Source organism: Schistocerca nitens, chromosome 5, assembly GCF_023898315.1.
Source record: "Schistocerca nitens isolate TAMUIC-IGC-003100 chromosome 5, iqSchNite1.1, whole genome shotgun sequence".
Taxonomy (NCBI): domain Eukaryota; kingdom Metazoa; phylum Arthropoda; class Insecta; order Orthoptera; family Acrididae; genus Schistocerca; species Schistocerca nitens.
This window is the reverse complement of record NC_064618.1, coordinates 84,391,773-84,463,861: the sequence shown is the minus strand read 5'-3', so window position 1 is coordinate 84,463,861 and position 72,089 is coordinate 84,391,773.

Below are 72,089 nucleotides of genomic sequence, written 5' to 3'. Positions count from 1 at the left end.
GCTGGGTGATGCAGTTCACAAATTCATTACCGGCATCATGGCCAACCCAGGCAAAATTAGAATTCATGTGTGGACACATCGAAGGCCAAGCCGCGGAAAAGATGCGGGGTGTGGCAGTGACGTGTCGGACTGATCAGGAATTTGTTGGTGCATTCCTGCGGACCTACTGGTCAAAGGAAACGCAAGACAGGATTAAAGAGGAAATAATATTTTGTCCTGAACTGGAAGTGTCCGGGCATAGGAGCGCAACCAAATTTCTTGATGATTTACTCAAGAAGAATCAGTTTTTAGATAGTCCATATAGCAACGGAGAAATCATTAAATTTTGCTTTTCCAAATTGCCTATTAGGTATCAACAGACACTTGTCGGGAAGTGTGGATCTGACATAGAAGCATTCAAGAGTCTATTGCGCGAACTCGAAGTAGTCTTCGATAAACAAGACGCAAAGGACAGGAAGAAGGCGCAAAATAACAAATACCACGGGCCAGCAAGGGCAGACGACAACAGATCGCATAATCGCGCTCGTCGGTTAGGAAACCGGGGTTACGGAAATCAAGGTTACGCAAGTCAAGGTTATGGAAACCAGAGACACGGAAACGAGAACGTTAGGGAACAAGGTCAATCTAGACAAGGAATCTGGGACAGGAGGAATGACGAACGGCAAAGCGACCGTAATTGGAGAGAGCGAAATCAAGGACAACAGGAGAACCGGGAGATAGAAATTAGACCTCCAAATCCTAATACACGTCAGAGGAGGGGGAGTCTAAGAAGGGATTGACGCTAGTCCATAGGACTCCACCACTTCTCTCACACAAAGAAGTTCGTGGAATAGTAGTAGTGTAAGAAATGTACATAGTAGAATAGGCAAAGATATGAACCTTTTTTTCGGGGAACAATAACCGTTGCATTAATAGATTAAGATTGCTAAAGTGTTAACACGCTGCGTTGTCTTGCATAAGAATTTACTGCTGCTATCCTCTTTTTGTTTATGTTTGCGATCTCCAATGTCGATGGAGTAGGAGACACTACCTTTCCATGAGCAATGTTTTAGTCCTTTCCTATCTGGTGTCCATGTTAAGGGATAAGGATGAGTGACGAGACGTCGCACAAACGGGCGCATACAAGAACGTGCTCTTAGAAGCGTTCTGAGAGGTCGTGATACGCTCCATAGCGGCCACAACCAGTTCGTGAGACGTTCATACCAATGCTTGCAGGCACGCGTCAGTGCACTGCACGATTGTGGTATATTGCGCGATTTCGAGGGTGAATATGGGCAGTATAGTTTTTGCAGAGCTGCGCCGGTATCGTTGTCTTGCAAGTCGGGGTGAACCTGTGAGCATTTGACTCTAATGGTGCCCTAGACGAGAGAAATGAGGGCATAAAAGCCTACCATGCTAATGTGCTGGTTGGGGATTTAGCGTGCTGCTCGTTTTTGTCACAGATGAATCACCAAGGAATTGTACTTGGATATTCGTGACATACTGTGTAGCTGGCGTGTGTTGGGTGTCTGAATCCTCAACAGGAACCAGTCCTGGCTTGGTCATATTACATTGCTTCTGGAAAGGTGTACTTTGATCGCGAAAACCGCTTCACATAGAGAAGGAAGTTGCAACTATAAATTTATTGTCGTGTATAGCCATGGCTAACCCAGTCTCTGGAGTTTCAGTGAGGCGTAATGAAAACTCGGAGGTCATGTCGTACGGCGCGCACATCACTGTCGTCAATAGCGGCGAGCAGCAAGACATCTCAGCGTAACAGGAACTATGTAAGGGTATTGTATAAGGTAAAAAAAAAAAAATAAATAAATAAATAAATAAATAAATAAATAAAATAAAATAAATAAATAAATAAATAAAAGGGAAAGTACGATACTAGGATAAGTTAACTGTAGGATTTAGCAATAACTAGATTAATATTGTGGGGGTTTTCTACCACAAGTGTGGCGCGCGCCTGTTGAGTTGCTATTTTTCAGGTCACCAAACTACAGACCCGAGATGGGGGGACGACGGGCGAGCGAAAGTAGCGTAGTTGCATGTTCTTTATAGCACAGTAAAACTTAGACCTGCATAACAACATAATTTAATTAAAAGACGTAGAATGTAGATCGTTGGGATATGGTAGTTAATTCTTGAAGCATGTCTACTGTCGATCTATATAATTAATAGTAATATTAGTGCGGGCCCGCACATTTAGTTGTTCATCCATTACAAAGCATCAGTTATCACACACCATGTACATACTGAGATCGGTCTCTACACATATATCAAAATAAATTATTTCCATGTCTAGATTAGATGTTATAATGATTGCCATAGATTAATAACTATAAAAGTAAAATAAGAGTGTCTGAAATGACAGACCATCAATGTTTCATTATGTAAATTTATTATAACATAGAAGGTCATGGGAAAAAGTTAGGCATAAGACTTTTGTAAGAATTGTACAGATGACGAGGAACGTGGCAATGCAGAGGCCAGCCAGCGCAAAAACAAGAGGTCGTCGGCTACCTGCTAGAGGGCGAGCGTCCCGTCCTACACGCTGACAGTCACCCGGCTGCCTACCTGAGGGATTACACGGGACCCTCGCCCCGCCACAAGCGAAAGTGGGGCTGGCCGTTGACCCTGACACGCGACAGCCTGCTAGCTCTCCGGACGCGGCAGCCGCTTGGAGGGATTCCCTGCGGCAGACCACGTTGTCGTGAGTACACGAAGAAGATCACATATCGTGTCAGAACCTGCGCCTCATGTGCCTCAGAACAGAAAGGGACGCTCTATACTCACCTGTTTGGGTTTCTACAACTCACTAGCATTGGCCGATCTGCATACACAAAGCAGCATCGTGCCACACTAACAAATGTATGGTCTCATGTCTTACTTCTCCTCTCTATTAGAGAGCAGTTTTTAACAATAGTCGCTCCTAGTTCGATCCTGTATGGATGACCTCACACACTTGTGGAGTCACTCCACGTGCCATCATCCCTCGTCGAACTGCAATATTGGGAAACGTAAAGTTCTGTCCAGCGAGAGAAGAGACCTAGACTAGTGATGTATCCCAACAAGGAGATCTCAGAGACAATTAATCGACGTGAGGAGAACCTATCACTGTGTCTTCCTACCGTACTGCCGTGATCATATGCGTGGGTCTGACTACAATCTCAACAGCGTACTGCAGACACTCCAGAACTCCCTATTGCTGTTGCCACAACGTAGCAACTACACCCGACGTTTAGCCTTATGTGATGTCAGTACGGTGGAATTTGTGAAGTGCCACGGATATTTCTAACAATGTGATTTAGTGCCTCATTCTCAGCACAGTCGTGAACTTTGTGCAATGTGCACGCACAATTTGATGCCCCATGAACCTTGTTTTTTTTGTTTTTCTTAAATTTCTTTCTCTTATGTTGTTTCTGTAATGTATGTTATACCTTGTATGCGTTTGTGTTTTACACTGTAATTCTTATTACAGATTACTGTATTGTTCTCCACATCATGTTTTTTTGTATTTTGTGTTTATTGTTGTGTGTATGCTAACAGTGTGCCTGAAGTCCCCATAAACTGAAGCAGATACCACCACTGTCATTGTGAATGGACCATCAGTTCAGGGAACATTTTGTAAAGGTTATTCTTGCTGCAGGGAGACAGAATGAATCGGAGGTTGTAACTAGATTCTGAAAACTCACAAAGAGATTGTTAACTTAAATATTATCATGTGTGAGTGAGGTCAGGTTAGTTTAATGATTAAAATTGTTGTAACATCTTGGGCATTTAATTGCGGAGCACTCCAACTCTGATTGTAAAGAATAAACTGCTCCATATTTGGCTCAGATGCCCGGGCCATGTTTAGAGCGTGAATGTCTGCGTGAATCGGTGTTTGGAAGGGGCTCCCTGGGTATGGATGTGTGATGTGAGTGTTAGTGTTCCATATTAAGAAGGTGAAGTTGGCTACATCATAAATAATCCTCCCTCTATGAGCTGCATTTTTCAGTTGCAGTGATTTTCTTTATAGAGTGCGGCATGTGGAGTCACTTTGTAAGATTGTTCTTGGGCGATTGACTCACTACCTTGCTCCTAAGTGAGCCAACCGCTCACCAATTACAATCTAAAATGGCGTAGGGGCAATGAGAGGTGGCATGAGCCCCCTCTCATATTTCTATCTTACGATTCTCCTCTCTAGTTGCATGCGGTGGAGATTCCGTTGTTCCTTCACACGCGGACTTCCCATGTAGCGTCTCTCGCCACCCGGGTGGTCCAGTGACAGGCGGGCTCTTCTCACTATGAAAGGGTAGGCTGACAGGTGTGGGGGCCGAGTGAATACTCTCCGGACGCCGACATTGTCAGGAGACGCGGCCGCGAAAGCCGGAAGTGGCGGCTGGGCTGGTGGTTCCGTTGCTTCGCAGAAGCTTAGCGAAAACACTTTCTGGCGGGCTACCAGCGAGGCGTGGGAATGACTTATGTACCCAGGCAGCTGGGGCGGGAAAATTACCGCGCTTTCTGCAAAATAGGAACTGTGATTGGCTTGCTAAGGGCATAGCTCCGTGACGGGGCAAAATCAGCACAGAAATTGGCGCCAAGAATCTCCATTGGTGGAATGGTAGTGCTCCGGCAATGGAGTGGAATTTCCGCCGGTTTTGGTGTGGCTGATTGGAACGTAACCACGACCACTGTCGTGGGGGCGGGAAGGTGGTGTGTTCGGCCTGTACAGGTGCTCTGGAGTAGTCAGCAGTCGCCTTTCGGTCGAGGACGTTGAAGCAGCCAGCCCTCGCCTGCGGTACGCCAGATCGTGTTCTGGGAGATAAGAAGACTGTTGGTAATGTACATCCGCAGCACCGGCAGATAGGGATTTTCCTAGGTGATAATCAGAGCTCAGCAGAGCGCGCCTGTTCATCCTTTTCTAACTTTGTTCAGTTTCGAGTAACAGCAATTACCATTGGGTTAGCTGTGTGTCTCTCTTGAGATTTGAGTGGAAAGGAATTGGCTCCACATACCACTTCGTCTTAAACCTCACGATCTAAGTTAGGGACAACTTCACCTTTATAGTGTTTGTATGAATCTCCAATTTTAGCCAATTTGATGTTTTATAAATTTGCTGTGTTTCTTTTACTATTCTGTGTTTAATCTTAATAAATCATATTGTTAGTTTGAACAGAACTTTCATTCTGTTAATCAATAGAGCAACCCTATCATTCCTCACTATGCTAATGAAACCTTTGTTTATTTAACTTATGTATCAAATTAAATTACTGCAGGTGCCAAACTCTCTTCTACTCCACTAGCAGGGTTGATTAGAGTCAGTTCGCGTCTTTTTTTTATCCTTGTGCAACAGCAAAAGTCGGAGTTAGAATAGGGGGGGCTTAGAGCATGATTTACACATGTGGATTCTAGTAGAATTTAGTGATAAATACACTACTAGCCCCGGCACCTCGCATGTTTGCATCAGTTTTTGCTGACAATGGTCTGCCAGTGCGAGTGTCATCACTGGTGTCTTCGCGGCCATCTTTAAATCGTTTAAACCACTCAAACATTTGTGTTCGCGATAAACAATCATCGCCGTACACTTGTTGTAACATTACAAACGTTTCACTTGCAGATTTTCCTAGTTTGAAACAAAATTTGATGTTAACACGCTGTTCTTTCTGTACACTCAACATTTTCCGACGCACAGACAAAACGTCAACTACTTAAAACAGACGCCACGGGCAGACTGAGTGCAGGAGGCAGATGAAACTCGAGCAGTAGGCGGAGCGAGAGTCACGTGACAGGCCACGCGACTTTCAGCCTTATTGCATTCGTTTTATTGTTTCACCAGTACTAGTCCGGTTTTTTTCTAGCCACACCTCGTATATTACCGAAATTTCATTACTCTACATTAATTGTTTTTTGGTGTTACGATATTTTTCTGTTAGTGCAGACTTCAGGAAATATTGATAACACAAAGTTAATTTCTCATCTTTACAAATACTTTAAGCTGATTTGTTCACAATACAGAATATAACGTCATGTCACATTTTAAAACTTTAAGTAATGTGACAACATTGCTGACCTGACTGTGATCATAACAACTCACTGCATCATTATCATTTAGTCATTCATATTTCACTTAGTTATTTTGCGCAGTTTCGGCCTTCTCATAGTCGTGGGCAATGTGGAAGCTGTATGAGGCGACGTGAATTTTCCTAAACGAGGGAAGAACGGGCGTCGCGCTCGCACGATCTCTGCGACGTTCATGCAACGAAGAAAAATACACAAAAAACGCTCTGTCGTTTTACTTTAAACAATTATTACTGCGAAAAAAATCATGAAGATTACAGAACAATACAACATGTGAGGTATTGTACCATATGCGAGGGCTATTCAGTAAGTGGGGAACGTTTTGGCATTAAAAAAAAACCAAGTACAAGAAATACATTTTATTATAGAATTTGAAAGAGCGACTGACATACTACTTTTCCACGTAGTCACCAAACACATTGAGGCACTTACCATAGTGCTGGACAAGCTTTGAAAGACCTTCGTCGTAAAATTCTGCCGCCTGTGACTTCAGCCAGTGAGTCACGCCCGCCTGGAGTTCCGCGTCGTCATCAAAGCGCTGCGTTGCAAGCCAGTTCTTCATCTTGGGAAACTAGTGGAAGTCGCTTGGTGCAAGATCGGGGCTGTAGGGCGGATGAGGGGAAATTTCCCATGTGAATGAATTAAGGAGTTCTTTAGTGCGGTTTATCGTGTGAGGTCGGCCATTGTGTTGCATAAACAAAATTTTGGACAGCTTTCCTCGGCGTTTGTTTTGAACTGCTCTTCTAGGACTGTACGAAGTTTGACAGTACCGGGCAAAATTTATGATTGTTCCACGTTCGAGAAAATCAATAAGAAGCACGCCTCGCCTGTCCCAAAACACTGTCGCCATCAACTTCCTTGCTGACAAGGTTTGCAAACATTTTGTTTCGCAGTTGACATGTTTCACCCAAGTCTCGTCACCGGCTACGATTCGATCCAGTAATGAATCGCCATGTTTGCGGTAGGCCTCCAGAAATGTCAATGTTGCCTCCATTCGCTGTTCTTTATCGTGCTCTGTAAGCATTATGGGCACCCATCGTGCACAAAGTTTGTGGTAGCCTAGCTTTTGAGTGAACATTTCAAACAACAGAGTCCGTGAAACATGTGGAAAAGAAAGCAAAACCTCCGTTATATTGAAGCGACGGTTTTCACGAATCGTTTCATCGACTTTAGTCACAAGATCGTCAGTCACAATGCTCGGGCGTCCACTATTCTCTTCATCATGAACGTTGGTTCGGCCATTTTTAAACCGAATGCACCATTTCCGAACGGAACATTCATCCATTATGTAGTTTCCGTAGACTTCCCAGAGTTCACGATAAATTTCTATAGGTTTTAGGTTTTTAGCCAACAAAAACCGTATCACAGACCGCACCACACAACTGGCGGGATTTACGATTGCAGTGCACATTTCAAATTCGAATACCGGAAAAACCAGACGCGCAGAGACGTTCCCGCTGTCACGGATGGATGCCGACTGAGCTGCCGAAAAAAGGATGGGGCCCCTCCACGCCCACACCAACGTGGTGACCAAACCAAAAGTTCTACTGCCACCTCCGTAAACATGTTAGTTTTTGAATCAGGCGATACAGGATGCGGGCTGTGATGTTATCCATGCGTCTGGGTAAGATTACTCATTAACATGGTCCATCAGGAGATAGAAGTGGTCGAAAACGATTGAAGGGTAGCGGTTGTAAGGGCAGAGGAAAAAAAGTGCCAAGGCCAGCGCCAAGGGAAAAAAACCTCTGCGACAGTAGGACGGGTAGTAAGGGCAGTAGCGGCTTGCTAGCTGCGACAGAGCATGCAAGGTGAGGGAGGGTTAGCGTGAGGTATCGTGCAACGTTACCTATGTGCTGCGTGGTCGTTAGCTGGGGCAGTCCGGTGCTGCGCTGGGCTCGCTTGTAGTCTCCTGGGCCGGCCGCAGTGGCTTCCTCCCTGTAACATAAGAGTTCGGCGCGGCAACGCATGCGCTGCTGTTAGGCCCTCTGCTGCGCCTTGTCGTCAGTGACTTGGCGCAGCTTCATCAGGCTGGTGCAGAACGGCGGCGATCGGCTACCGTTCGGCGTCCTCCTCTACTGCACGGCGCAGCCCTTTGCAGCGTAGCTTCGAGCAGCTCCGCTTGTTCAGTGAGCAGCGCCGCTTGAGCATCGGAGAGATGCACGTCGTTCGCTCGCGCTTGCGCGATGAGGGCTGCCTTTCTGATATCTGTCTCCCTCGGAGGGGCCGCCCCCGCAGCGGTCGGCGTCGCCACCGGTTTCGCTGGGGCGGCGGTTTTCTTCTCTGCACCTTTCACCTGCGGTGCTGCTGGGGCAGCCGCTGGGATAGGCGCGCGAACGTCCTTCTGCGAGGTCGCAGGAGTGTTCGCAGGTACGACTGCGCTGAGGCCTTGGGCGAAGACTGCTCGCAGTTGCCTCAAGGCCTCTTTCTTCTCTGCAGCCACGGCGGCTGCGAAGGCAGCCCTCTCCGCCGCCATGACGGCTTTGAGGGCTGCTGTAGCCTCCTTCACGGCGGTGCCGAGTTCGAGGTCACATCTCTTCACGGGGGAGCGAGCTGTGTCCTGACTGCCCGTTTCCGAGCGGCCGTCCCCGCCCCTGGCAGGTGGATCTGCTACTGCGCCGTCTCTCAGCTGCACCGGGCTGTAATGCGCCCTCCGCCGTTTCCGACGTCGTCTTCTCTTCTGCTGCTGCGTCGGTGCGGCTGCGGCCGCCTCGCCGCCCCCGGCACGGCTGCGGCTTGAGAATGCCGCACAACCGCGCCAACTGGCGACGTGCGGGCCGCCACACCGGACACAAGTCGGCAGAGCGTTTCTGCCGCGGTCGCAGGCGCGGCTGTCGTGCTCACCTGAGCACTTGACGCACCGCGCCGCGTTGTGGCAATACTTCGCAACATGGCCCTCGCCCTGGCACCTGAAGCACTGGGGCTGAGGGTCCATGGCGTAACCGGGAAGCCCAGCAACTTCCGCAAGTCGAAGATGTCGCTCCCGCCGTCGACCGTTTGCACGGTCACGGCATAGAGCGGCGCCCTCTTCCTGTTGGTTCGGTTGTGCAAGCTTGCGGCTGCATTACCAAACCTGGCTCGCAGCAGCCCTTCCCGGACCGATGCCTCATCACAGCACCAAGGTAACCCCCCTGAGGAGTGCCTCGGTCGTCTTCATCCTTCCTACGGTAGGTGCCTTCTCTCGCGCCGGCGGCGCGTCGGCGATGTGGTCGGCCACTGCGACCTCGATCGCCCTGTGGTCGGCCACGTTTGCGGCTCGAACGCAGATCAGCGAGTCTGTGTCGACAGACTCGTACACCACCTCGTTCCGAGCGCAATTCGTGATGGTGTCGAACAGCTCTGTCCACCCGCCTTTGCACTCGACGTACAAAGGGGGGACAGGCCGCGACTCGTCTTCTCTGGAGTTCCTTGCACGGTGGGCAGACTCAGTGAGTTGCACAACCGAAGGACCCTTCGTAGCGGCGGGTTTCCTCTGCGCACCCTTCTTCCCCATGCTGCGAGGCGCGGAACACGACAATTTGCACGCGTCGTGAAAACAACGCACGACAATTTGCTCTCCGCGGCGCCCACAGCACAGAAAACCTCTTCACGAGCTCTCAACTACTGAGCTGCCGAGCACGCACATACCAAAATATACGCGATCGGCGCGCTCCTAGCGGCGTCAGACGAAAACGTTCCCTACTTTCTGAATAGCCCTCGTATCATGTAGACGACCAATTATGCAGTAGTACAGAACAAAAATCTGTACCACTACAAAGCGGACTGTGTTTTCGGCAACTACAAAGCAGTTACTTAGAGATATGGTTACTCTTATTTGCCGTGCCTCAGTTGACTGTGAAATGACATGCTCTCTATGGGACGGTTCAAGAGATCTATTAGCAATTGATGCCATCCTGACGAAGAACGGGATGGAAGTCTCGACGTGTCCCTTGTGGTCTCCGACAGAGTTTACACATTTCAGATATATGCCATAGGATACAAATCAGAAAAACTCTCTAGTCCCAACATGTGGCAGAAATTCTTGTAAAGGAACACCTCAAAGCGGAAGAATATTATCGCTCATGAACAGTTCTGGACCGACTGGTTTGCTAAAAAAGTTACACGCGTTGCTGTAGAGCCCCATCCTTGTCCTCAGCATGATCACAGTTTTCCTCTGGGGATCTATGAAGATGTGGAGCTCCGTATTCACATCCACTCCGTCGCCACTAACATCCCGTCACCACAAAACTGGCCTCTTTTAAAATGTTCTTGTGACAGTTTCAGCTACCAGTTTTGTTGTGCAGCAGAAGTCTGGTCACACTGTGACGGTCACCGTCAGTGACTGTTAAAGACACACCCATCCCAGTCGGCTAAACCGAAAGCACCTTCAGAGGTCATAAAGAGGAGGTCTTTGATTAGCATGGAGACAGAATAAGACTGGAAGAAAAGGTTAAAAAAACAAATAAATGAGAAAGGTTTAACAGAAAAAACTGATTTATTAAGGGGTTGTTGTAGTTGTGGATATAGATCCGAAGACTGGTTTGATGCAGGTCTTCATTCTAGTCTATCCTGTACGAGCCTCTTCATCTCCGAATAATTTCTGCAACCTACATTCTTCTGAATCTGCTTATTATATTTATCTCTTGGTCTCCCTCTACGATTGTTACCCCGCGCTTCCCTCCAGTACTAAACTAGTGATCCCTTGTTGCCTCATAATGTGTCCTATCAACTGATCCCTTCTTCTAGTCATGTTGTACCATAAATTTCTCTTTTGCCCAATTCTGTTCAATACCTCCCCATTAGTTATGTGGTCGACCCATCTAATCTTCAGGAGAATTCTGTGGCACCACATTTCCAAGCGCCTATTCCCTTCATGTCCAAACTGTTTATCGTCCGTGTTTTACATTCATACAAGGCTACACTTGATACAAATACTTTCAGAAACAACTCCCTAACGCTTCCATCTGTATTAGTTGTTACCAGATTTCTTTTCTTCACAACGCTTTTTCTTGACATTGCCACTCTACATTTTATATCCTCTCTACTTCCTCCACTTCATCAACCATCAGTTATTTTGCTGCCGTGCGGGATTAGCCCAGCGGTCTAGGGCGCTGCAGTCATGGACTGTGCGGCTGGTCCCGGCGGAGGTTCGAGTCCTCCCTCGGGCATGGGTGTGTGTGTTTGTCATTAGGATAATAAAGGTTAAGTAGTGTGTAAGCTCAGGGACTGATGACATTAGCAGTTAACTCCCATAAGATGTCACACACACACATTATTTTGCTGTACAAAGAACAAAACTCATCTATTACTTCTAAGTGTCTCGTTTCCTAATCTAAGTCCCTCAGCATCACCTGACTTATTTCGAATATACTCCATTACCTTTCTTTTGCTTTTGTTGATGTTCATTATATGCACTCCTTTCGAGACACTGTCGATTCCGTTCAAATGCTCTTCCAAGTCCTTTACTATCTCTGATCGAATTACAATGTCATCGACAAACCTCGAAGTTTTTATTACTTCTCCCCGAACTTTCTACCCCAAATTTATCTTTTGTTTCCTTTACTCCTTGCTCAATGTACAGACTGAATAACATCTTTGGTGTGACGTCACATATGCTGGACTGTTGTTCAAATCGCTCGCCAGATACTTATTTTAAAGATTATTGGTGTTAACATTTGCTGTTTAAGAAACTTATTAGTGGATTTTCGTTCATATCAATCTTTTTTGTGTTATTAAATGGAATGGTCTGTTATTCGTGAGTGTGCTTACGCCGTTCGTCGAAGTCTCAGCAGTGTGTTTACATTTGGCGGTGTCGGTTGCAGCTGCAGCGCTTCTAAAGCTAAGTACTGACAAAATTGTTTGTGCACTGTAGTCGAATATTACATTTAGTAGATTTCATTCGTTGATCCAAATATTAGCAGTGTGTTAACATTTCGCGGTGTGAAGTTACAGGTGTAGCGGTTCTGAAGTTATGCACGGTTATTCGGGTATGAAATTCAGTAGTTTTCAACGGTGTCTCGTGCTGTTTCTGGTGAAGTAACGGTTTAACAAACTTTCGCCCACTGTGTTTTATAGAGTTGTTCACTCGAAGTAATTTATTAAATTTAGTACGGTAGTTTTCAGCTGACATTTCTCATTGATGGTAACGAAATATTTCAGTAAAACTTTTGTGTACTATGTTTAATTTCGTTCAGTGTTCAAGTGGTCGCTTGAATTTTTGATTTTGAATAAGACATTGTTTGAAGTTTTTATGGTATTGGTATTAGTTATGATTCAGTAGTATTAATAAAGTAGTTGCTTTCTGAGTAGAGATCGAAATTCGAGATCACTGTTGTTATTTCATTAACTAGTCCTACGTTAGTAACTGAACTTAAGTGACGTAGACGTTTAGTTTTCTCAGCAGCTGTTAACATATTACCATGAGTGAGAAGTGTGGGCGTCCGATCCCACGCGTCGGCTTTGCCCCTTGATGCCATGACGGCGCGGAGTTTGGTTTGTGAGTGTGGCGTGTCTGTAGATGACGTCGTGTTGTGGTTTCTGGTGTTATGTTCAGGGTTTTCGTTTGTCTGGTGTAATGGGCTCAGTTTGCTTTTGCTCATTATCCAGAATTGTTAGAGTGTCGGCTGTGTTTGTAGTGGAATTCGTTTCAGTGAGTTAACGATTTTGTGTGAAGATTAATTTAGTGTTGTTCGCTGTACGTCGTGTGGTAATTTTAGTAAAATTAATCGATTGTTGTTTTTGTTCAGGAATTGATATGACGGATAAAATTAGCAGTGCGCAGGTCAAGTGAAGTGTTCGATACCAATGTGTGGCTGTGTATGTTGATATTGGTATCGGGAGATGTTTTTGAGCTATATAGGCCAAGGGAAGTGTTGGATCCTAATTTATGGGATCGGGAGCTGCTGTTGAGCTATATATGCCAAGGGAAGTGTCCGATTCCAGATGATATTGTGTTTAGTGGTATTTGGGGAGTTTTGTGAAGTCGGTTTTTTCGTCGTTTTGTGTGGTTTTGTATGGGGGTGTCTAAATTTGTTTATATTTATTTTGCCCCCACCCAAAAACACCCCATTATCCGCCCTTGTCCCGTTAGTGTCATTAGGCTTTTTGTGGAAAGTGTGTGTGTTTGTTTTTCGGTGTATTTTCGTCCTTATAACGTGTACGTACCGACTTTATGTGTGCCCTATTGGAATCGTCGTTTATGGTCGTTTCCGCCATATTTGTGACGTCGTGGGTCAAAGCAGACGGGTGGGATCGGACGCTTCCGTGTTTCCGATTTGTGAATAGTGGGTTACGTTGTGAGATTTGTTCGAAGTATTTTCTTTGAGAGGAACACAGTGGGGAAGCCAGTGGGCATTCTAGCGAGATCCTCTTCTGGAAACGTAGAATTTGTAGAAGATGTAAGTTGAAAGAGGAGCAGGAGAGTAAGATCTGTGCCCTTCAGGTGCAATTACAAAACTCAAAGGTGGAACTGGATAGGATGGGCGCTGGAGAATGGGAAGTGGCAGTTGGTAAGAAGGAAGCTAGGGGGCGGAGATATTCGGACAGTTGTACTTTGCGTATAACCAGTACATTTGACCGTCAGCTTATTGGAGAGGAGCGTCTTATAGCTGTAGGTTTTGAAAACATGCAGCAGTCCTCAACAGTTAGGGAGCCAAAGCCAGTTGCAAATTCTAACAAAAAGCCGGTTCTGCTGCTAGGTAGTTCGCATGGCAGAGGTGTCGGCCATCAGTTGCAGGGAGTGTTGGGGAGTGAGTACTACGTCACCAGCATTGTGAAGCCTAGTGAAGGGTTGGCTCAGGTGACTGTTAAGGTAGGGGAGTTATGTGGGAACTTTACGAAAGAGGCTCTGGTAATGACTGTGAGTGGAGCTGGGAATAGTCTTGATGGGGACAGGTATTGTGATGTAGGTGGCGACCTGGTTAAGATAGCTACTCACACTGGTGGCACTAATGTGCACTTGGTGCAACTGCTTCAGCGTCATGATCGGCCTCATCTTACGTTAACATGGGGCTGGAGGAGATAAAAAACTGATGGCTGAGGGCACGGCTCACATTGCAGTGGTGTCAGCTGAGTCCATCAGTAGATCGGGTTTCACTAGGTATGGCCAGCACCTCAGTGGCTATGGAAAGGGGAGGCTGGCAAAGCTTATAGGTGTAGTTCGTGGTGGTGGGGTCATTCATGGAAAAAATCCTGTAGTAGTTGGTGTTACGTCTCCACCTTCTATAGGTTCAAGTTAACTAATAGGTATACCTCCTTAAATGGAGTGCCTCTAACAAAGGAGTTACCTTAAAAGAAAGTCAGGTATCCCAGTAATGGGAATTAGCATATTTTTTATCAAAATATAAGCGGTATTAGAGATAATGTCGGAGCACAACTTAAATAATTTGACAATTCAGAGGCTTCTGTTACCAAGGTACAGATTAGATGGCTGTTTTAAAGGAGTTCCTTTGCGGAGTGGGGGAGTAGCCATGCACGTAAAAAAAAAAAAATAAAATAAAATAAAATAAATCCATTTGAGCCCGTAGGCGTATCACGGCATTGCACTAAACAGGTAATTGAATGTTATGCAGAGCCAGTTGATTTAGTGAAACTAAACTTCTAATTGTTATTTATAGTTCCCTTAACTCTGACTTCAGAGCATTTCTACTCAAGTTGGATTTTATGGTTCACTTTATAGGAAGTACAAGAAATTAATTATATGTGGAGACTTCAATATTAATTTTGTATATGATTATCCAAGAAAAAAGATGTTGGAAGATCTTCTAAACTCATACGACCTGATGCAGGCTGTGTTTCTTCCAAGGTGTGTGCAGCGGAGCGGTAGCACACCCACTGAGAATATTTTTATCCAGTCTTCATTACTAGGTGGGCATTCTGTTAGAGTATGAACGGCCTTTCAGACCAGTCACAAATTTTAACACTAAATGGTTTTTATACTCAAACAAATGTTGTATATAATTACAGACTATGTAGAAAAACTAATCCAATGGCAATGTAGTGTTTTTCAGATCTCGTTAAGGAACGAGAGTGACAGGATGTTTATAGTGTCAATAACATAGATGACAAATATAATGCCTTCCTTAACACATTTCTTATGCTCTTTGAAAGCAGCTTTCCATTAGAACGTTGTAAACAGGTTACTCGCAGTAAATGGCAGCCTGGGTGGCTGGATAGTGGGATAAGCGTATCATATAGAACAAAGTGGGAATTATATCAAAATGTTAGAAGTTGTCACAATCAAGCTACAGTAGCCCATTACAGGCAGTATTGTAAGGTGCTTGAAAATGTTATTAGGAAGGCAAAGACTACGTGGTACACAAATAGAATAGGATAAAATCAAATAAAATTAAAGCCATATGGTTAGTCGTGAAGGATATGTCTGGTCAGCAGCACAAGGTCGATGATAATAAGTCAGTTGGTAGTAAAAATATTTCTGTTACTGATAAATCAGATATATGTTCAGTAATTAACAATCATTTTCTGAGCATTGCTGGTGAATTAAACAAAAATTTAGTTTCTACAGGGAATCCTATAACTTTCTTGTCAAATGCCTTTCCGAGATTGGTGTCTGAAATACTCCTCTATGATACAGACAAGAGGGAGATTGAGTCAATAATTAAATCACTGAAGACTAAGGACTCTCATGGATATTATGGAGTGCCTAGCAGAATATTTAAGTACTGTGCTGCACATGTTAGCCCTGTATTTAGCCATATTTGTAATTTTTCCTTTAGAAATGGTCGGTTTATGTACGATTAAAGTACTCAGTAGCAAAGCTGCTTTATGAAAATTGAGAAAGGGATAATGTAAACAATTTTAGAACTATTTGTATGCCATCAGTGTTTGCCAAGGTTATTGGAAATACTGTGTATGTAATACAATTGATTATTTTCTTTCACATAATTTGCTATCAAATGTACAGTTCGGTCTTAAAAGTGGTTTAACAACTGAAAATGCTATATTCTCTTTTCTCTGTGAGGAACTGGATGTACTAAACAAAATGTTTCGAACGCTAGGCATCTGTTTTTATTTACCTAAGATGTTTGATCGTGCTGATGACAAGATATTGCTCCAGAAGTTGGACGATTATGGAATAGGGGGCAATAGCTCACAATTGGTTCATCTCTTGCCTTAACAACACACAGCAAAAGGTTACTCTCCACAATGTTGAGAACGGCTGTGATGTGAGGTCTGAGTGGGGCACGGTTAAATGGGACCTGCTCCAGGGATTAGTGCTGGGGCCATTCCTGTTCCTTATTTATATAATTAATATGGCCTCTAGTATTACAGGTCATTCTAAAGTATTTCAGTTTGCAGATGGCACTAGTTTGACAATGAAGGCTGTTTGTGCAACGTTGCCACTGTTCCAAATAGTGCAGTTCAAGACATAAATTCATGGCTGTAGAAAATAAACTAACGCTAAATCACAGTAAGTCTCAGTTTTTACAGTTTCTAACACACACTTTAAAAAAAACGGACGTTTTAATTTTACACAATGGGCATATGATTAGCAAAGAATTAATGCTGCCATTTTTACTGTTAGAACGCTATCTAAAGTAAATGATAGCTCGACAGGAAAATTAGTCTACTTCGCTTTTTTTCATTCGCTTATGTCGTATGGTATTATATTTTGGGGTACCTCTTCCTATTGTCGAAGGATATTTTTGGTTCAAAAGCAGGCGGCTCGGGCAGTAAATGGTGAGAGTTCGCGAACTTCTTGTTGACCCTTGTTCGTTAGTCTGGGTATTCTGACATTGGCTTCTCAATATATATATTCTTTACTACCGTTTCATGTTAACAATATCAGCTTATTCCTAAGAACTAACACCGTTCACTCAGTTAATACTAGGCAGAAATACAATCTGCATTTGGATCGCACTTCCTTGATTCTTGTGCAGAAAGGCGTGCAGTATACTACTGCATCTATTTTCAATAAGCTACTACAAGAATTAAAAAACCTTAGCAGTAATCCTTGCGCTATCAAATCGAAACTGAAGAGTTTCCTCATGGGTCACTCCTCTTCTGTCGAGGAGTTCCTTGAAAAATTAAGCTGATGCTTGTGTTCATTGCTGATTGCGTTTACATGAACTTACGGCTTGTCTTTTTGGGTTCATAAACATTTTATTTTATCTGTTATTTTATATTGTAATTTCATGTACTGACACGTTCCATCACCTTGGAGATTCTCCTCAATTTGCCCTACGGAACTAGACGTATAAAATAAATAATGGGGGATAGGATACAACCGTGTCTCACTTTCTTCTCAACCACTGCTTCAATTTTATGCCCCTCGCTCTTATAACTGTCGTGTGGTTACTATACGAACTGTAAATAGCCTTTCGCTCCCGCTATTTTACTCCCGCTAACTTCAGAATTTCAAAGAGAGTATTCCAGTCAACATTGTCAAAACTTACTCTAAGTCTACAAATGCTAAATACGTAGGTTTGCTTTTCATTAACCTTTCTTCTGGGAGAAGTCGTTGCGTCACTATTGCTTAGTATGTTGCTAAATTACTCCGGAATCGAAAGTGATCTTCCCAAAGGTCGGCTCCTACCAGATTTTCCATTCGTCTATAAAGAATTCGTGTTAGTATTTTGCAACCATGACTTATTAAATTGATAGTTCGGTAATATTCATACCTGTCAGAACCTGCTTTCTTTGGAACTGTAATTCTTATATTCTTCTTAATGTTTGAGGGCATTTCGCCTGTCTCATAAGTCTTACACATCAGATAGAAAAGTTTTGTCTTTTTTAGACCGTCAGTAGTTCTGACGGAATGTCATCTACCCGCGGGTCTTTGTTCCGACTTAGTTCTTTCAGTGCTCTGTCAAATTTCTCTCGTAGTATCTTCCATCTCATCTTCATCTACATCATCATCTACTTCTATTGTCACCATCTCACTTGTATAGAATCTGTATATACTCCTTCCACGTTCCAGCTTTTTCCTTCTTTGCTTAGGACTGGTTTTCATCTACATTCAGGGGTTATAGATTCACAATTTTCAGACAAGGGGAGCCTTACTTAACGTTAAGCATTGCTAAAGAACAGTACATGACTAGAAAACTTAGCTAAAGTGCACAGGAACTAACAACTCGACGCAAATTTACTTGAGCTATACAAAGAGTAGTGCTGTGCTTTAAGGAGAATGTTGGAGGCAAATCTCTTAAGCCAGAGAAAAATTACTGAACTGTAGGATACAGATACAGGTGGCAAAGGGAAGGTGACGGCATGGTTGGAACCACGTCTCTTGCCTGTATACGTCTTAACATTCTCAGCCCCAACTGCTGTACGCAACGTATTCTTATGCCTCCACGTGTATGAATAGCGAACCATTTCAAACACACACAAAATTTTTAGCAGTTGCCGCCATTTTCAGTAAATTAAAATCTTCTGTCAAAATGACCAAAGCCGAAATCTGTTTCTAGATTCAGGTTCAACAGTGTTTCGGGAATAACTACAGTAACATTCCTTTCCTCTCGGAATTTTTATTAAAGGGTTAAGTTGCAACTGAAAATTAAAGGAAGTCGAAGTGAAATTAGTATCAAAGAAATGAGCACGCGGGTGGGGTGTTCATTATCAGACGGTCCTGAATCTGCAATCAGGTTTCTTGATTTTTGTATTTTCTTTCTTTGTCTGAAGACGAGGGCGGGCGCACACATGTGCATTCCGACACGTGGTGTTACGAAGTGTTGGTTTTACCGTGGATTGGTTGGATTCTGAAAGTCTGCATGCTGAGCGTTTTTCCATTGGGAGTGAGTGACGAGAAGCGTACCTTGTAATATTCTACACACCCGGAACAACTGATTACAGCTTAAAGCAACTGTTCGAAGTATTATCGCCAGTCTCATTGAACGCATCACAACAGAGCGTAACATTTTACGCCATATTTTCAAATCACCTGCTTTCTTTCATACTTATCACATTTCCTTCCCAGACGCTCTGACAATCACAATGTCTCGGTCGCGAAGTCTCTTTTTTTTTTTTAGAAACATATGACCGACTTCAGTGCCATGTGCTTGACCATCAGTTATGAAATGGTTGGCTATGAATAACAAATCAGTGTGAAATACTGTATCGTAAGTAGCGCTTCACGCTTTAATTCTGCTTGTAGCTAAGCATGTTACGTCTGATGAAAGTCCAAATGACTTATGTTAACAAAAATACTATTTGATCCAGACTGATCTTTTTATGTTAATAACAGTACTGCGATCGCTATATTCCATTTAGGATGTGGCCATTACATTCTCTCATATTATGGAGCGCTGAGATTCCCTTATGTACGAGGGCAGTTCAATAAGTAATGCAACACATTTTTTCTTCAGAAACAGGGGTTGTTTTATTCAGCATTGAAATACATCAGGTTATTCCCCAATCTTTTAGCTACACAACACTATTTTTCAACGTAATCTCCATTCAATGCTACGCCCTTACGCCACCTTGAAATGAGGGCCTGTATGCCTGCACGGTACCATTCCACTGGTCGATGTCGGAGCCAACGTCGTACTGCATCAATAACTTCTTCATCATCCGCGTAGTGCGTCCCACGGATTGCGTCCTTCATTGGGCCAAACATATGGAAATCCGACGGTGCGAGATCGGGGCTGTAGGGTGCATGAGGAAGAACAGTCCACTGAAGTTTTGTGAGCTCCTCTCGGGTGCGAAGACTTGTGTGAGGTCTTGCGTTGTCATGAAGAAGGAGAAGTTCGTTCCGATTTTTGTGCCTACGAACACGCTGAAGTCGTTTCTTCAATTTCTGAAGAGTAGCACAATACACTTCAGAGTTGATCGTTTGACCATGGGGAAGGACATCGAACAGAATAACCCCTTCAGCATCCCAGAAGACTGTAACCGTGACTTTACCGGCTGAGGGTATGGCTTTAAACTTTTTCTTGGTAGGGGAGTGGGTGTGGCGCCACTCCATTGATTGCCGTTTTGTTTCAGGTTCGAAGTGATGAACCCATGTTTCATCGCCTGTAACAATCTTTGACAAGAAATTGTCACCCTCAGCCACATGACGAGCAAGCAGTTTCGCACAGATGGTTGTCCTTTGCTCTTTATGGTGTTCGGTTAGACAACGAGGGACCCAGCGGGAACAAACCTTTGAATATCCCAACTGGTGAACAATTGTGACAGCACTATCGACAGAGATGTCAAGTTGAGCACTGAGTTGTTTGATGGTGATCCGTCGATCATCTCGAACGAGTGTGTTCGCACGCTCCGCCATTGCAGGAGTCACAGCTGTGCACGGCCGGCCCGCACGCGGGAGATCAGACAGTCTTGCTTGACCTTGCGGCGATGATGACACACGCTTTACCCAACGGCTCACCGTGCTTTTGTCCACTGCCGGATCACCGTAGACATTCTGCAAGCGCCTATGAATATCTGAGATGCCCTGGTTTTCCGCCAAAAGAAACTCGATCACTGCCCGTTGTTTGCAACGCACATCCGTTACAGACGCCATTTTAACAGCTCCGTACAGCGCTGCCACCTGTCGGAAGTCAATGAAACTATACGAGACGAAGCGGGAATGTTTGAAAATATTCCACAAGAAGTTTCCGGTTTTTTCAACCAAAATGGGCCGAGAAAAAAAGTGTTGCATTACTTATTGAACTGCCCTCGTATATACTTCCTACCTAATACCTCCAGCGAGCTACACCTAACCGACGACTGTTACCTACCAGAGGAATTTTTTTCTTCTTCCAGTTGTACCAAACATAGTATCCGTAACACCTTTGCAAATCTGTAGTGCCTTTTGTGCTTCTGCAGCTGCTATAGGCTGCTCTCCTCTATACTCTTGTAGTTGACGGAACGTATTGTCTGTTGCATGCATTCAAAATAAAACTATCGGGTCGTTGTCCTCCAAACGTAGTTTCTGCCAACTGACCGTTCCCACTGCTGCATCGACCCTCTCCGTAGACTATGCAGCTGCCTCCTAGCTTTCCTGATCGTGGCTGAACGCCGTCACTCTATTCCCACTACGTATCCTGCAGCTTTAGGAGATGGTTTCGCTAGATGCTAGACGATCCGTTCTACTCCCACACATCCCACCCCCGACTGAAAGCACTAAATAGCTACAAACAGGGGGAGTCACTACTAGGTCTGTCGATTTTAAATAATATCGGGAATACGATATATCGATATTTATCCATCCTCGAAGCATTGAAAAAAGTATAGATATATCGACGGAAGAAAATATCGACGAACTGACCTATAAAAACATCATGAAACTTCCTGGCAGATTAAAACTGTGTGCCCGACCGAGACTCGAACTCGGGACCTATGCCTTTCGCGGGCAAGTGCTCTACCAACTGAGCTACCGAAGCACGACTCACGCCCGGTACTCACAGCTTTACTTCTGCCAGTATCTCGTCTCCTACCTTCCAAACTTTACAGAAGCTCTCCTGCGAGCTCTCCTCTCCTCTCGCAGGAGAGCTTCTGTAAAGTTTGGAAGGTAGGAGACGAGATACTGGCAGAAGTAAAGCTGTGAGACCGGGCGTGAGTCGTGCTTCGGTAGCTCAGTTGGTAGAGCACTTGCCCGCGAAAGGCAAAGGTCCCGAGTTCGAGTCTCGGTCGGGCACACAGTTTTAATCTGCCAGGAAGTTTCATATCAGCGCACACTCCGCTGCAGAGTGAAAATCTCATTCTGGAAACATCCCCCAGGCTGTGGCTAAGCCGTGTCTCCGCCATATCCTTTCTTTCAGGAGTGCTAGTTCTGCAAGGTTCGCGGGAGAGCTTCTGTAAAGTTTGGAAGGTAGGAGACGAGATACTGGCAGAAGTAAAGCTGTGAGACCGGGCGTGAGTCGTGCTTCGGTAGCTCAGTTGGTAGAGCACTTGCCCGCGAAAGGCAAAGGTCCCGAGTTCGAGTCTCGGTCGGGCACACAGTTTTAATCTGCCAGGAAGTTTCATATCAGCGCACACTCCGCTGCAGAGTGAAAATCTCATTCTGGAAACATCCCCCAGGCTGTGGCTAAGCCGTGTCTCCGCCATATCCTTTCTTTCAGGAGTGCTAGTTCTGCAAGGTTCGCGGGAGAGCTTCTGTAAAGTTTGGAAGGTAGGAGACGAGATACTGGCGGAAGTAAAGCTGTGAGACCGGGCGTGAGTCGTGCTTCGGTAGCTCAGTTGGTAGAGCACTTGCCCGCGAAAGGCAAAGGTCCCGAGTTCGAGTCTCGGTCGGGCACACAGGTTTAATCTGCCAGGAAGTTTCATATCAGCGCACACTCCGCTGCAGAGTGAAAATCTCATTCTGGAAACATCCCCCAGGCTGTGGCCAAGCCATGTCTCCGCAATATCCTTTCTTTCAGGAGTGCTAGTTCTGCAAGGTTCGCGGGAGAGCTTCTGTAAAGTTTGGAAGGTAGGAGACGAGATACTGGCGGAAGTAAAGCTGTGAGACCGGGCGTGAGTCGTGCTTCGGTAGCTCAGTTGGTAGAGCACTTGCCCGCGAAAGGCAAAGGTCCCGAGTTCGAGTCTCGGTCGGGCACACAGGTTTAATCTGCCAGGAAGTTTCATATCAGCGCACACTCCGCTGCAGAGTGAAAATCTCATTCTGGAAACATCCCCCAGGCATGGCTAAGCCGTGTCTCCGCTATATCCTTTCTTTCAGGAGTGCTAGTTCTGCAGGTTCGCAGGAGAGCTTCTGTAAAGTTTGGAAGGTAGGAGACGAGATACTGGCAGAAGTAAAGCTGTGAGTACCGGGCGTGAGTCGTGCTTCGGTAGCTCAGTTGGTAGAGCACTTGCCCGCGAAAGGCAAAGGTCCCGAGTTCGAGTCTCGGTCGGGCACACAGTTTTAATCTGCCAGGAAGTTTCATATCAGCGCACACTCCGCTGCAGAGTGAAAATCTCATTCTGGAAACATCCCCCAGGCTGTGGCTAAGCCATGTCTCCGCCATATCCTTTCTTTCAGGAGTGCTAGTTCTGCAAGGTTCGCGGGAGAGCTTCTGTAAAGTTTGGAAGGTAGGAGACGAGATACTGGCGGAAGTAAAGCTGTGAGACCGGGCGTGAGTCGTGCTTCGGTAGCTCAGTTGGTAGAGCACTTGCCCGCGAAAGGCAAAGGTCCCGAGTTCGAGTCTCGGTCGGGCACACAGTTTTAATCTGCCAGGAAGTTTCATATCAGCGCACACTCCGCTGCAGAGTGAAAATCTCATTCTGGAAACATCCCCCAGGCTGTGGCTAAGCCATGTCTCCGCAATTTCCTTTCATTCAGGAGTGCTAGTACTGCAAGGTTCGCAGGAGAGCTTCTGTAAAGTTTGGAAGGTAGGAGACGAGGTACTGGCAGAAGTAAAGCTGTGAGTACCGGGCGTTAGTCGTGCTTCGGTAGCTCAGTTGGTAGAGCACTTGCCCGCGAAAGGCAAAGGTCCCGAGTTCGAGTCTCGGTCGGGCACACAGTTTTAATCTGCCAGGAAGTTTCATATCAGCGCACACTCCGCTGCAGAGTGAAAATCTCATTCTATAAAAACATCGGCTGCACATTGTAAATATACTGCCGGTTTTAGGGGTGTATATTTAAGTATTGATTTATTAATTCTGTACATTAACAAGCAAGCAGCCTGCTTATCCCTCTTAGAGCAAGAAATAAAAGGAAAACTATGCATCCTCACACCTGGCTGACAATGTTAACTGCATGTAAGTGCCACAACAAAAGGTGTGCGATGGGTCCGTCGTTCTGTTTCATCACGTATCGGATTTACCCGCAACAATTCATGTCGACGTCCCTGTTTCATTTCTGCAAACGCTACCGACCTAGCAGCTGTAGTGTCAAAATTGCGTGGTGAAGTTAAACGTTGCAGTTTCTGTTAGTAGCGCCGAGCGTCGATTACGTCAGCATTTCCCCCTCACACGTCTCCAGCCAACGCAAAGACCAGAGTTGTCATTTGGATTTTTGTTCATCGTTTTCAGCAACTGTTTTTGAAGAACGCCAGTGTGATGAAACAGCACAGTAGTTGCGTTAAAAAATCGTTTTTTAATGCAACTGGTGCGCTCTTTCCTCACATCGGATATCTACACTACTGGCCATTAAAGTGGCTACACCAAGAAGAAATGCAGATGATAAACGGGTGTTCATTGGACAAATATATCATACTAGAACTGACATGCGATTACATTTTCACGCAGTTTGGGTGCATAGATCCTGACAAATCAGTACCCAGAACAACCACCTCTAGCCGTAATAACGGCCTTGATACGCCTGGGCATTGACCAAACAGAGCTTGGATGGCGTGTACAGGTATAGCTGCCCAAGCAGCTTCAACATGATACCACAGTTCATCAAGTGTAGTGACTGGCGTATTGTGACGAGCCAGTTGTTCGCCCACCATTGACCAGACGTTTTCACTTGGTAGGACATCTGGAGAATGTGCTGGTCAGGGCAGCAGTCGAACATTTTCTGTATCCAGAAAGGCCCGTACAGGACCTGCAATATGTGGTCGTGCATTATCCTGCTGAGATATATGGTTTCGCAGGGATCGAATGAAGGGTAGAGACACTGGTCGTAACACACCAATGGCACCTCATACCATCACGCCGGGTGATACGCCAGCATGGCGATGACGAATACACGCTTCCAATGTGCGTTCACCGCGATGTCGCCAAACTCGGATGTGACCATCATGATGCTGCAAACAGAACCTGGATTCATCCGAAAAAATGACGTTGTGCCATTAGTGCATCCAGTTTCGTCGTTGACTACACCACCGTAGGCGCTCCTGTCTGTGATGCAGGGTCAAGGGTAACCGCAGGCATGGTCTCCGAGCTGATAGTCCAAGCCGCTGCAAACGTCGTCGAACTGTTCGCGCAGATGGTTGTTGTCTTGCAAAGGTCCCCATCTGTTGTCTCAGGGATCGAGACGTGGCTGCGCGATCTGTTACAGCCATGCAAATAAGATACATGTCATCTCGACTGCTAGTGGTACGAGGCCGTTGGAATCCAGCACGGCGTTCCGTATTACCCTCCTGAATCCACCGATTCCATGTTCTGCTAACAGTCATTGGATCTCGAACAATGCGAGCAACAATGTCGCGATACGATAAGCCGCAATCGCGATAGTCTACAATCCGACCTTTATCAAAGTCGGAAATGTGATGGTACGCATTTCTCCTCCTTATACGAGGCATCACAACAACGTTTCACCAGGCAACGCCGGTCAGCTGCTGTTTGTGCATGAGAAATCGGTTGGAAACTTTCCTCATGTCAGCACATTGTAGGTGTCGCCACCGGCGCCAACCTTTTGTGAATGCTCTGAAAAGCTAATCATTTGCATATCACAGCATCTTCTTCCTGACGGCTAAATTTCGCGTCTGTAGCACATCATCTTCGTGGTGTAGCAATTTTAATGGCTAGTAGTGTAGTTATTCTATTCACCCCCTCCCCCTTCCCCCCGCTCCCCCACCCTCCACAGTGCAATCGAACTTCTTCTTTGTGCTACCTATACTTGCTTCACACAGTCAAAGAGAGAATGTACGTGATAAAAGTTCAAAAAGTAGTAAGACTCCTTCACACAGTAAAAGTAAAATTATCCCTTATTACACTTGCAAAAGAACAATTTCCAATATTTACTGCAAATTGCGAATAAAAATGTCGGCTTTCGATATTGCCACTTCGATATCGATATATTGATGGTAGCAAAGGAGGGTTCGCTCATATGTGTCGATATATTTTGGAATAATATCGATTTACGGATATTTTACCAACAGCACTAGTCACTACTCGGAAGCCTACAATAATCCCTGGTTTCCTCACTCATGGTGAAACATTTCTAAATTCCAGAACGACAAATATAAACTGAGTAGCAATTGCCTTCTTAGGTACTTGCTAAGATAACAGTAACTAAAGAAAAAGGGAGCAAAGCAAACTTGGTCTCTATTAGTCTGCGACAGTGACGGGATTTAAAGAAAAGGTGTGTCAGGTGAGCTGTCAGCATCTTAAGAACAGGAGGAAAACTGATGAACACTAGTCGAAGAGTTGCAATATCTCAAATAATCAAGAAAGAATTGTGTTTATTCGTTTCCTTAACACGTAGAAGCTCTTCTATTTATCCAGAATGTACGAAGTAAATCAAATTGCGGATCGACTGGTCACTGCAGTGGACGAAACAGAAATGTTGTGCCTGGTAGGGCTGAATGACGTTGGTTGTACGCGACGCTTCGAGCGGTACGAGTCACGGTCCTTTTTCAGTAACGCAACTTTGGAGTAAGTAGGTTCTTAACCCTTCCTTAGTTTGAATTGGTAGCAGTCACTCAGAGAGTAGACGTACGTGGCCGGCCACGTCTGATGTGAGAGAATGAAGCCAGCCTCTGGATTCCTGTGGGCGGGTGTGGCGCCATCTTGTCACGCTTCCTGCCGACTGTTATGGTGGCTGAAAACTGAATTATTCATAGAAATACCCGACGCCGGCGCTAGTCGCAACATGACAGAGACAATTCAGAGAACAAGACCACAAGGTCAAGGTAAAACACACTGAAACGTTTGGATCGTTCTCAGTTTTTCCCGATCTCGTAAGTATTAAGGAAGAACTCACATTTTTTTTTTATATATAGCTTTCACTCTGTGGATTAAGAAATGTTGTCATCGAATACATTACTTTGATGATTAATGTAAGAAGCTAAGGTCCTGAAAACACTAAGTTCTACAGTTGCTGTGATAGTCATGAAAATAACAATTAAACGATAACCTAGCCTTTATAACGATCTATGCTTAATAACTTATGACAGGAAATTTAGATAATATAACCAGTGCAGTGAATTGTGAGTGCTTCTTTGATTCTCATTATGGGCCTTTTTAAATGATAGACATATGATGAGCAGGATTCGTTCTCCGGGTTTCGATAGTAAAAATAGGTGGACCGCTTAATCTGTCTGATGTCGTTCGTTTTGACACTTGCTGTTGAAATACGGCCTCAGCATGACGTCGTTGTTAGTGTTGCGAGTTTGATCTGAGGATGGCTGCATTTTCCAGATGAAACCGATTACGATGTGTGGCCAGCTTATGACAGTATTTATTGAACAATACAAAACGTGAAAGGGAGGTCATATGTATTTTCGTCCAGCTCTGACCGAAGGCTTAACTTAATTTTCGGAATAAAACTTATTATATGACTTTTGGACTACACAGTTCTGTACAAGGTTGATGTATCCTTTTATATCCTTACTAATAAATTACCGAAGCGACAAACAGCAGCAGCATGGATACATATAGCTGTAGAATAGGAGTAAGCCGCAGGAAAAGATGGGTAATATACAATGTGTACAAGAACCAAGAGGGAACAATCAGAATGGAAGAGCAAGAACGAAGTGATAAGACTAAATTAAATGTAGCAGCCTTTCGCTCCTTATGTTCAATCTATACGCAGAAGAAGCAATGACGGAGATAAAAGAAATGTTCAAGATTGGCTGGTGACAATGCTATGCTCAGTGAAAGTGCAGAAGAATTACAGGGCGTGTTAAACTAAAAGGACAAGTCTAATGAGTACGAAATATGAATTGAGAGTAAGCCAAAGAAGCTAATGAGAACAGCAGAAAAGAGACTGGCGACAAACACCAAAATCGGGGACCACGAAACAGATGAAGTTAAGGAAATTTGCTGCCTTGCAACCATAACCCATGACGGACAAAGGAAGGATAACATAAAAAGCAGACCAGCTCAGGCAAAGAGAGCATTCCTGGGCAAGAGAAGTCTGTTAGTATAAAACATTGGCCTTAATATGAGGGAGAAATTTTTGAGAATGTACGTTTCGAGCACAGTGTTATATGATAGCGAATCATGGAGTGTGGGAAAACCGAAAAAGAAGAGAATCGAAGTGTTTGAGGTGTGTTGCTATAGATCGGCATTGAAAATTAGGTGGGGTGATAGGGTATGGAATTAGAAGATTCTCCACAGAATCGGTGAAGCAAGGAACACAGTCGCATCCACACGAGATGCTAAACACCAAGCGCACAGGACGGTACAGCAGAGAACTGTGCAGAAATGGTGTAGTGTTTGTATGCGTGCATCAGAATTAGAGTGTAGCGTGTATGTCTGCCCACGCATAGGTCAGTAAAAATGAAAAACGAGAAACACCATCCAAACAAAGGATGCACAAACGAATGCTTCATGTACCGTCACTATGTGGAACTCTTGTTCATTGTTGCGCAGAGCGGCGCAGTTTGGCGTTATTAGGTGACAGATTAGATGAATGTCGATTTCGCACCTTACATGAGTTTTTACACATCGTAACAGGAAGTTGAATATGTTACCTGACATACATCGGCGAAAATGAGCAGATTGGTCTATTAAAATGTACAGTATGCAATGAAAAGGGATGGCACTCAATTGACGGTATTAATGCACCAAACCTAAACCCTGCATGTCAATGAGCAAGAGGTGAAACAAGCTGCTGGAGGAAACGTTTCGTTTGGGAGCAGATCAGAGGGGCGACGTCACGGGGCGAGTACAACGGAAAGCTCTTAACGCGAACCACGGTGCAGGGCAACAAATGGACCAGATGACGAAAAAACCAATGATGCAGTCGATCATGTGAACTGCGTGTGGTACACTCGTGATGTACGCATGGAACTTTTAGGTATCTGGAGCGGGTACAAAATGTCCCATTGGCTGAAATGAGCTAGGAAAGAGAAAAGTGCCGAAATTTCGACGCAATTTGATGGTAGGCCCTTTGTGATTGACAGAGATAGTTTCCACAAAATAAAAGGAATGCTCCTATTGGTCAGAAAAAGCCGTGACGGGTAGCACAAAAGGACCCAGGTGGGGGACAGTTTTGCTACACGAGACACAAGACCGAAAATTTCGGGACTCTCCTCTGAACCAGCTCCAAGTGCAGAATGGGGCACATCGCACTCTGTATGATGCAAAGGAGGAATTTTGTGTGAACACTACATTCACTTCGGCTGACATTCAGCTGGATATTAGCTGTAGTGCCGCTGAGCTCCAACAGCAGAGAAACGAACCAGCCATGTAGGTAATTGTTCTTGCGAGAACTGAGAGGGCATTGTAATATGCATGCTGCTCCATCCACGCATGTGCGTATCGCCATATTTCAAGACTAGGGATGAGTGCAAGTTTTCTCGCCTAACGAGGAACATAGGAGAGTTTCTGTGGATAAAATCAACAGAGGTTTTGATTAGCTTGTATAGGACATTTTCAGAGGACGAGAGCAGCCATACAGCTTACAGCTCATCACAGCTAAGGTAAATACTGCTTGCGCAGGTGTAAACTTGTTACTTCACCAGTTTGCATTCAGTGTGAACTCGAGCAACCTTGAGTAATCTTCTGCTGAGCTTTTCACAAAAACTAACCATTCTCCGTAGACTTGACTGGCATACTAAATAGTACCGAACTTAGAACTAGAATCAGATGATTTGTCGTAATATCGGCCTACTTCATATTGTAATAATAAGGATAATTTTATAGCGAAGCTTCTGGTTAAAATTTGCTATTGTTGTGTTCAGTGTCATGTAATTTCGAGTAAACAGCATGTAATGTCCCAACATTGTCTTGTCGCAACCTATGTAAATTCGTGTATTTCTTTGATAATAATTCTGAATTAAAAACAATTTGTGTACAGCTTAAACATTGTTGTGCTCTGTCATAGAATAAGTATCTACTCCTTACCCCAGTCATTTATTCTATAGACGCTAAAGCACTCACAGGGTGTTTATGCTGACGTCTGACGAAAGAGAAAAGGAGTGGTGTGTCAGAACGTCTTCATCCGCCGAAACATCCTTGCCTGGTTTTGCGCGGCTGGTGTGGGTGTGGTTTATGGAAAACACTGAGAAGGAAGGAAGGACAGGCTGAGAGGACATGTGTTAAGATAAAGGTAATTAGCTTTCTTTACCTACTGCTCACTTTTGTATCTCCATTTTTTTAACGCGGGTATCTCCCCATTGTACACCCCTCAGATGTAGTGGTGAAATGGCCCAGTGGATGAACTGTCAAAAACTGAACACAGATGAAGAATGAAAACAAGATGATTTACTGAACTGTGAAAAAAGAAGTTAAAAATACAAACAGTGAACGACGTAAGCTTAAGATGTGTAACATTAAGCGAAGGAAAAGCAGCATGGCGTCGTAGTTGTGTGGTCATAGTGTTGGACTGCTGAGTGGGAGATCCCTGTTCAGATCTCCTTCATGCTCCATTTTCTTTTTCACAAATTTATGTACCGTCTACTGCCCTCCAGTCATTGACGTGTCTGTTTTACTTATGTAGTCTTGGCAGTTGTCATACAACACACTGGTTATAGAGCATGAGTCATGTGACGAATATATTACCATCGCAAGTAAATGTGATGAATAGTGACAGAAAGCGAGATGCCATATAGTGCTCTCACAGAAATGAAAACCACAAATAAATGGGTGCGAACTATGTTACAGCAAAGGAATTCAAGAATCAAAACTTCCAGAATGGAACACAAGAGTTGTAACATGTAGTACTTGTGTAGAGCAAATAGGAGGTATGTACGTCTGAAGGTTCCTTCATTACACCTCACTGCTGCATACGGACGTTACACCAAGCCAGAGACCAAGACTGAATACCGCGAACAGACACGTCAATGGCCGGTCGGCCGGACAGGTGTCAGGGAGGTTTGTACTCGGATCTCCGGCTACGCAGTACATCATCGTAACTACAAAACCACAGATGGTCAATGTTGCACAAATTCAGCTTGGACTGTTCATTGTTTCTATTTTGCTTCATTTCTTGTAGTTCAGTGCACTTTCTTACCAAGTCTGATCTATGTTAATTTTTGTCGAGCAATTCGCTGGACCACATTACTATTAACCCTGAAGGGAGGGGGGAGGGGGGCAATGAGTTTCCTTGTAAGTGCCCACGTGTTCCACAGTAATGCTGATTTATAGAGTAGGGAAGTAACTTGACTTTATAAAATTTGTAAAGCCGAGTTGCAGCAAGTTAAAGCATTTAATAAGAATTACTTACCAAATACTTTACACCAAAATGCGATGTAACATAATGCAAATATCTTTAACACTCAAGCGCCTACCGACTATCATGAGATTCTAACATTATTCGTGGTGTCTGTTTGTTCTAAGTCGTGTCTCCCTACCACTTTCGCGCAACGACGCTCTGAGCGTGTTTTTTAGGGAATTGACTAGTTTGAACCCGGGACCTGTTGCTGGTAAGGAGAAGTCAGACCACACATGACATGTAGAGTTCAGAAGAGTTCAGTGAGACTAGCGATGATATAACCAAATACTTAATGATTTCAGCGTCAGCTCCACCGCACTCCCTGTAAAACAACCTTAATACTAACTAAATTTAGTGGAAGGGGTTCAAGGCTTTCCTATTTTTAGTTAGCTGGTAAAATAACGTCGAAAAAGCAGTTAAGTTTACCATTGGAATTTTTATTCTACTCACAAAACATTGTTTATAAATTGCACTATTGATAAAAGGAAATATTTTAATACAGGATGATAAAAACCAACTGCGTTCAACAAAAATGTGAACGAATATTCCGTGAGTGGGTTTCCAAGTTCTACAATGGATCCAAGGATGACCTACGCCATATCACATCTATAATCTAGGTTCAAGTTTCATAAAAGAGAAAACTATCAAAAATGGTCTACAGTGACCCTCAATTACCTTTAATTACTTATTTAACTTGTCGTAAATTACAGTGGCTGATGTGGCTTCTCAATAATTATATAACAGAAAAATCATCGCGTTTCAGATTGTAAGTAGGCTGTTTAGGTTTTCTTATTGGTAACGCCACGTAGCGCTCTGTATGAAAATCACTGGCTGTGCTGTGTGCAGTCTGTGCCTAGTTTGCATTGTTGTCTGCCATTGTAGTGTTGGGCAGTTGGCTGTTAACAGCGCGTAGCGTTGCGCAGTTGGAGGTGAGCCGCCAGCAGTGGTGGATGTGGGAAAGTGAGACGGCGGATTTTTGAGAGCGGATGATTAGGACGTGTGTCCATCAGAGACAGTAAATTTGTAAGACTGGATGTATGATATATATATATATATATATATATATATATATATATATATATATGACTTTTGAACAATATTAAGGTAAATACATTGTTTTTTCTCGATCAAAATCTTTCATTTGCTAACTATGTCTATCAGTAGTTAGTGCCTTCAGTAGTTTGAATCTTTTATTTAGCTGGCAGTAGTGGCGCTCGCTGTATTGCAGTAGCTTGAGTAACGAAGATTTTTGTGAGGTAAGTGATTTGTGAAAGGTATAGTTTAATGTTAGTCAGGGCCATTCTTTTGTAGGGATTATTGAAAGTCAGATTCCGTTGCGCTAAAAATATTGTTTGTCAGTTTAAGCACAGTCTTGTACAATTTTTCTAAGGGGACGTTCTGCTCAGCTGTTTGAAAATCAAACAATGTAAGGGGTTTACCAGCACAGTAATTCACTAATTTTTCTAAGGGGAGTTTCAAGATTTTAACTTACGTAGCAAATGTGAATACCATCAGCTTCAATTGACGATCCACACTAGTATTACGTAAAAAGGGGATGTAACAGATGAGACTTCTGCAGTTCCGAGTGAAGTCTTATGCGCTCAAAAATGCAGCATCGCGTGCGTTCATTACATTGTCGGTGTTCGTCAGGGGGCGGCGGGCAGCACAGCTCCGCTCACCTCGCTGTCTCGGAAGGAACTCTGTCCTAACTTCTCCTTACTACAATTTACCGAAGTTGGTTTAAAAAAAACTATCTGGCTGTGTTTTCATCTGACCAATCAGGGTCTCAATGTTAACTTTAAGCTCCGCCTACAAAAATTCTGTCTATCCAATGAGAAAAGTTATACTTTTCGTGGTAGGGCAATGTTTTTAACGTTTGCAACGTAGCAGAGACGCGAAAAAGTCTCACGCTAAAACTTGCGGCTGGTGTCGCCCTTTTAGTGTTATCGTAAGATCTATACTGTTCTTCTGGAGGGCTCTAGCTTTTAACATGGGCTGGGGGGTGGTCCTGGTGGTTAGCTGGCGACGTGGATGTCCGTCCCTTATCGTAGGGCCTTCTAGCTTAACACGGTTCTGCTCTCGGCTTCTGTTCTCGTTTCTCCCCTCGGAACTGGGTCTGTCTCACGGTGGGAAGGTATGACATGCATTTAGACATTCTTGTGTTAGTCTGTGGTATTCCATTTGCTCACTCGTTACTCGTATTACTTTGGTTAATTTAATGTCACGATTTATTCGGAGCTATGTGACATACTACTGGATTTGCTTATCATGTCAGGGTTTTCATGGAAGGTGTTGGATTTGCCTGACACCTTACAAGATCTGGAGCGCCAACCTGTGGACGGTAGGGAGCAGGTTGAATATAGCTAGCGAAGTGTTCACACCATCAAGAAGGAACGACTGCACATGTGCAAAGTGTGTGCCCAGTGGGTGCCCCACAGTCTTCAACCACACCAGGAAGCATGTCAAATGACCCACTGTCTTGCTCATGTGCAGTGCTATACTCAGGAAGGGAATGCGTTCCTGGCACGAGTGGTGACTGGAGATGAGTCACGGTGTCATCACTTCAACCCGGAATCGAAATGACAAAGTCTCCAGTGGAAGCATACAGGATCACCACCAAAAAAACCAAGGCCATCCACATGAGTACAGGAAAGGTTATGCTGATGTTCTTCTTTGATCAAGATGGCCCCTTCTGATTCACTTCCTGCAGCATAGGACAACAGTGAATGCCCAGCGTTACTCACAAATTTTGACCATCCCACACCAAGTGATGAAATCAAAACGACCAGGCAATCTCACCCATTGGGTGACAATGCAAAGCCTCATACAGCCAACACAGTTGCAGCACTTCTGCAGAAATTCAAATGGGAGGTTATTGGCCACCGTTTATACAGTCCGGACAGTATTGGGCCATGTGGAACACGAGTGCACTCTGCATTGTTGCCAGATGTATCAAAGATGGCGGCGATGACGTCAACCAAGATGGCGGTGTGTAGACTTGACGACAGTGCATGACATCACCCAAATGGCGGCGATGTCGTCTTTCTTTTGGTGGGAAGTTTGAATTTTGGTGGGAAGATAGGTCAATTGGGCTACCTCCACTAACCTAACCCCCTCCACCAGAAAATTGCGGGAAGTGCAAATTCCATCAGGCCAATGCAACACACCTCTACTAACCTAAGAAAATGGCAGGAAGATAGCTCAATTGGGCTACCTCCACTAACCTAAGTCATCCGACCGCCACCTCTTCCTAGCGATTGGCAGGAAACCTGAATTTTGGGGGGAAGATAGGTCAATTGGGCTATCTCTACGAACCTAAGAAAATGGCAGGAAAGAAAGGACACTTGGGCTACTTCCACTAACCTAACTCACCCAACCGCCACCTCAGCCTAGGAAATGGCTGGGGAGGACTCAACCTGTGCTGGACATAAGTCTTTATTTTGCATGCACTATTTAGTTAAACAATTAGAGGCACTACCACCATGCCGTGTATTTGCCATGGGGTCCGGAGTCCAACTGACCTAGTACACAGCACTGCCATGAGAGGCTGCTGTCATCCATTCCATGACGTAATCAAAGATGGAGGTCTGTGGTGCGGGGGAGGGGGAATGGCGGGAAACAGTGTGGTCACCATGGGGTTTGGAGTCAAACTGGTCTAGTACACAGTACTGCCACCAGAGAGCGATGTCGTCCGTTCTGAGACGTAACCCAAGACGGTGGGGTGGGGGTGGGGGGAATGGTGGGAAACTGTGTGGTCGCCACAAGATATGGACCTAGTACACAATACTGTTACCATAGAGCACTGTCATCCATTCCGTGACATAAACCAAGATGGCCGTCTGGAGGGGAAAATGACTCAGCCTGTGCTGGGCTGCTGGTGAGAGCAATTTATTTAGGGATGTATTTGAGACACACTGATACAAAACACACGCTCTGACATGCTTTGGGGTCACGCCACACAGCCCACAGACCTGTGAACCACTCCTAAATACAGACATGCAAACAATGCCTAAATTACCAAAATAATCTCAGTACAGACATGCAAACTTATAAAATGTGTGCCCCGACCGAGTCTCACAGGAAGTGTGCAAGGGATAAGTCCCTGCAGTCGCGCTATTCATCTGTGTCCTCTGTGGCTCAGATGGATAGAACGTCTGCCATGTAAGCAGGAGATTCCGGGTTCGATTCCCAGTCGGGACACACATTTTCAGCTATCCCTATCGAGGTATCTCAACACCACCTGTCGGTAGCTGAGGGTTTCTATTAGTTATCATTTATTCTAGAGAAGCTGCACGGTCACCAATGGCATCTGTTCTTTCGAGAACAGTTAGGCCCTACTATCTTTATATATATAAAAGGTTACCCAGCCACTGACCTTCGTCAATGCGCACAGGTTGCCCGAACTCTTACGGGAATTGTCACCAAAGTGTGCACGAGTAATGAGTGGATGGGCAAATATCTATTAGGTACATTACGTATGTAGATTGTAGACAGTTGGGAATGTGGGTCTCACGGGAAGCGTGCAAGGGATAAGTCCCTGCAATCGCGCTATTCATCTGTGTCCTCGGTGGCTCAGATGGATAGAGCGCCTGCCATGTAAGTAGGAGATCCCGGGTTCGATTCCCGGTTGGGGCACACATTTTCAGCTGTCCCCATCGAGGTATATCAACAACACCTGTCGACAGCTGAGCGTTTCAATTACTTATCATTTAAACGGATTCTTCGCGAACCGGATTGAACTAGGCAGCAGACTGATAACACAAAAACTGCAGAAAACAGCCACGCATGGATGGATAATAATGAAGATGATACGCTGATGATGATTGTGATGCCGGTGGTTGTGGAAGTATGTGGTTAAGGTCGACAGAGCTACAGTCGGATGTTTGTGATAAGCTATGAATTTCGATAATGCAGTTTTTGCCCTTATGTGGCAAGAATCAGTTATTCATTCTTCGTTTAAAAGAATACGGCACAATTGGTAGGAATATCAAATATCTGCACTCGTGACTCATACAGAGTACTTTAAGTTTTTCACCGTGTTTCATTTGAAAAGACAGGGGAAAGGCCACTGTAATAAAAAGTTCCCGATGGTGGTGAGCCACAGTCATACAGTATGTTTTGAAAGAATTCATCGCCATTTCAATGCTTTATTACTGTATTTTTCATTTCTACAATCCAGATTTCGGCTTTTATGCTATTAACAAGTACAATGCTGAATTTTCTTAGACCATTAACACGTCATATCTGGTAAAGTCATATCTGGTCTAAGAACTTTCAACATTGTACTCGATAATGGCGTAAAAACAGAAATCTGGATTGTACAGAAGAAAAATAGAGTAATATAACAATCAAACGGCGGTGAATTCTTTCAAAAAGCTGCTGGGAATCTCTTGATGTTCCACCCATTCGGACTCACTTCCTGTGGCCAAATATCCTTCTTCACTACGAAGTGTCAGAATGGCAGAGAAACGTTGCGAAAATGTGTTAATGGTCGAGGAAGTCACCTATGTTACTGTATCGAAGAACAATCCGCCAGCTCTCAGAGAGAGGAAAAAAAAAATGTAATGTTCAATTCAAGAAAATGATACAAAAGTCTTTTTTCTACATCTTCATCTACGTGATTACTCTGCTAGTCACAGTAAAGTGCCTGGCAGAGGGTTCAATGATCCGCCTTCAAGCTGTATCTCTACCGTTCCACTCTCGAACGGAACGTGGGAAAAACGAGCACTTACATTTTTCTGTGCGAGCCCTGATTTCTCTTATTTTATAGTGATAAAAAACTGGTGATTGAAATTTCATGAAAAGATCCCGTCGCAACGAAAAACGCCTTTGTTTTAATGATTGCCACTCCAAATCACGTATCATGTCTGTGACACTATCTCCCCTATTTCGCGATAATACAAAACGAGCTGCCCTTCTTTGTACTTTTCCGATGTCATCCGTCAGTCCCACCTGATGCGGATACCACACCGCACAGCAGTACTCCAGAATAGGGCGGACAAGCGTGGTGTAACCAGTCTGTTTAGTAGACCTGTTGCACCTTCTCAGTGTTCTGCCAATGAATCGCAGCCTGGTTTGCTCTACCAACAATATTATCTATGTGATCGTTCCAATTTAAGTTATTTGTAGTTGTAATCTTTAAGCATTTAGTTGAATTTACAGCTTTCAGGTTTGTGTGACTTATCGCGTAATCGAAATTTAGCTGATTTCTTTTAGTACTCATGTGAATAACTTCACACTTGTCCTTATTCAGGGTCAATTGCCACTTTTCGCACCATACAGATATCTTATCTAAATCATTTTGCAAGTCGTTTTGATCATCTGATGACTTTACAAGACGGTAAATGACAGCATCATCTGCAAACAATCTAAGACGGCTACTCTGATTGTCTCCTATGTCGTTAATATAGATCAGGAACAATAGAGGGCCTATAACACTTCTTTGGGGAACGCCGGATATTACTTTTGCTGGGTTTTTTAACGCGGTCGGGACTGGAACTTTTCTTATGGCTATTTACACGGTTGCCATTCGTCTTCCAAAAATACTCCATGCTCCATACCGTCAGGTCTATCTGTAACCACCTTACAAACTATCGTATAGGCGCCGTTGTCTCCGTGTGTTGTGAAGTTAGCGTTTCTCTTACCCTTGGCGCAGCCTGTGGTGTCCTTTCGTGCTGCCAGTAATTAAGCTTATACTAACGACCTCGGTGTGACCGCTAAGAAAGCACATACGCCAGGACTATTTCTGCTCGTCTCTGTAGATTCACTAGTAGAATGTTCCAAGCAGATTTTCTCTGCAGCAAAATAATATGGTTGAGGAACACCGCGACTGTGGTGAATAAAGGTTCCTTGAAATTCCTGCAACCAGTCGCCTTTTGTTTTGTTCTGCAATTCTTGTGCTATCCTATTACCGGTTTCGAACGGCCTATCGATTCATTATCAGATGGTGCACATTTATTGATTGTCTGCAGCAGTCGACTCCCTCACCATCTAATAATGGATTCCTAGGCCGTTCGAAAACGCTAATGGGATAGTAACAGAATTGAAGTACAAAACAAAAGGTGACTGGTAGCAATAATTTCAAGAAACCTATCTCTGAAGTGTTATACCATTTCTTGCGATCTGTCGGTTTCAGCTATGCAACGGACAGAGTCGAAATCTCTTTTTTTTCTGAAGAGTTGTTTCAAAGAGTTTTTTTTTAGTGAAACTTCCTGGCAGATTAAAACTGTGGCGGACCTTTGTCTTTCGCGCGCAAGTGCTCTACCAACTGAGCTACCCAAGCAAGACTCACGCACTCTCCTCACAGCTTTACTTCTGCCAGTACCTCGTCTCCTACCTTCCAAACTTCCAGGAGCTCTCCTGCGAACCTTGCAGAACTAGCTCTCCTGAAAGAAAGGATATTGGGGAGACATGGCTTAGCCACAGCCTGGGGGCACACAGTTTTAATCTGTCAGGAAGTTTCATTTCAGCGCACACTCCGCTGCAGAGTGAAAATCTCATTCTGGAGTTTTTTTAGTGTTTTGCTTTTATTGTTGCGTCTACTACACATTAAAATATTTCGATTTTTTTACTTTTACGAAAAGCGCAATTAATACGTGATAATTTCCGACGTAATGGTCTTTCCATTTTTAATCACAATGTCCTACCAGCATACAGGATACTCGAAAAATACAGGCTCAAAAGTGTACGAGTGATAGAGAATCCTTAATTAAGTATTTTGAGACGAGAATCCAATGGCGGGATACAATTATTTAGTTTTACACCTCATAGTGCAGCAACAACAAACATCTCGTAGGAGCTGTCCAACGCTAAATTCACCAATTGATCATTTGAAGCTACCATCCTCATCCAGAAGGTTTCTTGGTCTCTACTTCTGACGACTTGCTTTTCATGCACAGCATTAACTATCAAAATAAAAATCCAAATATGATTTAATTAAAAATAAATATTTTGTTCTTTAATAACCCAAACATGTAGAGCATACAAATTTCATGATGTCTATTCAGAGAGATCATAATACAGGATGGATCCTACACGAAAGAAGATAGAAACTAGAAGCGAGTATTATCTTAGATACAGGATCACAAAGATTTTATTTTCATAACAAGCATGTGACTTTACAACAGCATATTTTTCACATGCGTGCACATACAGCCTTATACTAATTTTGCAATTACGTTTAGGGTACAAGTTTTAATGTGTTGTCGTTGTTTTTGTCCGAAGACTGGTTTCATGCATCTCTCCACGCTACCTATCCTCTGCAAGCGGGTTCACCTCTGAACTTACGACCATTTAACACTGCTTACTGTATTACGCCTTGGTCTCCCTCTACAGTTTTTACCTCCTCACACTTCCCACCATTCCGTGAGGTCTCAGGATGTGTCTTGTCAAATGATCCGTTCTATTAATCGAATTGTGGCATATATTTCTTTTTTCTCCCAATTCTATTTAGAACCACCTCATTACTTATTAGATTTCCCAACTAATATAGAGTGTTATTCTGCAACACTACATTTTAAAAGCTTCTATTCTCTTTTTGTCTGAATTGCTTATCGTCTACGTTTCGGGTCCGTACAGGATTAAATGTTATCAAATCCCTTTTTTTCAGAAATTCTTTCCGCACTATAGCCAGTCTGCAGACTACCTCTCTCTTTCGGCCATCATCACCTATTTTGCAGCACAAATAGAAATCCAAATATAATTCGTGAGTTGCACTGCCTGAATACTTTACTACTTGACTTACTGTCTTAAATCTTTAACGTTACGTTATACTTCCACTGAGTGGATTTTAAATTTTTAAATTTTGTCACTACTTACGTGAAATACTGAAAAGCAAATTTGTCTTTGCCATTGGATGGGCATCCTACAGCCGGGATGGGTGACCATAGCCATTTAGTAATCACAAGGTCACAAGTAGATCGCAGTGTCACAAAAACTGTCTATAATGCAATAGAAACTGAGGTTAGCTAGAGGTTCAATCCCAAAACAACCACAGTATTAAGCTCTTGCCATACAAAAATAAATTCAAAAAATATATTTTAGTTGGTCTGTGTAACCATTGCTGCTGCATACAGACTTCGCGAAGGTTACACACATCCACGCAAATTAAATAGGTAGGCACTGTGTCGTCAAGTGTAATTCTGCTGTGCGACACTACCCGAGCAATTTCTTCAACGTCTCAGCTCAAAGGTGATTGATCACTTTGATAGAGTCCGTGCTGAGGCACCAAGTGGTTTGGACCTTCTTCTGATGATGAAGCAGTGGTTAGGTGGGGAAGCTGTGCCTCAACTGATGCCTCCTGGGATGAGCAGTCAGTCGGGCCCTTGGTACACCGTCCTCGCTGATTGTTTTGCTGCTCACCTGTAACTCAGCTCTGTGTTTGGGATCTCGACAGGGGCTGGTCGTTCAAAAGGCACGGCATGCCACTGGAAAGCGACGTTTTATGAAACGCGCTGATAGAACACACGAGATAGCTGACCTTACATAGCCAAGTCGCCTCATCTTTCGTGTTGCTGGAACAAACTGCTGCTGCTATTGTCTGAGGCTCATGTGATGATGTGTGAGACCCGTAATGTAATTAAACCATGATTCAATAGGGAAAGCGTTGTATTGTGAGAAGCGGCTCAAGTGCGAAATTGTTTCAATAAATGTCGCCAGTCTCATTATGATCCACGGATGAGCTGAATTAATCACAATTTGTACAGTTTTAATATGGCCTCTATTGTTAGAGAAAATGCCGATCCGATCACTCGACTGTAAACTATATTCTGGTAAAAGTCTCAATTTAAACAGTTATCTCGTTCCTTGTATCGTCCTCTTGTTAAAATGTTGATCAATTGTTCCATTGCCGAATAGTGGAACAATATTATATTTAAAAGAAAAAAATGAAATGCGTAAGTGCCACAATAATTACCTCATGAATCTATCTTAGTTTTATTACAAGACCACCGACCGACAGTAATTTATTTTCGACCTAAAAGACTGTAGCAAGTCAGTGAACAGCTGTGGGAAGATATGGCTTATAGGTGTTACGTATCCCATACACTAAGAAGATAATATAATTTTGGCATGCAACCATGCAATATAACATTTGAATGAAAGGCAAGTAAAAGCGAGAGGGAAACTGCTGAAGGGTGAGACAATGGTGCTTACAACCAAGAGCATAACCAATATATCAGTTGTGTGCAGGGTGTAGGGTAGAAGTAGAAGGGAAGCACAATTTCTAAACTAAAACCCAGTACTACTGAAAATTTTCATTTATAACACAACAAATCTACTAGTCCTACCACTTTATAATTCTGTATTTAAGGGGCTCCGGAACGCCCTATACTTGCAATGTTAAAATAACGCTTATAAGTAACATCTTTCCTCACAAAGTATTTGAGATAGGAAGTTGAACTTTTTACAGATTATTTATTGGAATATGGGCTACAACTTAACACAGGGATTTTACAAAATTTTAGTTCAGTTATTAAAGATGATTTTTTTTCAATTGTAATGAAAATTCACAACATTTTTTGCAATTTTTTATTTATATATTCAAAAATATACAGTTTTTTGGAAAAAGGCTGTGTTAAATTATGCAGAAGGTACTGTGTAACATTTACTGAAAGTTTGAAACAAATATGTTTGGAAGATCCTTAGAAAACATGTAATTAGTATGAGAAAATAAAAGTTTTGGGAATCGAGCGACAAAGATTGGATTAACTTTTTAGTGCATTCCAGGTCCATAGGATGGATTATCTTCATCCTCTGCAAACTCCTCCTCCAGCTTCCTCTTGTTCCTCCTCCTGTTTACTCTTGCTTGTATTTCTAGACTCTTTACAGCCCTGTCTGCAGCCCGAAGGCGTTCCTTGTCTAAAGCAGGCATCGCTCGTACCATGTTAGAACCTATCATCATTCCCATATTTCTAAATACCTTGCAACTTACAATGTTGCCATAATTGAAAGTCGCAACAGCATCATACACACCAAAGTGAAGTGTTTCTATTCCAACAAATACAGTCTTGGGGATTCTCGACAACACTATTTACACTTTCATTGGGGTTTTGAGTTTTTCCGTGAATACAATTTTTCAACAGTTCAGGTGCTGCAAAGTCTCTGAAAATAGGTTTTATCACCTTCATTATTGCATGAGGCAGACTATGCTTATGAGTGTACACTTCACCAGTTAGCAATCCTTTGTTATATTTACACCAACTGTCTTCTTCTTTGGGACACAAGCTATGTTGGGGATTTTCATCGTCTTTATTGTTTACAGTAATAACACATACCTTTGGCTTTCCAACATTTCTCCTTTTCTTAAAAGCCTTCAGAGGATTTCTAATAACTTTACTTTTACTCATTATTATACTTCAACAAAACAGAGACTCAAGAAACAGAATTAATTACGAATATTTTCGAGATAACGACAGAGTAAATAAACATGAAACAATCGACAATCACACCAGCGATATATATTGAACCATCACAGGTTAGCCACAACACATACTTTATCTCACATCACTAAAATGTACCTGATGAGCACGGACGTTAATAATGACACCATTTGACAGCAGTTTAACAGCGCCACAGTGGGTCACGCCCATGTAGAACACATTTCAAAAAAAATTTAAAAATAGTTGTAGTCTTCGGAATTGAATAAATTATATATCTATTAAAAGGTAATAGTCTGCAGATTCAGAAAACGCAAAAAAGTAAAAATTGAACTTTTCATGATTTTGAGCCTTTCCAGAGCCCCTTAACTGAGACACAGTTTGTACGAGATTTGTTCATATTATTTAGCCGTTATGCAGGCAACTTTCAGATATACGCGAATACTTTCTATATTCATAGTTTAGTGACAAGAGAAAGAATAGTATTGTCAACTGAAAGTACGATACTACTGAATGCTTTTAGAACGTCATTTGGAATTTTCATTTGTAGGAAGAATAACGGCGAATGGAGAAATAGTTTTGAGACTTCACGAGAAATGTCTCTAGGTACACTTGCTAATAGACCAGTAGCTTTTCCTCTCTTCAAATGGGCACTGCACGGTTACGTCTGTCTATGTGGCACAGCAGACGCAATTTCGGTTTGCGACTTCTTCCCCGTTGGGCCATCTGCCCTACCCTGCCCCTTGGAAGGGCTCACAATTGGCCGTGGGTTCAAATCATGTTAGACCAGCTGTGTACCAACTAATTTTTTTACTGGCGGCAAGCAAAGCTGTTAACTGATTTCGTCTAGTATGAATTAGACATCAAAAACCATTAAACATACATGAGCAATGATAGTGTGGAAACGTGTTTTAAACAGTTAATTTAGTTCGTGCAGGTACGTTCCGTCTTTGCATCTAAATGAAAGGCAGTCTGTTTTTTGCCATACGCGTTTCGCTTCTTTTATTTACGAAACATCTTCAGTGGTCTGTAATACATGTCGTTATATATATATATATATATATATATATATATATATATATATATATATAATAAATACATTACATGTTGGTTACAAGTATGCTACTATATTAAGTTTTCTAATGGTTTTCTGCTGTTCTTCAGATTAGAAACAACTTTTCTAGCAGATTAAATTATCGTTTGATTTCTTTTAAGACTCCAAAAATTTACACACAATTTCCGAAAGTATCGTGTGATCAAAAAGTCAGTATAAATTTGAAAACTGAATAAATCACAGAATAATGTAGATAGAGAGGTACAAGTTGACACACATGCTTGGAATGACATGGGGGAACCAAAAAAATACAAAAGTTAAAAAATGTCCGACAGATGGCGTTTCATCTGATCAGAATAGCAATAATTAGCATTTTACAGGAAATGCTCAATATGTCCACCATCATTCCTCAAAAATAACTGTAGTCGAGGAATAATGTTGTGAACAGCACCGTAAAACATCTCCGGAGTTAAGGTGAGGCATTGGCGTCGGATGTTGTCTTTCAGCATCCCTAGAGATGTCGGTCGATCACGATACACTTGCGACTTCAGGTAACCCAAAGCCAATAATCGCACGGACTGAGGTCTGGGGACATGGGAGCCAAAGCATGACGAACGTGACGGCTGAGCACACGATCATCACCAAACGACGCGCGCAAGACATCTTTCACGCGTCTAGCAATATGGGGTGGAGCGTCATCCTGCATAAACATCGTACGTTCCAGCAGGTGTTTATCAGCCAGGCTGGGGATGATGCGATTCTGTAACATATCGGCGTACCTCTCACCCGTCACGGTAGCAGTTACAAAACCAGAATCACGCATTTCCTCGAAGAAAAAAGGCCCGATAACGGTGGATGTGGTAAATCCACGCCATACCGTGACTTTCCCGTCGTGCAATGGAGTTTCCACGACAGTTCTAGGATTTTCGGTAGCCCAAATTCTGCAGCTGTGGGCGATTACAGACCCTCGGTGCGTGAAATGAGCTTCGTCGGTCCACAACACGTTACTCAACCAATCGTCATCTTCCGCCATCTTTTGAAACGCCCACACCTCAACTGCCCTCCGCTTCACTAAATCGCCAGGTAACAGTTCATGATGCCGATGGATTTTGTACGGATAGCATCGGTACCCGTGGTCGGGTAGCGTCTTTGATTCATAATCAAAATGTCTTCGCTCCCGGGTTCGATCCCCGCCACTGCCTAAATTCTGATAAATAATCAGCATTGGCGGCCGAAGACTTCCGGCATAAGAAGTCAGCCTCATTCTGCCAACGGCCTTGTCAAAGAGGGCGGAGGAGCGGATAGAGGTTCAGGGCACTCTCTTGTCCTAGGGGTGGGAAATTGCCCCTAAAGGCGGAAGAATCACCAATGATCAACGACGTGAGGATGCAGAAGGCAATGGAAACCACTGCATTAAAGACACGTAACGTGTATCCACAGGACATGTGGCCTGTAATTGAAGAAGTGTCATGATGATCTCTCCATTGGCAAAAGATTCCGGAGTAGTCCCCCATTCGGATCTCCGGGAGGGGACTGCCAAGGGGGAGGTTACCATGAGAAAAAGATTGAATAATCTACGAAAGGATAACGTTCTACGAGTCGGGGCGTGGAATGTCAGAAGCTTGAACGTGGTAGGGAAACTAGAAAATCTGAAAAGGGAAATGCAAAGGCTCAATCTAGATATAGTAGGGGTCAGTGAAGTGAAGTGGAAGGAAGACAAGGATTTCTGGTCAGATGAGTATCGGGTAATACCAACAGCAGCAGAAAATGGTACAACAGGTGTAGGATTCGTTATGAATAGCAAGGTAGGGCAGAGGGTATGTTACTGTGAACAGTTCAGTGACCGGGTTGTTCTAATCAGAATCGACAGCAGACCAACACCGACAACGATAGTTCAGGTATACATGCCGACTTCGCAAGCTGAAGATGAACTGATAGAGAAAGTGTATGAGGGTATTGAAAGGGTAATGCAGTATGTAAAAGGGGACTAAAATCTAATAGTCATAGGCGACTGGAATGCAGTTGTAGGGGAAGGAGTAGAAGAAAAGGTTACAGGAGAATATGGGCTTGGGACAAGGAGTGAAAGAGGAGAAAGACTAATTGAGTTCTGTAACAAGTTTCAGCTAGTAATAGTGAATACCCTGTTCAAGAATCACAAGAGGAGGAGGTATACTTGGAAAAGGCCGGGAGATACGGGAAGATTTCAATTAGATTACATCATGGTCAGACAGAGATTCCGAAATCAGATACTGGATTGTAAGGCGTACCCAGGAGCAGATATAGACTCAGATCACAATATAGTAGTGATGAAGAGTAGGCTGAAGTTCAAGACATTAGTCAGGAAGAATCAATACGCAAAGAAGTGGGATACGGAAGTACTAAGGAATGACGAGATACGTTTGAAGTTCTCTAACGCTATAGATACAGCAATAAGCAATAGCGCAGTAGGCAGTACAGTTGAAGAGGAATGGACATCTATAAAAAGGGCCATCACAGAAGTTGGGAAGGAAAACATAGGTACAAAGAAGGTAGCTGCGAAGAAACCATGGGTAACAGAAGAAATACTTCAGTTGATTGATGAAAGGAGGAAGTACAAACATGTTCCGGGAAAATCAGGAATACAGAAATACAAGTCGCTGAGGAATGAAATACACTACTGGCCACCGTAAATGCAACACCAAGAAAGACAAGAGGTAGCACAACAAGATTTATTTTGTAGATAACATGTTGACCAAGTATCAAATGATTACGTTTACAGACGTCTGTGACATGTGGTTCCTGCCAGAATCAGTAGCCAGAGTAGCCGCCATTGTTGGAGATCACCGCTGCCACACGTCTCGGCATTGAGTCAAAGAGACGTTGGATGTGTTCCTGGGGTACAGCAGCCCAAGCAGCTTCCACACGTTGCCAAAGATCATATGGTGTGGCAGCTGGGGATGTAATCTGGGTCACTCGTTGAGCAACCATGGACCACATTTTTTCTATCGGCGAAAGATCCGGAGAGCGAGCCGGCCAGGGAAGCAATTCAATCTGGTTATTGACGAAGAACCTTTGGACAATACGTGCCACGTGCGGTCGCGCATTATCCTGTTGAAATATGGCTGTGGCCGAGCCCTGAAGGTGAGGAAGGACAACTGGCTCCAGCACCTCGGATATGTAGCGTCGGCTATTTAAAGTACCGGCAATGCGTACTAGAGGCGTGCGAGAGTAATATCCAATACCGCCCCATACCATAATACCCGGTGCAAGACCAGTGTGGTGGTGCATAATGCAGCTGTCCAGCATCCTCTCTCCACGGTGTCTCCACACTCGAATCCGACCATCGTGGTGCTGCAGACAGAAGCGTGCCTCGTCAGTAAAGACAGCGTCATTCCATTCTGCCGTCCACATCCGTCTGTCATCACACCATTGGCGACGGAGACGTCTGTGGTTCTGCGTCAATGGTAGACGAAGCAATGGACGTCTTGCGGACAGACCACTCTGCTGTAAACGGCGTCGAATGGTACGCGCAGACACTGGATGATGCGTTACAGACGCAATGTGCTGTGCTATGGTTCGGGATGTCACTGAGCGATCCGTCACGGCCATGCGCACAATTTGCCTATCAGCACGTGCAGTGGTGCACCGAGGTGAATGCGATCGACCACGTTGGTCCGTCGTACCCTCCTACATCCAACGGTCACATATCCGCATTGCAGTTGTTTGGTTTCGTCCAACACGACTAGCGATTTCTCTGTATGATAATCCACAATCTCGGTAAGCCACTATCCTTCCTCTGTCGAACTCGGATACTTGATCAAAAGATGTTCGCTGTTGTCTACGAGGCATAACTGATCGTCTTGTGAAACAACCACAAGGTAAACACACGTGCCGAACGTACACTCGTCGAAATCGCCAAGCCTTAAATGGCACTATGAGGTGGCGCCACAGGCGCGCGTAATGTGCGTCTGTGCTGAAATTCTAATCAGTTGCATATCTCATCGCTGCAAACCCATGGTGTAAATTTCACTAGATTCGGATGCTTCCTTCAGGGTGTTGCATTTACGGTGGCCAGCAGTGTAAATAGGAAGTGCAGGGAAGCTAAGACGAAATGGCTGCAGGAAAAATGTGAAGACATCGAAAAAGATATGATTGTCGGAAGGACAGACTCAGCATACAGGAAAGTCAAAACAACCTTTGGTGACATTAAAAGCAACGGTAGTAACATTAAGAGTGCAACGGGTTCAAATGGCTCTGAGCACTATGGGACTCAACTGCTGAGGTCATTAGTCCCCTAGAACTTAGAACTAGTTAAACCTAACTAACCTAAGGACATCACAAACATCCATGCCCGAGGCAGGATTCGAACCTGCGACCGTAGTGGTCTTGCGGTTCCAGACTGCAGCGCCTTTAACCGCACGGCCACTTCGGCCGGCAGTGCAACGGGAATTCCACTGTTAAATACAGAGGAGAGAGCAGTTAGGTGGAAAGAATACATTGAAAGCCTCTATGAGGGTGAAGATTTGTCTGCTGTGATAGAAGAAGAAACAGGAGTCGATTTAGAAGAGATAGGGGATCCAGTATTAGAATCGGAATTTAAAAGAGATTTGGAGGACTTACGGTGAAATAAGGCAGAAGGGATAGATAACATTCCATCAGAATTTCTAAAATCATTGGGGGAAGTGGCAACAAAACGACTATTCACGTTGGTGTGTAGAATATAAGTGTCTGGCGACATACCATCTGACTTTCGGAAAAGCATCATCCACAGAATTCCGAAGACGGCAATCAGCTTAACAGCTCATCCATCGAAGCTGCTTACAAGAATAATATACAGAAGAATGGAAAAGAAAATTGAGAATGCGCTAGGTGACGATCAGTTTGGCTTTAGGAAAAGTAAAGGGACGAGAGAGGCAATTCTGACGTTACGGCTAATAATGGAAGCAAGGCTAAAGAAAAATCAAGACACGTTCATGGGATTTGTCGACCTGGAAAAAGCGTTCGACCATATAAAATGGTGCAAGCTGTTCGAGATTCTGAAAAAAGTAGGGGTAAGCTATAGGGAGAGACGGGTCATATACAATATGTACAACAACCAAGAGGGAATAATAAGAGTGGACGATCAAGAATGAAGTGCTCGTATTAAGAAGGGTGTATGACAAGGCTGTAGCCTTTCGCCCCTACTCTTCAATCTGTACATCGAGGGAGCAATGATGGAAATAAAAGAAAGGTTCAGGAGTGGAATTAAAATACAAGGTGAAAGGATATCAATGATACGATTCGCTGATGACATTGCTATCCTGAGTGAAAGTGAAGAAGAATTAAATGATCTGCTGAACGGAATGAACAGTCTAATGAGTACACAGTATGGTTTGAGAGTAAATCGGAGAAAGACGAAGGTAATGAGAAGTAGTAGAAATGAGAAGAGCGAGAAACTTAACATCAGGATTGATGGTCACGAAGTCAATGAAGTTAAGGAATTCTGCTACCTAGGCAGTAAAATAACCAATGACGGACGGGGCAAGGAGGACATCAAAAGCAGACTCGCTATGGCAAAAAAGGCATTTCTGGCCAAGAGAAGGCGACTAATATCAAATACCGGCCTTAATTTGAGGAAGAAATTTCTGAGGATGTACGTCTGGAGTACAGCATTGTATGGTAGTGAAACATGGACTGTGGGAAAACCGGAACAGAAGAGAATCGAAGCATTTGAGATGTGGTGCTATAGACGAATGTTGAAAATTAGGTGGACTGATAAGGTAAGGAATGAGGAGGTTCTATGCAGAATCGAAGGAATATGTGGAAAACACTGATAAGGAGAAGGGACAGGATGATAGGATATCTGCTAAGACATGAGGGAATGACTTCCATGGTACTAGAGGGAGCTGTAGAGGGCAAAAACTGTAGAGGAAGACAGAGATTGGAATACGTCAAGCAAATAGTTAAGGACGTAGGTTGCAAGTGCTACTCTGAGATGAAGAGGTTAGCACAGGAAAGGAATTCGTGGCGGGCCGCATCAAACCAGTCAGTAGACTGATGACCCAAAAAAAAAGCATCGGAGGGTACGCCTAAGTGCCAACCAAACAGTAGTGTATGGAAAGCCTTTGGAACGTGCGACTGCACATGCGCTGACTTGCCCGTGCATAGACGAACCCGCTACAGTCTCCATTTCTTCCTGAACTGTCTCAGCAGCATTACGCCTTGTGCCCGGTCGGTCACTACGGGGTCTATCGTCTAAACAACCCGTGGCGTCGAACTTCGAAATCATTCTCGCCACAGCTGCATTTCTCAACGGACCTTTACCTGTTCGAATCCCCTTCCTACGGCGATAGGATCGTAACGCTGAACTAGCACATTCCCCATTCTGATAATACAGCTTCACTAAAACTGCCTTTTCAGGTAACGTCAACATGCTGCGACTGCTGGCGCATCTAATTCTCTCTCTCATTACAGCTCCTTTTATACACGATTGTCATGTGCAGTCACTGACGTTTTGCTGTCCAGCGCCATCTGTCGGACATTTTGTGAACTTTGTTTTTTTTTTTTTTTTGGTTCTAATAAAACCCCATGTCATTCCAAGCATGTGTGTCAATTTTTACCTCTCTATCTACATTATTCCATGGTTTATTAAGTTTTCAAATTTATACTGAGTTTTTGATCACCCGGTATTTTTCCTTTCCACAGTTTCAGAAATATATGATTTAATGACATCCATAAAACCACTTTTGCCAGCCCTTTCTTAATGAGTAGATGGATGGGCCTCGACTGTGTCATTCTTGATCTGAGGCAACTTTTAAGTAGTCGATAGGCGTTGAACGACGTCTCCCGGCCGAAGTGGCCGTGCGGTTCTAGGCGCTGCAGTCTGGAACCGCGAGACCGCTACGGTCGCAGGTTCGAATCCTTCCTCGGGCATGGATGTGTGTGATGTCCTTAGGTTAGTTAGGTTTAAGTAGTTCTAAGTTCTAGGGGACTGATGACCTCACAAGTTGAGTCCCATAGTGCTCAGAGCCATTTGAAACACTTTTTTTTTTTTTTTTTTAAACGACGTCTCAGAGTGTTTACGCTACTGTAGCTGTCAACATAAAACCTGCCACGTTCAGCGGTAAGTTGTCTTCGAACAAAGGATAAATTTGACGCTTGTAGACCAGTCGTAACGAATAGTTGATAGCATTTCTCCCCCACCCAGTCTTGTAAATGTCGCGGCGAGGGCCCTCTGTCTCCTGGTTGATACGCCGTCGTGTTACACTTAAACTGAAATTTGTAATGCAGCAACTTTCTGCATCTTGCAAATGAATTGCATGTTTGTCTAAGCGCAGAGAATTACTACGTGTAACTACCCAGAAGGTGTATTTATGGAAAAACAGCAATTTAGTTTCATTTTTGTGTAACCTCTCCTCCCCTCATCCCCTCCCCCTCCCTTTGTTTTACAATTATTTACGCTCAGCTTTAATTTTTACAGCTGCGTTATCATTGCTTTGACAAAAATATTTTTTATTGTATGTGGTTAGCAGCACGCCTTTCATACGTAATATCTTTCCAGCTGTTTTTCATCTTGCTAATGTACCACGACTATAGAAAGTTACTGTTTGATGATGCTCTTGATAAGTCGAAAAACGGTTCACGAGGAAAATCATTATTGTAGAACAGCCGTATTTTATGTTTTCGTTATATAACGCTTGATGTTATAGGACTGTGTTATTCACAGAGCGAAAAATTCTTACGTGTACGCAGAAAGAATATTGCCAGTAATAATAACTTACCCATTTTGTTGACTGTTGAGCTCCGTGGCTGTGGATTATATTATTTTAAAAATACAGCAACCAGCCACTTCGCTACGTATTTTTTTTTATGTAAGCTAGTACGCGTTTCGGACTTCTACTCATCTTCAGTTAGTTTCATACATATTTGAGACTTCAGTATACAGTCACAACATCGACAGCAAATTGGTTTCTGCAGCTGCCTTTCTACTCTGCTTGTTGTTAATCAGATTCTCGCCCTTATGGATGAGGCGCTAACACTTTTTTACTTCTTTTTTGCACAAAAAGAGCTAAGTATCCGCCATGTTGCCTACTGACATCTTTGTTTACATCTTAGACGCTGAAATTAAATAAAGAGGAAGGAAAACTATGTTAGGAACACAGCTGTGTGTGGGTGCAAAACACGGACATTGGTGAATATCGGAGGACTTGCTCGAGTAAGGACTGAATATTTCGTGCAACGCGTCAACGAGAAAATAGTTCAGACAAGATATTAATGAAACGAAGAGAGAATGTGGCTGGATACATATGAGGAGTTGTTGGTGACCCAGTAGCTGAAGGAACGGGAAAGAGAACAATGGCAGGAAGAGACTTAGATATGAGAGAGTAAGAAAGATCGTCAGTTGCTCTGAACCTGAAGAGGGTAGACGGCCAACGATACGAATAGAGGTCTACATCAAAGCAGCCTGTAGGATTGATGAACCGAACAAAAACACGTAGGAAAGTAGTGCCATGTACGACGGCTCTGTTCCCTGTGGTGGACCAACGCCGAGGACGACTGCCGAATCGAACCTCAGCCTCACCTCCATCCGGGGGTCGCTCCCAATACGGCAACTGCCAGATGGCTGCGTGCCTCGAGCTCGCTTTGAACAAAAGAGGGCGTCCTCAGTGTGAATGGTATGGTGGGGGAGCGGCGAAGGGTGCTGGGGGTTTTTACACCCAAACGCGTACGGCCTACAGCCGTCAGGCCTGGACAAGAGAGGCGTGCTATTCAGGCGCTGCTCATACGAGAGAACAAGGCAGAGAAACGTCAGAATTGTCGGTTTTCTTTTCAGTGCAAATGGCTAGGCCCATTCCTTGCACAAGGAGACATATCTCTGCATTGCCGAGAACGCTGCCAATCTGTGTGCGAGATAAATCGCACCATAAATAACAGGGCCTTTGGCAGAAGGTGGGATGCTACACCACGCAGAAATTCACTAGACGAAGTTTGTGGCTCGTCGAAGAGATACTGTTGTAAAGCACAATCTAAATTGAGAAACGTGAGTTAACAAATGCTTACAACCTTAACAGATCTAACTGTAATACCTCGTCATCAATTTATCGTATTTTAAGACTGGTTCAGATTATGCACATCCCTCTGTTCAGCACGAGAGATTTACACTCTGGTGCAAAGGTCCACAGAATTTTGCAGTGTGACACCAGGAAGAAAACTGAAACTCACCATGTATTCTAAAACTGAGTAAAAATACATCTCATTAGCAATTTATTCTACAATATAATAGAAATTTTGGAGTCAAATATATAAATTCTGCTTTACTATCTTGGCTATATTAAGGGGGGTAGGACGTCAAACGGGCCGACTTGGAGCAGGAGAGGCACCACAGGACATTTTAATTTCCACTGTCTACACTTTTACAAATCAATTCATAAAACTTTAACAGCATGACCAGGAAGGATTCAGGATTCATACTCATAGCAGTGGAAGCTCAAAAACGTAACGAATCACATTTTTTTACAGGTGAAATTTCATATTTTTTCACTTACTACTGGCTGCGTTTGTTGCTATAGGTACTCTTTTCTTCCTAAATAAGAGAGAGATTCTTCGATGACTTTTGCACAGCATACAAACCATAGTTACAGGTGTATGAAACTCTAGAAGTTATTTAATTTATGAAAAATGAATGAACCGTTATATTTTAAACTTCATGTTTAGAAAAACTCATGTTTTATAGTTAATAGTTTTATAGTATGCTATGAAAAATTCATCGAAGAATCTCTCTTACTTAGGAAGAAAAGTGTACCTGTAGCAATAAATGCGGCCAGTAATAAGTGAAAAAATGATGAAATTTCACATGTAAGAAAAGGTATTTTGCTACGTTTTTGAACTTCCACTTCGATGTGTGTGAGTCCTCAATCCTTCCTGGTCATGGTGACAAAGTTTTATGAATTTATTTGTAAAAGTATAGACAGTAGAAATTAAAATGTCCTGTGGTGACTCTCCTGCTCCAAGTCGGCCCGTTTGACGTCCTCCCCCCCTTAAGCAGATCTTGACTTCCTATAAGAAATTGAATTTTGTCGTTAGTTAAGTAGCATAGTGAGTTAAAAAAACTACGCACCATGAAAGCATCATCCTAATAGGACACAAGTCACTAGATGTGATGTACATGTACACACAAACAAATTATTAAAATTTCAGGGAAACTGAAAGATTTATTTACAAGAGAGCTTCACAATTTGAGTAAGCCAATAGCACATTGATCTGGCCCTTATGCAAGCAGTTATTCGGTTTGACACTGATTGACAGAGTTTCTGCATGTCCTCCTGAGGGATATCGTGCCAAATTCTCTCCAACTGGCACGTTACATCGCGAGAATCCCGAGCTGGTTGGAGCGCCCTGTCTATAATGCTTCAAACGTTCTCAAGTGGGGAGAGATCCGGCGAGCTTGCTGCCCAAGGTAGGGTTTGGCGAGCGTGAAGACAACCAGTAGAAACTATCTCTATGGGTGGGCGGGCGTTATCTTGCCGAGCTATAAGCCCAGGACGGCTTTCCACGAAGGGCAACAAGACGAGGGGTATCCCACCGCTATTCAAGGCGTCCGCAGACACGTCTTCGCTGATCTTTGGGGCTCACTTCGAAGTGGGACTTATCACTGAAGACGGCTTTACTACAGTCAATGAGATTCCAGGGTGAAACCGTGTCTGTAGATGGCCCGGATATTTTGTGGGTTACCAACCTGACTGTCGCCCACACACACGTCCCGACAACCTGGAGTGATGGTCTGGGGTGCCATTTCTTTTCAATGCAGGACCTCTTTGGCTGTCATCGGCACCACCTATATAGCACATCGGTTGGGCCACGATATTCTACACCCCTTTTTGCTGCCGTTCATCCCAAACCATTCTAGGGTTATATTTCAGCAAGAGTTCCTGCTTCTAGCCCTCTTGATTGCCAAATCCTGCCTTGGCCAGCAAGGCAACCAGATCTCTCCCCAGTCGAGAACGTTTGGAGCTTATGGACAGAGCGGACAACCCTCTCTGCATTTTGATATCTAGCGCACCAGCTGAAGGGAATTGTCACGCAATCCCTCAGGAGGACATCCAACAACTCTATCAATTAATCCCAAGCCGAGTAACTGCTTGCATAAGGGCAAGAGGTAGACCAAAGCGTTAATGACTTGCTCAGTTTGTGAAGAGCTTTCTCTTGAACAAATTATCCAATATGGCTGAAATTGTAATCATTTGACTTTCCTGTGCATCCACAGATTTCAGTCCCATTCGGATAATTCCTTCGTGGTGCGACTTTTTTTTTCATCAGAGTGCAGGTTCATGAAACTAAGATGCCACATGCTGTCAAATAATTCAATGTGCTAAGAAAAATCCCTTGCAGTTCAAGCTGATCTCAGACATTGAAGAGAATACGCTATCTAGTAAATGCATAAATTCTCTACGAAGGCATGGAAGAACGGGTAATCTACCACCTTCCTCTGATGTATTTGAAAAGCGAAACGAGTACGGCAGGGTACGACCGGCTTTATTGTATCGAGCAGAAGAATCGTGACAGCTACTAGTATTCTGATGAACGTACTGACATCTTTGTTGCAGAGAAATCTCGTGAAACTTGGGTCCACTCAACTGGGGAATGCGTAAAGTAGTTTCACGATAAGTGTGAAAGATGAAAGGAAAAGTGATGCTTTTTCATATGATGACTATAGTACAGTTCGAACCTAATCATCTATACAAGTACTGCAACGGAACAAAATTTCAGACTGTAATAGTAGTTATTTCTTTAAATAGAAACCAAAATAACTTAAACAACCTAACACCACCACCATCCGAACAAGCCTTGAAGGCCCAACAGCCGACCGGGCACCGGCTCATCCTCAACCCTTAGGTGTCATGGGATGCGAATATGGAGGGTCATGTGGTCAGCTCACCGCTCTCCCAGCCATTGTCAGTTTTCGTGACTGGTGCCACTACTTCTCAATCAAGAAGCTCCTTAATTGGCCTCACATGGGCTGAGTGCATCCCGGTTGCCAACAGTTCTCGGCAGACCCACACAGTGACTCATACAAGTACTAGCCAATCACGACAGAGCTTAACTTAGGTGACCTGACAGGAGCCGATGTTATTACTGTGGCAAGGCCATTCCATTTCAAATATATCAAGCAGAGTCAATACTTTTTGCACACAATACAAGTGTTATAATAAATGTTATTGGAGAAAAAAGCAATTGTCAACAATATCTTTCAAAGAATTTTTTAGTAGCTCTCTGAAATCTCACTCTGCTTTACTTGTGGAGAAAAGCAGTGTGCACTCAGTTCTGGATGTAAGTAGTGTGATAAAGAGAGTTCTGGTGCAGTTTTGATATCAAATTAATTATGAAAATTAATTAATTTATAAATTAACTGTCCCCACCCTCTGATGGGTTTTCCCCAGTTGGCACGTGGGTAGCCCTCAGGGAACTACTGGCCCCACCCCTCCCCTCCCCCTCCCCTATCCTCACCTCTCCTGCCCACCCCTCTCCCCCATCTCTGGAAATGGTGGGAGATTCAAATGTATTGGCAGGAACATCAAATTTTGTATCTTCACCCTGATATTCTGAGACCAATTGACCTTGTTCACATCCATACCACCACGCCCCCCCCTCACTAACCCACATCCCCTTCCTTCCCCTTCCCTCCCCTCCCATCCCCTCCCCTCCCCTACCCTCCCCTACCCTCCCATCCCATTCCATCCCCACCTGTCCTCCAGTTGGGAGTTTCACTCTGTGCTGTTCTTCCAGACAGGATGACTGTAAGACTTTATTTTCTTGTATACAGTGTAGAACATTGTTTATTTAAACAATCTGAGTTGCCATTGATCAAGCACTTTGACAGTAGCTTCATACAGTTTCGTCAATAACTGCTGTATATTTTCGCTGTTAGCCTAGGACTAGAGAGCTGCTCAAGACAGTCTAGCTAATGGCACTATATGGGAAGTTCAAAAATGGCTCTGAGCTCAATGGGACTTAACATCTATGGTCATCAGTCCCCTAGAACTTAGAACTACTTAAACCTAACTAACCTAAGGACATCACACAACACCCAGTCATCACGAGGCAGAGAAATATATGGGAAGTGTAGATGGTGGTGATAGTAATGACAGCAAGCTATCTCAGAAGTACAGGGAAGTCGCCTCCTGCCAAACTGCAAGTGAACGGGTGCTGTCGAGAGCAACACAAGGATGGGTAATAATAGCATTAGAACAGCAACCAAATGTCCCACTGTGCCAGTAACATCCTGTTCCCCATATACAGGACTCCTATAGCAATATCATTTGGAGTAGTGGAATAAAGAGAGTTCTGGTACAAATTTGATATCAAATTAATTGTGCAAAATAATTAACTGATCAAATAATTACTCTCTCCCTCTGATGACACAGTGGGTTTTCCCCAGTGAGCACGTGGGTCACCCTCAGTGAACTCCTAGCTCCTCCCTTCCCCTTCCCTCCCTCTGTGAGATGTATGTGAGAGGCTGTAATATATTTGCCCACAATATTCAGAAGAAACAGTATAGAGCTCACTTCTCAATTCCCTTACCTGTTGTATTCTCAGGAATCTTCCAGTCTTCGATATATAGCATTTGTATCCATATGGTTCCGATGATTAAGAGATACCCCCTCACACATAAAGTTACAGACACTTGCTAATTCTCTCGAAATCCGATCATGCTCCAACAGCACTGTTCGATTAATGAGAAAACAGTCTAGTCCTCAACCTGTCACTGACTAGGTAGAGAGCTATCACAATGAGGATGTGGTGATCTCACTAAATATGTGTGTTTTGGTCCACTGAAGCAGGTGCTCAGTATCGAAGTCGCTTCCATGGACCTGTGTAAAAGTTTGGTCGCCTGTACTGAAAGAAAACCATATCGACTATCAATCACAGGGGGAGGGTTCTTGTGTTGTTGTTTCATAAGTAGTTTGGGGACACTGTTTTTTGCTGTAACACATGAAAGCAATGTAGGTTTACAGCTGTGTACACAATCATGCATTTTGTTTCTCTACTGTGACTTTGAGGTCTGTGTCAGGTGCTAAACTGACATTAACATGGTTCAATCCATTGGCTCTCACAGAAAGCTGGACATCACACAGTGTAAATCATGCTGCTCCCACAACACACAGGATGGTTGTAATAAAAGACAGAGGAGGTGTTTTTTATTCATTTTAGTAGGTTGGTGTATAAGACAAACAAATATTCTCGCAGAATTCGAGCAACAGATGGGTATGTCAGCAATATGACCATATACATATGGAAAAACTATCGAGAAAATGTGGAAAATGACATAAAACCGGTAAAATCCGAGAAAAACGTGGTATAATCTCGAAAAATTGGTGTGAAATACGTAAAAGTGAAGGAAATACAATGGAACATGTAAAACAGCGAAAATCTGCGAGGTGCCGGGGCTAGCAGTGTATTTAACACTAAATTCTTCTAGAATCTACATATGTAAATGATGCTCTAAGCCCCCCTATTCTAACTCCGACTTTTGCTGTTACACAAGGATTGAAAAAAAATACGCGAACTGACTCTAATCAACCCTGCCAGTGGAGTAGAAGAGAGTTTGGCACCTGCAATAATTTAATTTGATAAATAAGTTAAATAAACGAAGATTTCATTAACATAGTGAGGAATGATAGGGTTGCTCTATCGATTAACAGAATGAAAGTTCTGTCCAAAATAACAATATGATTTATCAAGACTAAACACAAAATAATAAACAAAAACACGTGAAACATTTACAATACATCAAATTGGCTCAAATTGGATACTCATACAAACAATGTAAAGGTGAAGTTGTCCCTAAACTAGATTGTGAGGTTTAAGACGAAGTGGTATGTGGAGCCAATTCCTTGCCACTCAAATCTTAAGAGAGACACACAGCTAACCCAACATTAATTGCTGCTACTCAAGACAGAACAAAGTTAGAAAAAGACGAACAGGCGCGCTCTGCTGAGCTCTGATTATCACCTAGGAAAATCCCTATCTGCTGGTGCTGCGGACATACATTACCAAACTGTCTTCTTAACTGCCAAAACATGATCTGGCGTACCGGAGGCGAGGGCTGGTTGCTTCGACGTCCTCGACCGAAAGGCGAGAGCCGACTACCCCGAGCACCCGTACAGGCCGGACACAGAACATTCCCGCCCCCACGACAGTGGCCGTGGTTAAACGTTCCAATCAGCAACTCGAAAAGCGGCGGAAAATTCCACTCTATTACTGGAGCACTACCATTCCACCAATGGAGATTCTTGGCGCCAATTTCTGCGCTGATTTTGCGACGTCACGGAGCTATGCCCTGAGCAAGCCAATCACAGTTACTATTTTGCAGAAAGCGCAGGAATTTTCCTGCCACAACTGCCTGGGTACACAAGTCATTCCCACGCCTCGCTGGTAGCCCGCCAGAAAGTGTTTTCGCTAAGTTTCTGCGAAGTAACGGAACCTCTAGCCCAGCCGCTACTTCAGGCCCCTCCGGGAGTGTCTTTTGACAATGTCGGCGTCTGGAAAGCATTCTCTCGACTGCCTCACACCCGTCGGCTTAACCCTCTCGAGATCCGCAGAGCCCGCCTGTCACCGGACCACCCGGGTGACGAGAGACGCTGCGTGGGAAGTCCGCGTGTGAAGGAATAGCAACTTTTCACCGCATGCGATTAAAGAGGAAAATCGTAAGATAGAAATATGAGAAGGGGCTCATGCCTCCTCTCAAATCTAGCAAAATTACCGAAATTGGCAGAGAATACATAAAGTTAGAGAAGAAATACTATGAACTGAGTGCTGACCGAAATCGATAAACTTGCTTGTTCTGGGAGAGGGTGGACGGATGCTACATACACTTACCATAATAGTGGAAAGAGGAGGCATTCTAGAGACGAGGTGTCAAAGCGAAACGGCCATACTGTCCTGATCATGCGCATGAGAACCTGACATCGAACCAGGACATGGGTGTGCAAGAGGAAGGTTACCGGGGGCGGTGGTAAACTCTGGTCCATTATATATCTTCACTCAGTTTGTAAGCAGTTAATCACTTCCGGTTTCTAGGGGAATGTAGTAAGGCGCTGGTCGCATACGCAAAGAAAGCGATTGTTGTGACACAACGCCCGATAGATAGGCAACACACTTAATGTATAGGTAACGACGGAAGCTGCTACGAAAACTACTCTAGTCTACGATTACTTGTAGTCTACGGAAGCCTGTGGTAGGTTTACAACGTTGTGTGAGTCCTCCGTTTCATCGGTTCCCATATAGAGACAGCCGTTCTAGAACAGTCGATAAGACGTGAAACCAAAATCTTCCTTTCCTTCCCCACTGTATTCCAAGTGAGATTATCTTCCGTCTTTCTAGAACAGTCGATAAGACGTGAAACCAAAATCTTCCTTTCCTTTCCCACTGTATTCCAAGCGAGATTATCTTCCGTTTCAAGTTTCAATACTGAAGTCAGGCAGTAACTGTTTGACGACAATCCTATGCACTGCCCCCAGCGCCCTACATCGTCCACACCCGAGATGGTTAAGCAGGCTGGTTCGCAGAGTAATGCTGCGTGGCGTTCTGGCCTGCAGATTTTCCGCCGTCCTGTCGTGTACGAAGTGGCCGGAACTGCGCTTTCGTCTGAAGCGCGAAATGAGCGCAGCGGCCTTTGTGCGTTCGTCAGGGCGCGTTAGCTGCCTCTGGGCTGCAGCAGTCACTCACCGCCCGTCCGCTTCCCATTTATGTGTGCGTTATCCGGAAAGAACTCTTGAAGAGACTGCCGTGACGTCACGTCATTCACCACACTGCCTGCGGCGGGAATCGGGCAAGAGATTCGTTTCGCGAGCGGTTCTTACTGCCTGCTCAGTTGTGCGACTGGATTCGTGATTTCCTGTCAGGAAGGTCGCAGTTCGTAGTAATAGATGGCAAATCATCGAGTAAAACTGAAGTGATATCAGGTGTTCCCCAGGGAAGCGTCCTGGGACCTCTGCTGTTCGTGATCTATATAAATGACCTGGGTGACAATCTGAGCAGTTATCTTAGGTTGTTCGCAGATGATGCTGTAATTTACCGTCTAGTAAGGTCATCCGAAGACCAGTATCAGTTGCAAAGCGATTTAGAAAAGATTGCTGTATGGTGTGGCAGGTGGCAGTTGATGCTAAATAACGAAAACGAAAAGTGTGACGTGATCCACATGAGTTCCAAAAGAAATCCGTTGGAATTCGATTACTCGATAAATAGTACAATTCTGAAGGCTGCCGATTCAACTAAGTAACTGGGTGTTAAAATTACGAACAACTTCAGTTGGAAAGACCACATAGAAAATATTGTGGGGAAGGCGAGCCAAAGGTTGTTTCATTGGCAGGAAACTTAGAATATGCAACAAGTCCACTAAAGAGACAGCTTACACTACATTCGTTCGTCCTCTGTTAGAATATTGCTGCGCGGTGTGGGATCCTTACCAGGTGGGATTGACGGAGGACATCGAAAGGGGGCAAAAAAGGGCAGCCCGTTTTGTATTATCACGTAATAGGCGAGAGAGTGTGACAGATACGATACGCGAGTTGGGATGGAAGTCATTGAAGCAAAGACATTTTTCGTCGTGGCGAGATCTGTTTACGAAATTTCAGTCACCAACTTTCTCTTCCGAATGCGAAAATATTTTGTTGATCCTAACCGAACAGAAAGGTTTAGGTGTTCGTTTTACCCGCGCGCTGTTCGGGAGTGGAATGGTAGAGAGATAGTATGATTGTTGTTCGATGAGCCCTCTGCCAAGCACTTAAATGTGAATTGCAGAGTAGTCATGTAGATGTAGATGTAGAAGCACTTGTCTCAGCCAAACACTTGGCAACCACACGCGTCCTTTTTCCCGCTGATACTAGCTGTTGATTTTTGACCTACAGTGAGACATATAGGAATGGACTATTGAAACAACTTTCGCCTACGATCACATCTGTTTTCTGCTTCTAATATGCAGTCTTTAGTAGTAGTAGTAGTAGTAGTAGTAGTGTTACTCATATGTTGATATTGGACGCAATGACATTACAGTTGAGAACAGAACAACATAATTCATATGTACAGGTGTTTACATGCTTACAGTTCTAGTTTGAAAAGGGTGGCATTTGCCTGAAGTGATTGAGGGAAACCATGGAAGGTGGCCAGGTGGAGATCAGAGCCTCCGTTTACCAGAATATAATGCTAGTCTGTTTAATACAGTGCAATCTTATTTGGTTTTTTCCTAGGTTACAATACTGTTTTGCAAATAAAAAAAAGGGCTCTGAGCACTATGGGACTCAACTGCTGTGGTCATAAGTCCCCTAGAACTTAGAACTACTTAAACCTAACTAACCTAAGGACAGCACACAACACCCAGCCATCACGAGGCAGAGAAAATCCCTGACCCTGCCGGGAATCGAACCCGGGAACCCGGGCGTGGGAAGCGAGAACACTACCGCACGACCACGAGATGCGGGCTTTGCAAATAAGTTGTTGAATAATGTAGAAAGCTGATGCTGCACTGTTCATTCATATCCCATTATCAATCACCACGCACAGTATATGCAAATTACTTCATGACATAACATTATACACCTCAGCAGGCAACAGCGCCACATTGATGATTTCTATTTTGTGCACTACAAATTCCCATTTGACTGTCTGAAATATGAACTTGTAACACTCTATAATTAGTGAAATGTTGACCTCAGAAAGAGCATAGTATATACATTATACTGTAGGAGAGGTATCTAGTGTAGATATAGTGTTTTCACACTTCGTTTTCCATTTACAGGTAGTGCCAAAAAATGAAAATTTGTTGGTAAGCCTTCGTTTAAATCTGGTAATAATATCCTTAGCAAAGCGCAATTTGGATTTCAGAAATCTTGCTCAGATAATGTCATTTAGAAATACACTGATAAATACTTTCAAGTAAAATACAATATTTTAATTACTATTAATTAATTAAGACGTCGATAACTTTCGTAATACTTTACCTAGACAAAATCCAATTTCAGTTCCGTGATCTTATGAATAAACGGAATAGTCTGACTTACATTACAACAGCATTGGTTAATTTTCATTTTGGCGTTTTTATAAAGATTCTTTTATTTATAATTTTAGGCCTTCGACGCCATTCACACCGATTCAGTCGGTGTATTATAAACACGATTTGACTGCGAACTGAATCGGTAGTTTATGAGGAACTCCAAATGGCACTTGGATGCACTGAATCATCTGTATAATTATCCATATACGTAACTTAAAGTACATGAACTTAATATGATTGATAAGACACATCGTAATTCTGACGTGGGGATTGTATGACGCCAAGGGAATGACGTCACAGGGCACTAGAATGTAAGCTGCAGCCTCGAACGAAGATGCGCAGTTGTGGTGACAGCCTTGTTACGGTATCGGCAAGTCTAGCAAGCAGACGCTCTGACACATGCAGATGCGTCTGTTTGCAAGATGGCTGTGTACTGTTTCTGCATAGCGCGAAGGTGGCAACACTGAGGCACGAGGCATGTCAGTGTACTGGTGCTTGTATCATCACCATTATTATTATTATTATTTTACTAAACAAAAATAGACAAACATTACTCGAAGTTTTTGTTTGTAATTTGTAAAGTTAAGATCTCGTCAAACACAGCACATCAAGGTAAATTTTTCTTGTAATTGTCTCTTCTGCAAAATTGAAGATTCGATGGCCTGTAGTCTTCGTGAATCCAAGCCAGACATTCACTTTTGGTGCGTCTCTTTGCTATTGAGCGGTAGCTCGAGGTGGCTCGTTACCCGTTATGCGAGGGTTATGTTTGTTAACTTTCCCGCAGTTACGGAATATGGCCCCGTCAGTTAACAAAATGAAATCCGTGAAATGTTCGTTGTGTGCAGCTCCTATGAAATCGTAACAAGCAGCTTGGGGAACTGCGTAATCTTCGTGGATCATTTGTAAAGCACCTGAGTGTGGTGCGCTTTTCTTTTCTTTTTTACCGTAAAGAGTAAAACTTATAGTTGATTTTGGTATGTCTAACTCTTTGGTCAAACGTCGTGTTGAATCTTACGGACTTCTATCGATTGCTTCTCTGATTCACTGAGCACTCTGTTGTCGTATAGGATGTATCTCAGAGTATGGTTCATCAGCAACGTTTGCAGTTCTTTGCAGCCTATTTACAAGTAACCGGATGTTTGCTCTTGTTGATCTGGCTTGTGAAATTTCCGAGTGAACTCCTGTTGCAGCTCCAGATAAGATAAAACGCGCACTAACGACAGCCACACGTTCTTCTGTCAGAAGCGTTCTTCATCATTATCCAGAAAGAGGAACAATAGGCCAACATTATTACAGAGTCTTATTATATTCATGTAGTATGTAAATGGATTAATTATTTATTAGAAGCGGGTCGAGTCTTTATGCCTACCCTGTGTATGACGTGAATAACCAGCGATCGCAAGAGAAGTATATCCACAGGAGTTGTGGATTTGAGTCTTCTGATGAGCAGCTCGACTTTGGTAAAGTGTAACGCTGAGACCCTTTCGCGATGTACCCGTAGAAAGTACACTACTGGCCATTAAAATTGCTACAAAAATGGTTCAAATGGCTCTGAGCACTATGGGACTCAACTGCTGAGGTCATTAGTCCCCTAGAACTTAGAACTAGTTAAACCTAACGACATCACACACATCCATGCCCGAGGCAGGATTCGAACCTGCGACCGTAGCGGTCTCGCGGTTCCAGACTGCAGCGCCAGAACCGCGCGGCCACTTCGGCCGGCTAAAATTGCTACACCAAGAAGAAATGCAGATGATAAACGGGTATTCATTGGGCAAATATATTATACTAGAACTGACATGTGATTACATTTTCATTTGGGTGCATAGATGCTGAGATATCAGTACCCACAACAACCACCTCTGGCCGTAATAACGGCCTTGATACGCCTGGCCATTGAGTCAGAGCTTGGATGGCGTGTACATGTACAGCTGCCCACGCAGCTTCAACACGATACCACAGTTCATCAAGAGTAGTGACTGGCGTACTGTGACGAGCCAGTTACTCGGCCACCATTGACCAGACGTTTTCAATTGGTGAGAGGTCTGGAGAATGTGCTGGCCAGGACAGCAGTCGAACATTTTCTGTATCCAGAAAGGCCCATACAGGACCTGCAACATGCGGTCGTGCATTATCCTGCTGAAATGTGGGTTTCGCAGGGATCGAATGAAGGGTAGAGCCACGGGTCGTAACACATCTGAAATGTAACGTCCACTGTTCAAAGTGCCGTCAATGCGTACAAGAGGTGACCGAGACGTGTAACCAATGGCACGCAATACCATCGCCCTGGGTGATACGCCAGTATGGCGATGACGAATACACTCTTCCAATGTGCGTTCACCGCGATGTGGCCAAACACGGATGCGACCATCATGATGCTGTAAACAGAACCTGGATTCATCCGAAAAAATGATGTTTTGCCATTCGTGCACTCAGGTTCGTCGTTGAGTACACCATCGCAGGCGCTCCTGTCTGTGATGCAGCGTCAAGGGTAACCGCAGCCATTGTGTCCAAGCTGATACTCCATGCTGCTGCAAACGTCGTCGAACGGTTCGTGCAGATGGTTGTTGTCTTGCAAACGTCACCATCTGTTGACTCAGGGATCGAGACGTGGCTGCACGATCCGTTACAGCCAAGTGTGTAAGATGCCTGTCATCTCGACAGCTAGTGATATGAGGCCGTTAGGATCCAGCACCGCATTCCGCATTACCCTCTTGATCCCACCGATTCCATATTCTGCTAACAGTCATTGGTTCTCGACCAAAGCGAGCAGCAATGTCGCGATACGATAAACCGAAATCGCGATAGGGTACAATCCGACCTTTATCAAAGTCGGAAACGTGATGGTACGCATTTGTCCTCCTCACACGAGGCATCACATCGTTTCATCATGCAACGCCGGCCAACTGCTGTTTGTGTATGTGAAATCGGTTGGAAATTTTCCTCATGTCAGCACTTTGTAGGTGTCGCCACTGGCGCCAACCTTGTGTGAATGCTCTGAAAATCTAATCATTTGCATATCACAGCATCTTCTTCCTGACGGTTAAATTTCGCGTCTGTAGCACGTCATCTTCGTGATGTTGCAATTTTAATGGTCAGCTAGTATTTGTAGTTTCATTTTGGCAGTGTGTAGATGAAAACGGTTAAACAGATACCGCTCACCACATGTTTCATGCGACGACCTGTGTATAGGGAAAGCGTCGGTCTGTTTCCAGTTGCCAAAAAATGATTTTTAAACCGGAATTTTACGTGCTTATTCGACAGAGCGAACCAGTTTAGTGCGATATTCGCATTGTCGACATGTATTAGTAGGGACCGTAAAACACGAAAAATAAGCAGCAATCCAGAAGTTATTCTTCGAGTTTTACTGTCCCTGTTAATAAATATTGATAAAACAGATATAGCAGTAGACCAAGCTGGGACCTCTCTGTCGAATGGGAACGAACAATTCCGGTTTAAAAAAATCATTTTATTTGTGACTGGAAACAGACTGACGCTTTTCCTATACACAGGGCGTCGCATGAAACATGTGGCGAGCAGTATCTGTTTGAGGCCACTTTATCTACATACTGCAAAAACGAAACTGCAAATATCTGCTCAAACACCAGAGAAAATGCACCTGACGACGCTTTGGACAGGCACCCTGTGTAAAAAAAAAGGAAGGTTGGTTTGGGGGAGGGGACAAAAACAGCGAGGTCATCAGTCCCATCGGGTAAGGGAAGGATGGCGAAGAAAGTCGGTCGTGCCCTTTCAAAGAAACAGTGCCGGAAGCGATTTAACTGGAAATGAAGTCCCATGCTCCTAGTGGAGGTGGTTTGCTATTGCCTTCCTCCGACCGTAATGGGAATGAATGATGATGATGAAGACGACACAACAACACCCAGTCATCTCGAGGCAGGAAAAATTCCTGACCCCGCCGGGAATCGAAACCGGGACCCCGTGCTCGGGAAGCGAGAACGCTACCGCAAGACCACGAGCAGCGATTTAAGTAAATTACAGAAAACGTATATCAGGATTACCGGACGCAGGTTTGAACCGTCGTCCTCCCGAATGCGAGTCCAGTGTGCTAACCACTGCGCCACCTCGCTCGGTTAGATGAAAGGAAATGTGGTAACTGGTTCACTGACTTACCATCGCCCAGCCCAAATCGCGGAGGATAGAACTCTACAATTTGGAGAAGTTGTTGATCTTATACTCTAGGCGTCGTTTAAGAAGAGATTTTTCCAAATTCCGCCCTTTAAAGGGCAAAATAGAGGATGAAAGGTTTTCTGAAAATATGTCGCTACTAAGGCAATTTTGAAGCTAGAACTACGGAAATTGGTGTTTCGTTTCTACGTCTGATATAAAAATATAAATGTTTCAGTATTTTTAGAAATTCAACCTCTAACGGGGATAAACAGTGGGTCAATGTTTTTTCCAATAAATCATTATTAAATAAGTACTAAAGCCTTTTTAAAGCTACATGTATGAAAATCGGATGACCATATAAAGTTGATCGTCGGTAAAGCAGATGCCAGACTGAGATTCATTGGAAGAATCCGAAGGAAATGCAATCCGAAAACAAAGGAAGTAGGTTACAGTACGCTTGTTCGCCCGCTGCTTGAATACTGTTCAACAGTGTGGGATCCGTGCCAGATACGGTTGATAGAAGAGATAGAGAAAATCCAACGGAGAGCAGCGCGCTTCGTTACAGCATCATTTAGTAATCGCGAAAGCGTTACGGAGATGATAGATAAACTCCAGTGGAAGACTCTGCAAGAGAGACGCTCAGTAGCTCGGTACGGGCTTTTGTTGTACTTTCGAGAACATATCTTCACCGAGGAGTCAAGCAGTATATTCCGCCCTCCTACGTATATCTCGTGAATAGACCATGAGGATAAAATCAGAGAAATTAGAGCCCACACAGAGGCATACCGACAATCTTTCTTTCCACAAACAATACGAGACTGGAATAAAAGGGAGGACTGATAGAGGTACTCAAACTACCCTCCGCCACACACCATAAGGTGGCTTGTGGAGTATGGATGTAGATATAGATGTAGATTGATGTTTCACTTCTCGGTTTGAAATAAAAAAATTCGCTTTCAATGTTTTTGGAAATTTTACTCCTAACGGAATGAAATAGAGGATGAACAGTTTTATGAAAACGTCTCTATATGAAAGCATTTTTAAAGCTAAGTCTATGAATGTTTGTATTTGGTTTCTCGGTTAGAAATAAAAAAATACCTGTTTCAGCGGTTTTAGAAATTCAGCTTCTAAGGGGGGAAATAGGGAATAAAAGTTTTTATGGAAATACTGCATTATGAAAGCATTTTTGGATCTAAATCTATGAAAATTTGCGTATGGCTTTTCAGTTACAAATTCAACCACTAAGCGAATGAAATAGGGAATAAAAATTTTTATGGAAATATTTCGTTAAAACGAAAGACAACAAAACATCTTTGTGGACCACACAGTCTACACGAGTGAAGCACCAAGAGACCAGTGGTCCGGTGTCGTGCCTTGCTGTGTCAAAGCTGTCTCGCATTTAATTTTGGTTTCAAGATTTCTGTTATCTGCTAACAGGAAAGTGGTATTTTCAGAGTAAATTCACTTAATCAGTTGGCTTCGTCCCATCTTACAAACACTACAGAACTAAACTGAACAATAATCTGTAGGTTGATACAAACAGCTTAGCCTAGCAGGAACTTTAGTTTCAAATTCTTCTATATACAAACACAACTGATGTGTGACTACTATGTATTCCGCTTCCTACATCGAACTACTGGCCTCTTTTGAAATTACTCAGAGGGACACCGTGGGCGTATGCGCCGATAGCAAAGTAGATAGAAAACCGGCTCTAGGACGTGTTTCCTCCCGAGAGGCACTAGTGTGACATCTGTAAGTCGAACGCGCATCAGGAGACGGATGGTCTGCGCCGCCAAGATAAGATAAGCACCAGCTGGGACTCCTGACGGCTGATTATCGGTCAGCATCGAGGTCAAGATCACTGGGGTACAGGGGCACGTGTATCATCGGCCAGACACTCAGCTGTTCACACGCTCTTTGGCACGTAATCAGGATATATTTCCCATGTGTCGCTTACAGCTGTGGCACGTGTAGTCTTCACAACATGACGCCCAGAAACGCATAAAAACTTTAATTGCAATATTTCATACTTAACGAAGCACTAGTACTTGACAACTTATTGTCTTTCACTCACTAATAATCCACTCAGTCCTTAGGCAATTTTGTTGTATAAAATTCATACGAACTTATAAATCAAAAACACAATATTGTATATGTTCTACAGTATTAATTTATTTTGTTAATCGGTGTGTTAACCGAGTCCCGCTTTACAAGGTTATCATCACACTTTAATTACCGCCACTGACACTAAATTAATGTGAATGGTATTTTCCCCTTCATATTTATTCACTGTTCAGGATCAACATTTTTATTTGCATTACAGCTGCACTATCGAAGACGACTTTTACATTGTTCGTACCTCACTCTCGATGTGTAACGTCTTTTACTATATTGTTCACCAGTTTTGTATCCTCTTTGGCGAAGATGGTTAGTTAAAGCCTGCAGATGGTCTTGCAAGTCGAACCTGGTTAACAAAATAAATTTATACTGTAGGACAAATACAGTATTGTGTTTTTGATTTATATTTATGAAGTTGTTGTACCAAGAAGCGACGGAATAAGAAGTTATCACGCAAACTCGATGTTGAGCGAATTGAGTGATGGCTTCAAAGAATGAAGAGGGGGGTGGGGGAGGGGTAGCCTTTCCTATAGGTCAAAGTATCAAGCCGAAACACTTTTTCCGCTGAAAGTAGAAAACGGCCTTTTAGTAGAAGCTGTTGTATTTGGCACAGTCGCAATTAGTTGTAATGGCAATTAGTTGCGTCAGTCCTTAACTTTTGGTTAGAGCTGAAAACTAGAGACCTCAAACGTAACAAACTGACTAGCTGACAGCAATTTTTTCCACTGATTTCCTAAATTTAATAACTTACGTGACAAAACCAAAAGTGATTTTCCGACTTTTTGTCAGTTTCTCAAAGACAGGGAGAGGAATGGTCGCCCTGACTATGCAAAACTATAAATGACTCAACAAGCCAGATATTTCCTCTGACTGTACAGCTATGTAGTAAATTATTTATCGCAAAAGGCCATTTCTTATATCAGCGTGTTGTTTGCTGTTCGTCTGGCAGATAGTAGTACCTAATATTCCTTTTTTGTAGCTGAATTATATTTTTAATTTTCACCAAACGCGTTTCACATCATCAGTGGGCTACTATGGTCCTCCTAAGTACCACGTACTGAATGAACTTCGTGATATTCGAATAATTTTTCATACGATCGAAGTGCTGTTGTTTACGGACGTTCAACCACTTTGTTCCAGTCTTCCTTTTCCCTTCTAGAGATGGGACTCTAAAACCTACTTTCTAAATGTATATTTGTTTAGAATTTTATGTCTGTCCATCTTCCAACTCTTTCAGATCACTTCTGAATTCTTGGAACAAGCTGCACCTATATTTTAAAGAATTATTTTGCAGTACTTATTCCATTTACCCCAACCCGATGGCCGTGAAACATCTTTCTACGTTTTATCATACTAAGTTGTCCATTTTTTTTGTACAGATCTTCATTACTCCTGCTTCTGTACTCGCCATTGTGTTTTACTAGCCGCAACATTTCTCTCTGGATTTTCCTGCCTTTGTTTTCCATGTTTTATGTTTGTCTTGGTTAAATCCAGGTATTCAGTTATGCATAGACATTCTGGTTTCATTAATGTAACATAATACTGTAACGCTGCTTGATAGGAGATAACGTTTTATTGTACACGTTCTCAGCAAACTGAAGGTTTATTTCAATCTTCCTTGCCCTAGCCTTATTAGCCTACCCGTGTAAAGATACTATGCCAGTGAGTCCGTGATTAACTTACTACTTGCAAGCCACTGCGCCACTCGTCTTAAGATGTTGGTCATTTGTGTCATTTTTCTGTAGAATATGTGTCGTGAACAGCTGGGTTCATCTTGATAAATGACGAACGAGAGGAAATGTGTTACAGTCATCGCATAAGAAAGCAGATCTTAGCTAATGAGCAGGACGCAAGAGAGAAATATAAGTAACATATTTCGTTTGTAATTATTTTAATAAGTAGTGCAAGAACGGTGAATAATTTCACCTAAAATGCACTTACTTATGTAAGTAGGCTGTTTAGGTTTTTATGTTGGTAACGCCACGTAGCGCTCTGTATTAAAATCACTGACTGTGCTGTGTGCAGTCTGTGGCTAGTTGGCATTTTTGGAATATTCGTTTGTGTAGTGTTGGGCAGTTGGATGGGAACAGCGCGTAGCGTTGCGCAGTTGGAGGTAAGCCGCCAGCAGTGGTGGATGTGGGGAGAGAAAGGGCAGAGGTTTCAGAGCGGACGATCTGGACGTCAGAAAAAGGAAATTTGTAAGACTGGATGTCATGAACTGAACACTATTAAGGTAAATACATTGTTTTTTCTCTATCACAATCTTTCATTTGCTAACTATGCCTATCAGTAGTTAGTGCCTTCAGTAGTTAGAATCTTTCATTTAGCTGGCAGTATTGGCACTCGCTGTATTGCAGTAATTCGAGTAAGGAAGATTTTTGTGAGGTAGGTGATTCATGAAAGGTATAGGTTATTGTCAGTCAGGGCCATTCTTTTGTAGGGATTATTGATAGTCAGATTGCATTGCGCTAAAAAAAAATATTGTGTGTCAGTTTAGTGATGATCAGACTAAGTAAAGAGAGAAATGTCTGAGTACGTTCAGTTTTGCTCAGCTGTTTGAAAATCAAATAACGTAAGAGTTTTATCAGCACAGTCATTTCTAGTTTTTCTAAGGGGACGTTTCACTTTGTTTGATGTTGAACTTCGTTGCATACTGATTAGTATCGAACATTACAGGCAGTAAATAAAAGTTTCCCATCAAAACTCGTGTACGAGGGCTATTCGAAAAGTATGGTCCGATCGGTCGCGAATGAAAATCACAGTGAAAATGAAAAAACTTTTATTTGGAACAGTTTGCTACACCTTCCAGCTACATAGTCGCCACTCCGACTTAGACATTTTTCGTAGTATTGTGCCAACTTTCCAATACCCTCGTCATAGAAGGCAGCTGCTTGTGCCTACCGCCACTTCTCTACGCTGATCTGCAGTTCGTTGTAGAGGTCAAAATGTTTTCTTCACAGCCAACGGTTCATGTAAGCAGACATGAATATCAGATGGAGACAAGTCCGTGCTGTGTGGAGTGTAATGAAACACTTTCCATTCAAAACGCTGCAAGTGCGTCCTTTATTGCTCCTACAGTATGTGGCCGAGCATTGTCACGATGAAGGAAATGCGTGACAGTTACGTTGTGTGGGCTGCGTGAAATCAGGCGAAATCACTCACAGGCACTCGTACTTCGCGGGAGACGCTCTTGTTCGAGGCATATTTATGTGCTCCTGTGTGCTCAGAACTGAAAAAAAGTGACGAGTGATCGACAGGCATACTATCGACAGTGCCCAACACATCTGTGCAAAGCTTCATCGGATTTTCACTGTGGTTTCCATTTCGCAACCCATCGGACCTTACGTTCCGAATAGCCCTCGTATTTTGGATTATCCTGAGAGGCCTGAGTCCGCTTTAAACCAGATAATTGGGATCAAGCCGGTTCATGCTATTGTGACCTCGTCACACTTGTTGGTATAGCCGTCAACATGGCAT